Source organism: Pinus tabuliformis, chromosome 3_2, assembly GCF_031772625.1.
Source record: "Pinus tabuliformis cultivar Carrire ecotype Pingquan chromosome 3_2, CPIR1, whole genome shotgun sequence".
NCBI lineage: Eukaryota > Viridiplantae > Streptophyta > Pinopsida > Pinales > Pinaceae > Pinus > Pinus tabuliformis.
The window spans coordinates 1,003,228,783-1,003,300,871 of NC_142302.1; the positions used below are offsets into that span (position 1 = coordinate 1,003,228,783).

Consider the following 72,089-nt stretch of genomic DNA (forward strand, 5'->3'; position numbering starts at 1 on the left):
AACACAGCAATGCCCTTCATAACATGGCTGCTTTACAGCTGTATGCAGCATCTCCAAGAAGGTTCAAAAAACAGATCTATTTCAGAGATCCAAAATATGTGAGAAAACAGATTTCAAATAATACCTCTCGTCAAAGTCAACATAAATTGTATGATGAATCCTTGATGTGCATAAATGTTTTTATGTAGAATGAATATAAATGCTGCAGTAACTACGTGCACAAGAATCTATCTGACCAGGCATCAAGTCGAAAAGAAGAAAACTTACCACATGCCCAAGACTCATTTTTGGCATTTGCTGAGACCAAGCATGCTACATTCAAATACAGAACCCCAGATTATTATGATACATTGCATTATCCAAGAGTTGTACCTGCCACTCTATGGTTTCAACTCAATAGTAAATATTCATTTCCGGGAATATGTATTCCTTGCATTCATTCTGTAGTATGTACACAGCTAACGAACAAATTAATCATTCATGTCTGCCTTTCTTGGAAGCTAGTGGGACGGAACTAGACTTTCCAAATGGACCACTTTCAAGATGCACATGTTGAAGTCTCCTCATTAAACGAGGGGGTTAAAGGCTACAGTCAAACCAAACTAGACTGTCTTCCAAAAGATAGCAATAGTCCGAAATTTCAATTTTGAAAAGCAACTGAACCCAAGTAATGAGTTTAAAGAAAAAACACATTAACTACATCAAGTCATTGCGACCCATAAATCCTTCGTGGCAATTCAGTTATAGAATTAAGCAATGTAAAAAGAAAACAATGATAAAAATATATGACAAGTCAAAAAGGCACATCACTATCTGAGAAATATGTGCCAGCTAAAAAGTATAGAAAACCAAGACCCTTTTTACTATTGTACATGCTCCCAATGAGAGGGTTAAAATATCAATTCCATTGGCTTTTTCTAAAGCCAAATGACATATGGTATAAAATTCAATATGAAGGGACAACAAACATTTAGATGAGCCCATAATTTTGTGATACTCTTGAAAAATCCTACCGCCTCAAGCGCGCAATGAGTTCATCCTGCAGAAAAAAATCACAAATTACATGGTCACACGTTGAATTTGTACAAAATTATAGAGAACACTTGAAGAGACTAAAATAACAGAAGAAAGAGACTAAAGAAAGGGAACAAATAGCTTCTATAAAACTTTCCGGTTGGGTAAAAGATAAAGAGAACAAAAGTCGCTTAAAACCGTGAAAAATTGTGAATTTTGAATATGTTTGGCATTTTTTAAATGCCATCCAGGCAATATTCGTTAATAATTAGGTTATCGATTAATCCACGATGCAGTACTTGCACCTTTTTTCCTTTTGTCGGCAGTCCCCTTTCTTTCAAAAGAGATCTGAGTTTATCCACTGTACAGCATGGAAGATCACTTTCTGGCAACCAATTTGAACTTCCATCTGCAAAAGAATTATGCCAGTCCATTATCAATGCCGACATTTATAACAAAAAAAATCGCTTCTTATAAAATATTCTAAGAATGTTATACAACATGTAAAGAATGTAGATATCCGAAACCACAATGAGCAACTGTAACCATCCTTTCTCAAGTTCAATATTCACCCAGTGTCACAAAACTCAACTCAGTGAAAAACTTGGCAAGGCGGAAGGGTAAGAATTAGACTCGGGAACAACTTTGGAAATATTCTGCAGAGTGGCAATTTTTTCCCTGTTTGGCTTTAAATAAACTTAAAGGGCCACGCTGAGTTTTTCATCGGGCTCACAATTCAAACACACTAAACCGTGAAAAGTTCAACAGGTACTTCTGGGTCACAGTTTGAACCGCAAGTCAAACTTTCCAGCGAGTCTGACTCACCAAGTCAATTCTTCCTGTTTTCTATGCTGAGCTAAAGTTTGACCTGGGAATGTTCGGCAACTCTGCCATTTCTTGTAATAGGGGCTTGACCTCAGTCTGACCTTACTCCAAAAAATGACCTAAGCAAAAGTTTGATATCATTTCTAGGCTTCTAGTATAACCAAATCTCGCGTAAAAATAATGAAATTATAGTAATCCTCCTACTTGTGTAGGCCAACCCTTGGGTTGGTTATATAAGTTCACAGTTAAAGTTGGCTCTCAGAGATTGACTATGGACCCAGCTACAAAAAGACAAGGCCTATTCAATTCGTTCTAAAACGTCATTTATTGTTGTTTCTAGTCAAGCCTTGCATTACATTAACCCTAATATTATGACACGGTTTATTTTTGTTTGATGTACAAACTATTCATCTCACGGGAATTCGATGCTATCTAGGTCTTCAAAAATCAAAGCATAGAGGATCTAATGACCTATAGAGGTGTGGGATCTAAAATCAAGCCCAAAGCGTGTCTTGAAGGTATACCAGATTTCCTTTGCACTTTTCTGTCTTTGGTGTGATGAACCAAATCTGGCTCAACATCCAGGGTGATTAGCCCTAGAGCTTCATCCTTCTTTAGACTTTTGAGGTCATAGCTGTAAGGAATTTCTCCAAGACGAAGGTAAATCCACAAAGCCTTGCTCCTAAGAAGGGCAGGCATTTGATCTGTCTAAATATTATAAATAGCCCCACTTAATCAGGCAAACATCCACTTGAGTCCACTGGATTCAACAATGGCACAAAGAAAAAGACTCCATATACAGAAAAATAAGCCTTCAAAGTTTACAGTCCCTTGATAGACCCAAGAGGGAAAGAGCAGTACCAAGTTCTTCCGAAAAATCTGCAATGTGCTACATCTCACTGCAGAACAAAGGAAGAAAAAATGCACTGGCCTTGAAGGAGGGTTTAACTCTTATAAAAAAAACCATAGGGAACCCTATAAAAAGAGTTGATCCACAAAAACCCAGTTCTGCAGTCAGAAAGAAGCCCTAATAAATTCCACTAGCCAAAATTTTCTAGAACAACCGCTGAATTGAGTGAGATTTACACCCACTCTAATGCCATGTTGAGATTCACAAGAGATAGTGACAAAATCAAATGGAACCAACATGACCCCTAATTTTGCAATATAGAGAACAAATAATCAGCACTAGCACAGTGGAACACTTGAAAAGATATGACACAAAAGAAGTGCAACCCTATACAGAGAAAACTAAACCAAGAACAAGTGTTCTAGAGAGGGAGAAACCCAAGCACAAGAGACAGTGCAACACTTTATGGTGCCCTTAGGAAAATTGCTTTATTAAGAACGGATGAATCACTTGAATGAGAAATGTACATATATACCCAACTCAAAGGTAGGGTGCTTTCCCCAAAAGAGTTTTGAGACTGTGTATAAGATCGGTCTTAGCCAATCCTACATGTATAATAATGATACATTATAAGGTTGGCTGTCTCTAAAAGCGAAGATTATATCCCTATTTTCAACAAAATCAAGTAAGCGAAGAGCATAGAAATAACTTAAATTTCAAGACACAATTTGATTTTGCTCAGTTGACATGCCATATAATGGAAGCAACAAAATCCATACAACATACAAGTAGGAATAAATGGAAACAAGAAAATTGACATTAAGATCAAAGAAATAAGGGCAATCAGTATCCCCTGCCATAGTTAAAATTTACAACAACAAACTAGTAGCAAGGAGTTCAAGAAAGATTCTAGCAAACCTATTAATAGAGCTTCTTTTCTATGGAGATGGCAGAGTGTTACCAACACAAAGCATTGAGAGTATGAATAAACAGTAAGATAACTGTTTACAAATTGCCAACACATGTAACTCATGAAGAAAAATCAATGATTAGCCAAATGGAGAAAGTTAACGTACTCTAACTAAACTACAATTTATATAATAAATCCACAGAAGCTTTCTGGCACCCAAAAACCATCCTCAAAAAATGAAACATAAGCTATCGTAAAGAGCAAAAGAGGCCAACGCTAATACCACAAGCTCACCACAACAGACATGCCAATCCAATTAGAAGCCATTATGGCAAGGTAAGATAAGAACCAGATCACACAATCATCAGTGCTAGCCCAAAACACCCTAGAAAGATTGAATATCAACAAAAATGAAACTGCAGCAGCACCTATTTACTGTTTGCATCCATCTTTATTTCATCCACAGCTAGTAGATTCAGTTGACAACTCTACAATCAGCTGAAATTGATTGGTAATCTCCAGGATGTAACAGTGACACATTATTTCTTCTGAGGTGATAAAACCACATAATGGCTGTATGGTTAGACAGTTCATTCATACTGATTAGCTGATCACCGGATAAACTAAAAAACAAAAAATTTGAATGAAAAGTTTCAATATCTCAACTTTTCAGTGAAGATCTGGACCAAGAACTAGTCCAGTTCTATTCATGATCCACTCTATGCTGGTGTTTATTTAAATCAGGATTACTCTTCTTCCTCTGGCCCAAATTAGCATCCCAAATTCTAGATTTCGAAGAGGCTATCATCTGTGCCTCTTACTCATGTGACAGACCTGAATAAAAAATAAGCAGTCAACTGACAACAAAATATGGAATGCATGTGCCATATCACTACCATGACAGTTAATCGCTTAAGAGCACATTCTCAGTGACTGTAACTGATACTTTCAAGACTTACTTGAAGCCCGACAATTTGTAACTGCAAACTAATAATGGCTTTTCCAAGATATCAAGGCAAAACAAATATAATGAACTATAGATGGGAATACCCATAAAAGTGGTAAATGTGAACAACAGGAGCCAAATATACAATTTCCATTACAGAAAAGGGTCCGCTATCCTTTGGCCAATACAATTTCAGTGATGATACCAGCGTTCCACCAAGCTTTGAGGACATGGGGTACAGGAGGGGGCAGACGCAAATGGGGGTCGTGTGAAAGCACCCTCAAATCTTGGTGAAATTCATGGGGGGCAGGGGACATTGGGGTACCTAGCATAGAGGTCCCCATCTCTAAAAATATAAGTAATAACGGTAAAATCCCAACAATGACAATTCATCCCATGCAAATTCATCTTTGTGCAATGTAAATAGTAAACAGTAAAATAGTACTAAAGTCGAATTTGTAAATAATATAAACATGATTCAGATTCAAATTCAGTAAGGAAATACATTAATTCATCAACCATAAACGAAACAGAAATAGTAAAATATTGATATATTGACTTGAATTGATCATTCTAGAATCTAGTTGGTATTAAGAAAAATGGTTGATACTAAAGTCTGAAATGGTAAATCAAAATTACTCAAACTCAAAAATAGTAGAGACTCAAGAGTTATAAGTCAGAGACTTGGTTTGAGCCTTGAGGTCATCAGTATCTAGATTCTAGAGTCAAGACTCAAAAGTTAAAACTGAAAATTAACAATGAACATTGAAAATAAAATGAACATCAAGGGGTGAAACCGTGAAAGTGAATAAAAAGTAAATAAAAGTGAAAGCGAGGCAGGTTTTTTTATATATTATTTTTGCTTTTTAATTCTTTATTTTTCAAGCCCTCATAAGAAAAAATTTGGATAGCATGCCCACAAGTCCCCCTTTCATGGGGGGATGCCCGGAAGTACCCCTTTTTGGAGAGGATGCCTAGAAGCACACCTTTTCTAAGGAAATGCCCAAAAGTATGCCTTTTTGGAAACACATCCCCACAATGGGGAGATTTCCCCCTTATGTTTCCCCTCATTTCCCAAAAATGGGGACATGGGGAAATGTTTCTCCATGTGTGTTAATTTCATTAAACCCAATTAAAAATTTACTATCCCAACAAATAATCACAGATTTGAAATAAACAATGCTTTCTAATATGATTTGTAACAATAAGTATTCTAGCCTCTAGGTTTTTAACCAAATAAACAACAGAAGCAGAAATCCTCGAAACCAATGGCATGCAATCACATGCAATAGAGAATAACATAGATATACCCTATAAACCCTAGTGTGGGGAAAACCAAGAAACATTGGGCTTCTTATTCAGTTTCAGGAGAAATATTTTTTACAGCAATCTTACAAAAATTTGTTCCAACAAATACCCAACAAAAGATCTCAACCCTCTCTCTCTCACTTGGCTCTTGTACGACCCACATGCACAGCCCAGCGGAAAACTTTTGCGTACAAAGAAACTCGGCCTCTCTACTAATCTTCCTCTAGCTAGCTCAATCTAGCCTTTTCTCGCTCTCACTGCCAAATACTGCGCTCCACTGAATCCCAACTTGTGCCAAATCAAATGTGCATCTCATTTGGCTTGAACTCCTATTAAAAAGATCAAACCCTAATCTCAAGTGAAATCCCTAATGTCAACGGTTGAGATTAGATCTCGACTCACGAAGATCAATGGCTACAACTTAATCTGTTGTTGACTTATTTTCCTTTGTATAAAAAGGTACCCAGAAATTAAATTAAATTGACGTCTAAAGTCTTGACTTGGAAAATTCATTAATTTACTGTTGTAGGAGATACTTAAGGTGACTCGTTGCATATCATGGCACCTAATCCATGTAGAATCACCTTCCAAGCTACAATCTCAACACTCCCTCTTAGCGAGGAAGGTGTTTTGCACAACACCCAACTTATCCATGAAGAATACAAATTTTCCCTTCATCAAGGCTTTCACCAAGATGTCTACTACCTATTCGTCTATGGGAATGTACTGCAACTTTACTATTTCCTTCTGCACACAATCTCTGATGAAGTGGTACTTGATCTCAATATGCTTTGACTTGTAATGGAATACTAGATTCTTAGAGAGTTTAATACAACTCTGATTATCATAGCTAATGACAGTCGGATCCAGCTCCGATCAAAAAGCTAAACAAGGTGTTTCCGAAGCCAAATAGCCTCACTTGCCGCCATATTGGCGGCCATGTACTCAGCCTCCGCAGAACTCAAAGCAACTAACCTCTATTTCATGTTGTACCAAGAGACTGCTCTTGATCCCAAACTGAAACTACACCTAGAAGTACTCCATCCTGTTGAGTGCACCTCATCCCATGCTCAACTGTGCCTTGGAGATATCTCAAAACATGCTTTGCAGCTACCCAGTGCACTCGCTTATGCTATACCATAAACTGGCTAAGTGTGTTCACTACAAACAAATGTCTAGCCTTGTGTTGACAAGATACATGAGAGAGCTAATCAATTGTATATACAAGGTAAGGTCCACTGCCTCTAATCTGGAAGTATAGATCTTCTTCTAGTTGGTCACGAGTGGCATAGCCATGGGTTTGCAATCCATATTGAAACGCTTCAAGATCCTAACTATGTATTTCCCTTATCCAAGGAAAATCTCTCCCTCTTTCTGCCACACCTCCAATCCCTAAAGGTAGCGCATCAACCCCAAATCCTTCATCTTGAACTCTTCTGCAAGATCCCATTTGTAGTGCGGTATGAGTTCCTCAAACCCTGTGAGAAACGGGTCATCAACATATAACACCAATATGAGAGGCTCACCCTTCACCTAAATGTAGTACAAGTTCAAGTTTTCCTCACTCTTGGTGAAGCCCACGCTCTACAAATAATAGTCAATCGGCACATATCACATCGGGGGAGCTTGCTTGAGCCCATACAATGCTCTCCTCAACCTGCACACATGGGAATCCCTCCCATGCACCTCGAAAGCTTCTGGCGACTCTATGTAGATCTCTTCCTTAACAATACAGTTGAGGAAAGTTGTCTTCATGTCCATCTGGTTAATCCTACAACCCATCTAGGTTGCTATAGAAATGATAGCCCTAATGGATGAGTATCTAGCTACTAGAGCAAAGGTAATGTCATAATCAATTCCTTCTTTCTGTGAAAAACCCTTAGCCACAAAACGAGCTTTGAACTTCTCCACGCTACCAACCACAACATGCTCAATTTTGTACACCCATCTAGAACCAACCAATGACTTGCCCACTGGTCCTGGCACAACCTCCCATATATTGTTCTTCATGATGGAAGAATATTCCTCCACCATGGCATCCATACACACTTGATGTTGGGACACCTCTTGAAAGTTGGTTGGTTCAGCCTCAATTAGTTCACTCATCAATGCCATAAACCTGGAATAATGCTAAGGAGCCTTGCTTTGTCTGACAGAATATCTCGAAGCACAAACATACTCTTGGGCCTCTCTCAATGTCTTCTCTGCCCACTTGGCCTACTTCCTCCTTGTACCTAGAGTTTAGGGTTGGGTGTGAGGAATCCCATGTTCCTCATCCTGATCTCTCTGCTTGGCCTACTCGCTAATGTGTGTCACTGTAGTTAAAGGAATTTATGTTGATTCAACCTTTGGTGCCTACTCCTCCTAAACCTCCATTGTAGAAGAACTCATGTTGATATAGACTTATGAAAAGTTCTCTCTCCCTCAAATTTCAGATCCCTGCTCACTATTGTCCTCTTGAGAGCAGAATGTAAACACGATAGGCTTTTGAAATCTTGTTGTACCCCACAAGGATACCTTTCTCTGTAGTAGCCTCCAACTTGGTCCTTTTCTCCTTAGGAACATGGAAATACACAAAGCACCCAAAGATGCGAATGTGTCCCAAATTTGGTTCCTTCCCTATAACGCCTCTCTAATGTCAATCTGCCCAACACTTTATGTGGACTTCTATTCTACAAATATATGGCAATGTTGTAGGCCTCTGTCCACAAAAAACAATGCAAATCCTGGTCATGGAGCATGGCCTTGGCTACTCCAACTATAGCCATGTTTTTTCGTTCTGCAACCTCATTCTGCTGAAGGTTGTACGAAATAGTCAACTCATTGAAACCTTCTTGAGCATAGAAGTCCTTGAAGGCATTCAAGTTGTACTCGCCTCCATTGTTTAAGCTCAACATCTTGATCTTTCTCCCTGTCTAATTCTCAACTAGAGCCTTCAACTCCTTGAATCTACTAAAGACCTCGTCCTTATTTTTCATGAAATATATCTAGGTCTTCCTGGAGAAGTCGTCAATGAAGGTCACATAATACTAGTACCCACTCAAGGATATCGATGACATGTGCCCACTCACATCTGAGTGTACTAGATCCAAACAGATGTGTACTAGATCCAAAATCCTTTTGGACCTAGTGTCGATGCTTGGAAAAATGGTCTTGACATATTTACCTAGTGTGTAACCCTTGTACACCTCATGTTGCTCGACATTTCGCTCTAGCAACCCCATCACTATCTCCCTAAGCACAATAAGCACTCCATGATGCAAATGTGCCATCCTCCTATGCCATAACTCTCCTATCCCTTTGCTACAGCTCACCAATTCATGTGTTAGGTCAAACTACAATCGAAACAAGTTGCCCTTCCTGACCCCTATTACTTTTGTTGTCTTCGAGTTCTTGGGTTGAATATACACTTTACCCTCGTCAAAGGTCACAATGTAACCCTTGTCCTCCAAGGTAGCAACTGAGATTAGGTTCTTTGTCATACCCGGAACATACAACACGTCCTCCACCATAAAGTTTTGTCATACTCCCAGTCTCCCTCTCAAACGTAATTGTTCCAACACCAGTTGGATCGTACTTAGCATTGTCTCCAAGCTCTATGGAGAAATCCCACTCCTCTTTCAAATTGATGAAATACTCTTTGACTCCCGTCATATGGCAAGAAGCCCCACTGTCAATGTACCACACATTGGTGGTAAATGAACTCGAGAGACATGCAATGAGCAAAAACTCATTCTTAAACCATGTTGTAAACTCGTCCACTTCCGCAGTAGCATCAAACTGCTTCTTTTGCTTGCCCTTATTATTTGGGCACTGGTAGGCATAGTGACCCAGCTAATGGCATGCAAAGCATTTAACCTTGCTTGGATCCCTCTTCTTCTCACCCTTAGAGGAGGACCCCTTGTTCGGCCCTTTCTTGACCTTCTACTTACACTTACTTGCCAGAGCAAGGTTCTCTTCTTCATACATCTTCCTTTGATCTCCCTACTAACCACTTTCTCGAATCTCCTCTTGGACGAAATCATCCCAAAGCCTCGCCTAGTCGAGTAGGTGATCCCGACCCATAATACACTTGACAAAGACCTCCCAATGTTTTGAAAAGCCATTCAAGGCTATACGCACTAACTCCTTGTCAACAATCATCTCTCCAATAGCAACCAACTTGTCTTTGACTTGTGTCAATATAGACAAGTAAGATGTCATGCTCTCACCCTTGGACATTCTTGTGCCATACAACTTGTCCTTGAGCATCATCTTTCGACTCTGATAGTTGATTTCACATGGCTTTGTGAGCATACTCCACATCTTCTTCACAATATCCTTCTTTGACAGATGGGGTATGAGAATTTTTTACCCCATCGAGAACAATTCTCTGTGCCTTGGCCTCCTTGACCTCATGTAGATCAAGAGCAATTAGATTTGAGCTTGACAACACCACTGTTGCATTAACAAAATTCCACAACTTGTTTTCTGAGAACAATTGAGATTCGAACTTTCCATTACAAATAGTTTGAAGAACCCTCAACCCTGTCCTCATATTGAACACTAGTAGCCATTGTAGAATAAAAGTTTTTGTAGTATCAGATAGTGTTCTAGTCTCGACTTTGGTCAGAGAGGCTAAGAAACACTAAGGCTGCAAAACCCAGAAATAGTTTCTGGAAAATCCACCTAGAAGCAACTTAATTAAGTTAATTAATCAGTAATTAAATTTTTCCTAAGTCTAACTTAGGGAAAATAATAAATTATAAAGAATTAATTAAGAAAGGTGAGATTTCTATAGAAACTCACATGAATCAAATCCGATATGATCTCAACCATCGATAAGGACTTAATCATGGTTGTTGGTGATCCAACTCGAGATTATAAGAGGAGGTCGATAGGGTTGAGGAGAAACATACAGGAAGAGCGAGTTTTTGTGGCAGATCGATGTTCCAGAGGGCAGCATTTAGCCGGAAGAATTCGAGCTAGAAGGAAGCAGGAGCAAGAGGGATATCAATAGCAGGATTCCAGAGGAGGATTCGAATTCCAAAAGACCCAGCTAAGAGAGGGAAGAGTTTTCCTCAATGAAGTTGTGCAAGGCCTGCCTAGGGGGCTTCATAGGAGAGTTCGATTCAGCCAGAGGAGTCGTCGATTCAGTTGCTAGAGGCCGAGATAAATCCCAAGAGGCCAGGCAAGTCACTTCCAAGGGCAGAGACAAGAAGAGCTGCAGGATTCAGCGTGTTCTGAAGGCAATGCGAATTAGTCTGCGGAAAGACTCATGTAGGGGCATTTCATGTAGCCTAGATTGGCCATGTTACCCACCATTTTGTGGGTAATATCCCTAGGAGAAATTTTTTCTCCAAGATGGTCCTCAACTGGCAACCAACAGCCCCTTGCAGCCACCAGCTAGCTCATTGTGCCATTTTCTCCACCACCTGAGCCAACCATGTGGTCCCTCGCCCATCTGCCATGATCGTATGTTTGAAGGTGGGCCTCCCGAATCTAAAGGTATGCTTTGTCATTTGGAAACTGAGTATTGTAGTTTGCTTATCATGGACACTTCTGGGCATGGATTAATGGGGGGATTCGGCGAAAAGAATGGGCTATGTCTGTGCTTCTGTCCCCTAGACCCCTTTTAGGAATTAACCTTGGATTCTAGTCTTGTGGTCTCCTTTATTGACCATTTGGTTCTAGGGATGGTATTTCACGGGAAACCCTAATTTTGGTTGTGTGGTCCCGCTCCCTTATCTGCTTATATTACCCTCTTTCCATACATCAATGCCCCATTCATCATTTTTCCTGCCTGGGTCCACATCCCTCCATTGGGTCCACATAGGGTTAGCTTGCTCCTTCCCCTTACCCACACCTTGGGTCATGGCCTAGAATGAAACCCAAAGGTTTATGCCATTGAAAAGAAAGTTAAAATCATATATGGCCACATTTAATAGGAAAAGTACCACAAAATGCAAAAGATGGTCAAGACAAAAACATTTAGCATGTGGGCAAAAGCCAATACATGAGCTCTACCCCATCATCATGGTCATCACCCTGGTCATCACCCTAGATCCTATAGGTTCTATGAGCCTTCTTCATCATATAGGAACCCATGATTGTTCCAACCCCTGGTGGGCGATGAACCGCCCCACCTTAAAAAGGGGGATTCCACTATTATATCTTACACATCATGCTCTAACCCCTTGAGCCCCGAACAATCAATGAAAGAAAATCATAAAAAAGACAAAAGGCATAAAAGAAGGGTGGAAAAATCAAGGTCGAGGCACCTCATGTACCACAATTGCTCCCTCCTATACATTATAAACCCAAGTGTAGGCTTCCCTCTTATTAGCTACCCTTGTACCCCAGCATATGACCCAGGGTTGCCCCTTCTCATTCCCTACTTCATTCACCTATTTGCCACATGCCACCACCTTTGAAGGATGTACCTTGGCTATATTATCCCCTTTAGAAGTAGAAAACACCTAATAGGGCACTTGGTTAACCCCATTTGGAGTTTAGGAGACATTGGCACATCTCAAAGCCCATTATGGAAGGGCAGGTCATTATGAAGTCCCCACTTGTGGTCCATGATTAGGTAAGCTCATTTACTCGATTTCTCTAATGACTTGTTGTACTGGAAGGCTAGGGGACACATTGGATCTTATGCAGGATTGCAGATGGTTTCCATTTGGGTTTGGTCTCCCTAAACGAGGTCCTAATCCTCCAGAGGGCTACATTGGCACATATAAGGTGAGCGTTGAGAGCCACAGGCCTCCACAGCAGCAAATTGGACTCCATGGATCCCCACGGCCACTCAGAGATTGCTCATGGTTCACTTATTGGACGAGGAGGATGCACCTCATCCGTCATGCCCAGTTGGCCCCAGATCTACACCATACACTTGGCAGATGATCCAGGACATGCACGATGATGTGGCACCACCTACACCATCATCTGAGCCCTTGCATACGATCTACAACATCTTCGATTTGTTTGGAGACCCATAAGGACACTTGTGTGCCCCCACATGTCATTTGGAGCACCACAGGTTATTACAAGGGGCCAACCCTTTGTCCACTGCTTTTGAGGGTCCTATTCTTCATTGTGGCACTCATGGACTTCATTAGACCTCTTAGAGGGCCCTACGACATGCATAAGATTATTATTCGACCTCTTGAGAGGCTTTCTTTTTCATTTATGAGCTAGTTTGGTGGGCTTGTCACCAAAAGTTGTATTATTAGAACATTATTTTATTTTTGGGGCTTATGTAGGCCAAGGAGGCTAATTCAAACTCCTAAGTTGTGTATAAATACAAGTGAGATGAGTTCATTTCTCATCATCACTTTGGATTGGATCTCTCTCTTCTTTAGAGAATCTCACTTTTTTCTGGACGATGAATTGGAGCATTTATGGATGAATTTTGATGTATGGTTATTGGTCTATCTTCTCTTGGAGCTTCTCTATCGTCATTTGTTAATGACTAGATATACTCTACTACATGTAAGTACGAAATTTTGATGTTATTCTTGTTACTTTTGTCATATATGTTGGATTGGGTTTTTCGTTGCTTTAGGGGTAATTGTTGCATGCAAATTATTGCTTAATATTGTGGGATTGTCTCTATTATAACGTTCTCACCATGTATGGGCCATGTAGTGTGAGCGAAATCTCCTACGGGTAAAATCTGACCTCGATAAGCCATTCCTCTTGTGCATTTGAAATATAAAAGCTGCAAGATTGCTTTCACTGGACCTAGAGTGTTTGTGATGTAATTTTGAGGCCTCCTTGACTAGTAACCAAGAAATCTTACACATAATCAACATAGACTCCATTTTCCCAAGGATTAAGGCACTGATCTACCAAGGGTGGTCACCAAAACTCTTATTCTCTCACCTCCTCCCAAGTCTAACCACATTGAGGTACCTAGGGCATCAAATTCCTGACAAGCTAGCCACTGAAAAATTCGATCTCCTAGGGTCTCCTACGCCGGCCTTTCCTCTATCCCTCCACCAAATTTGAAGACCTTCCGACGGTGGAATTGGGAGAAAAGCCAAGCCCTAGCTCTGGGACCAAAACTTGCCCTACCATCCCCAAGGCTAGCACATCCCAGGGTCAAACCAACATCTTTAAGTAATTATATTTTCTTTGATCCTTTCTTCACCTTGTCTAGGGTAAGAATATCATTGGTTGCTACATTCCTCCCCCATATACCCTAGACTAGGTCCACTTGGCCCTGTGTGGTCCCACTCCTTTGAAAGACCATTCTTTAAGAACCATTTGGGATACCAATTCTAACAAGGATTTTAGGGATTGGGAAACTCCTTCACACATCTTATCCCATAAACCTAACCCCCAAACCCTCTCTTCATTTCGCTAGATTACCCAGTACCTTGCTTATAAAGCAAGCAATCTTTATCCTTCAAATTCTAGGAAAGGGTTATTCGAGTCACTCATATCCATTGACTTATCCTTCATTAGTGACTCCACACATACCGGGTCTCCTCCCATCGGTGAAAGTTCGTAAATAAAAGGGAGCCTTAGCTGAGATGACAGTGGGCTAAGACTCTAAGACTCCATTTGTTGCCCTTGGCCTAGCATTTGCCCTTTAGGGAATCCCCTTAGGTCCCCTGCTAGTTTGAGCGGTAACAGACAAGATTTCAGAGCAGAATCAGTTGTGGTGATGAAGTATTGGCCTCACAGACATTTTGCTAGTATTCTCTTATAGATTGGATTGCTAGATTAAGCATCCATAGATTGTACTCATCCATAGATTGTACTCAGAATTTCACTACTTCATAATAATATAACCCTCATCTATTGCACCAATTTTCCCGCATTGGGTTCTTCCAAGGACAATTGTCCAAAAATCACTGTGTCAATTTTATTTTTGTGTGCTAGCATTTTCTCAGTTCTTAGTTTATTTTCCGTAGCGTTTTATTTGTGAAGAAATTGCAGTGTGATTAATTTGTTGTTCTGTTGTAACAAAATAAACTGCACAATTCAATCAGTTAGAAGAATTAATTCCAATTGTTGCTCTTTCAAGCAAATTTTCGCATGGTATCAGAGAAAATTTGATCAGGCATGAAGCTCAGAGGAGGAAGGAGGAAATCATCTAGATTTAGAGGGAGTCTGGTAGCTCAATTTCTAGGTTTTTGCAGGGCCTAGCCAGGCAGTGCGAATTGTTGGACAGGGGGTCGAATTTCCAGTTGCAGAGTGCAGGGAGGGTCGATTTGTCGGAAAGTAATTCCAACAAGCAGCAGGTAAGCAAATTAGTATTTTCGTAGGGCAGATTCTTGATATGGGCACAATTGTTTTGGCAGTAGTTTTGCAATTGCAGAATCAGCGTCAGTTGGAAGAGAAATAGCACATGGATTATACTCTGAATGTCTCCAGTAAATTTTCCAAAATCCTCCAGTATGGCCATGGACAGATTTAATATTCAAGAGGCTATAGAATTGTCTTCTAGATTGGAGGACAAATTTGTTTGCTTAACTAGCTTAGCATCATAGGGAGTCTGTTATATAGACAGTGGAGCGTCAACTCATATGACAGGAGTTAGAGAATATGAGGAGCAAATGGACTTCCAGATAACAATGGGAAACAAGACAAAATGCACTCTAATTGGGAAAGGTACCATTGATATAGAGAGGGAGTCAAGAGTGAGCACTAGTGTTATAGATGTATTACATGTGTCAGGATTGGGTATGAACCTGATTTTAGTATCCCAGTTACAGGATAAGGGATATGATGTCCATTTTGTAGGGAAGAAGGTTTTCATCAAACACCAAAACTGGAAGAAGGTGAAACAAATTGGGGTGCGAACTCTCCAATGGCACTGGTGAGAAGTAACAGTGATAGTGGGAAAGACCTGGATGAGTTATGGCATAGAAGGATGGGACACTTACATCATGGAGTACTTAGAATGGTCAGGGAGACAGTAATAGGTGTTCCAGAACTTGGCACGAAACATGATGATGTGTGCAAGGGGTGTGTGCTTGGGAAATATGCTAACGCAACATTCCCAAGGAGTGACAACAAAGCAGATGGTGTGTTATAGCTTATACACTTAGACATTTGCAATCTTATGTCCACCAGATCTCTAGGAGGGTACAAATATTTCATTACCTTCATTGATGACCATTCCAGGAAAACCTGGATCAATTTCCTGAAGACCAAGGATGAGGTTTTCGACCGCTTCAAAGAGTTTAAGGCTTTGGTAGAGAATGCTACACGGAAAAAGATCAAGATACTTTGCTCGGATAAAAGAGGTGAGTACACAGATAGTGACTTCACATGTTTTTGTGCAAAGAAAGGCATCAGGAGGGAGTGAACAGCTCCATACAATCCACAGCAAAATGGAATAAAGGAATGGAAAAACAGATCTATAGCAGGGGCTGCAAAGGTGATGTTATATTACCAGGATTTGCCCAAGTTCTTATGCGTAGAGGCATGTAACATGGCTGTGTAGATTCAAAACAAGGTTCCTCACAAGGCGTTGGAGAAGATAACACCAGAAGAAGTATTCTCAAGGAAGAAGCCAGGGGTTAGTCACTTCAAGATCTTTGGTAGCATAACTTATTGCCATGTACCAGATGAGGAGTGCACCAAATTAGATTAGACTGCAGAAAGAGGATATTTCATTGGGTATAGTGAAACCTCTAAGGCATACAGGATCTATATTCCTAGCAATAGGAAGATCATAGTGAGATGGGATGTGAAGTTTATGGAGGACAAAGCCTTCAAGAAGCCTTGTGAAATGTCAACAGGTGATCAAAGTGAGCTAGCAGAAGCTCCATTGGTTCAGCAGCAAGGGCAGCCACAGGGGTAGCTACTAGGACCATCGCAAGGATAGTCACAAGGATCTAGTACAGTTACCAATACCAGCATATCCTCAGGTGCAGGAGATCCAGTGAGTTCATAGCAAACAAAGCAGCAAAGGTAGGATGAGGAGCTGGTTGAACCTCCCACAACTAGTAGTCAAACTAGTAGGGAAGTTTGTCAAACATTGAGAGATGCAGAGGAATTCATTAGAGCTCCTAGGACAAACAAGAGAGAATGCAGACAGCCAAACATGTACCAAGCATTGGTGGCACAAGTTGAAAAACCTTCTAGCTATCAGGAGGTCGCACAGCATCAGGTGTGGATAGATGCCATGGTTAGGAGTATAGTTCTATCATGACTAATGATGTTTGGTAGGTAGTGTTGAGGTCAGAGGGTAGGTCAGTTGTGGGCCCTCGATGGATCTGCAAGATCAAGTATGCTACAGATGGCAATGTGGAGAAGTATAAGGTTGGGTTCGTGGCAAAGGAGTGTGCGCACAAGGAAGGTATAGATTATGAGGAGACCTTTGCCCCAATTGCCAAATATACTTCTATTCGGTCAGTTATATACCTATCAACGCAGATGGGATGGCACATTTACTAGATGGACGTCAAGACAACTTTCTTGAACGGGGTGATAGAGGAGGAGGTATACATAGAACAACCAGATGGCTTCAAGACTCATGAAAGGCGCACACATGTGTGCAGACTGAAGAAAGCTATATACAGGCTCAAGCAACCTCCCAAGGCATGGTATGGTCGGGTCGACAACTACTTGCAGCAGATGGGATTCATCAAGAGTGACGCAGATCCCAACCTTTACTATTTGATGGTAGAGGATGAGCCACTCATCCTAGTGTTGTATGTGGATGACCTCTTCTTGACAAGGTCATCAGGGCTCATAGAGGACTGTAAAAGGAACCTGGAAGCAGAGTTTGACATAAAGGACTTGGGGTTGATGCATTACTTCCTAGGCCTGGAAGTGTGGCAGAAGGATGGGCAGATCTTCCTTGGTCAAGGGAGATGCTACAGAGATTCTGAAGAGATTCAGGATGTAGGATTGTAGACCCATGTCTACACCTATGACTATTAACTGGAGGAAGATTGATACATCAGAGGACAAGGATGTTGACCCCACCTTGTATAGACAACTTATCGGTTCTCTCATGTATCTAGTCAACACTAGGCCAGATATCTGCTTCGCGGTCAATATTCTCAGTCAGTTTATGGTGGAGCCGAAGAGAGTGCATTGGATAGTAGCGAGGCACGTTCTGAGGTATTTGCGCGGCATAGTAGAGTATTGGTCGAGGTATACCCAAGGTGATGATGTTAGACTATGTGAATTCACAGATGCAGATTGGGCATGTAGTTTAGTGGACAAGCAAAGTACATTCAAGTACTACTTTAGCATTGGATCAAGGATGGTTCCTTGGTGCAGCAAAAAGCAAAAGTCAGTAGCATTGAGCTCTGCAAAAGTTATATGGCTCTGGAAGCTATTGGTGAGCTTGTTCAGACAAAGGATGGAAGCGACCAATGTTTATTGTGATAATCAAAGTTGCATCAAGCTCTCTGAAAATCCAGTGTCTCATGACAAGTCGAAACACATAGATATTCGATGTCATTTCATCAATGATTGTGTGCAGTGTGGAGCAGTTCAGCTACTATATGTTCCCACTGAAGATCAAGTTGCAGATATACTTACGAAAGCTCTGGGAAGAGCTAAGTTCGTATATTTCAAAAACCATATGGGTATAGTGGAGAACCCTTTTCAGTAGTTGATGGATCAGTGTCAAATGGCATAGTTAGTTTTTGAGGGACATTTGCAGTACTACTTGCAGTCAGATGCTGAGGAGCATAGTGCAATTGCAATGCAGACAGACTCAGTTGACAGTGCAGAGGCTAGTAGCAGTAGAGACTTAGGAGACAGTTGCAACATATGGACACAGTTGATTCAATATTCAGTACTTTTGGATTTCAGTTGCAGCAACAACATGAGATCAGTTGCAGTGCAGTAGCAGAGTTGGTAGTAGTACAATTGTACAATGCAATGTCAGCAGCAACACAAATGCAAGGTGATTTAGCTACAGTTGTGGCAAATGAATCAGAGTTGCACTACAGTTGGTGGACAGTGACAGTCTGTCATAGTTGTCATTCATCAGTTGCGTGTATGGAGGATGTTAATGGAGACAGGGTCAACACCTTCCTCGCTAATTGGAAGTGTTATTTTTTGTAGCATTGGATGGTGTTCTAGTCTTGACTTTGGTCAGAGAGGCTAAGAAACACTAGGACTCTAAGACCCAGAAATCGTTTCTAGAAAATCCACCTAGAAGTAGCTCAATTAAGTTAATTAATCAGTAATTAAAATCTTCTAAAGTCTAACTTAAGGAAAATGATTAATTAACAAGAATTAATTGAGAAATGTGAGATTTCTCTAGAAATCTCACATGGATCAACTCAGATATGATCTCAACCATCGATAAGGACTTAATCGTGGTTGTTAGTGATCCAACTAGAGATTATAAGAGGAGATCGATGGGGTTGAGGAGAAACACATAGGAAGAGCGAGTTTCCTTAGCAAATTGATTTTCCAAAGTGCAGCATTCAGCTGGAAGAATTTGAGCCGAAAGGAAGCAGGAGCAAAAGGGAGATCAATAGAAAATTTCCAGAGGAGGATTCTACTTCCGAAAAATTCAACTAAGAGAGGCATGAGTTTTCCTCAGTGAAGCTACGCAAGGCCTGCTCAGAGGGCTTCAAAGGAGAGATTGATTCAGCCAGAGGAGGAGTCGATTCAATTGCTAGAGGTCAGGATAAATCCTAGGAGGCCAAGCGAGTCACTTCTAAGGGTAGAGACAGGCAGAGTTTCAGGATTCAGTGTGTTTCTAAGGCAATGCGAATTAGCCTGCGCAGGGGCATTTCGTGTAGCCCAGATTGCCCAGATTTTGGAGCAAAACCAGTTGTGGTGATGAGGTATTGGCCTCATAGATATTTTGCCAGTTTTTCTCTCAGGTTGGATTGCTAGATTAAGCATCCATAGATTGTACTGAAAATTTCACTGTTGCATAATAATAAAACCCTCATCTATTGCACCAGTTTTCCCTCATTGGGTTTTTCCGAGGACAATTGTCCAAAAATAATTGTGTCAAATTTTTATCGTGTGCTAGCATTTTCTCAGTTTTCAGTTTATTTTTCGCAGTGAAGAAGTTGCGGTGTGATTAATTTGTTATCTTATTGTAACAAAATAAATTGCATAACTTAATCACTTAGAAGAATTAATTCCAATTGTTGCTTTTTCAAGCGAATTTTCACACCCTCAAAGAGAATGAAAACTGAAATCTGATTTTTTTGTCCTGAAACCCGTGTCAAATATCCTTTGCTTTGTGTTCAGAGTTTAGAGCTCTGATACCATGCTAATTTCTTTAAACCCAATTACAAATTTACTATCACACAAATAATCACGGATCTGAAATAAACAATGCTTTCTAATTTGATTTGTAATAATAAATATTATGTGTTTTTAAACAAATAAACAACAGAAGCAAAATACTCGAAACCAATCACATGCAACAAAGTATGACACAGATATACCTTGGAAACCCCAATGTGGGGAAAAACAACAAACATTGGGCTTGTTATTCAGTTTCAGAAGAAATAATTTTTACAGCAGCCTTACAAGAATTTGTCAGACCAGGAGGTAACTCCTCAAATGTGATTATATCATTCATTTAGGTTGTTCATTATTATATACAAGAGGGAGTGACTGTTCAGTTCATCTCCCAGTGACTCCATTTCCTCTATTATTTATTTACATTAATTACAGTTGTTCACCCAATCCCTATGATTAGGTGTCAACATTCCCCCCCCTTAATCTGAAGAGATGTTGGTGAGTCCAAGCATCATTCTGAATATTTCAATTTCTCTTCCAAGAGCTTTGGTGAAGATGTCTGCAATCTGTTCATTAGTGGAACAATGGCAAAGATGGATTGTTTTGGCCTCAACATGATGTCAAATCAGATGATATTTTGCATTGATGTGCTTTGTTCGATCATGGAACTTTGGGTTCTTTGCTAACTTTATTGCCAAGGTATTGTCAATCATGAGTGGAGTCGATTGTAATTGTTTTACCTACAAATCTTCAAGAATTTTCCTGAGCCACACAATTTCTTTTGTTGCCTCAGCTGTTGCCGCATATTCTGCCTTTGTTGTGGAATCTGCTAGAATTGATTGTTTGCATGATCTCCAGCAGACATCTCCTGACCCAAGACTCATAGCATAACCTGAAGTAGATACCCCAATTTCTTTATCTCCATCGAAGTCTGAATCAGAGTATCCAATCAAGCTGAAGTCGCCCACCTGTGTATACTTGATTCCAAAGTCTTGAGTTCCCTTCAAGTACTTTAGAACTCTTTTTGCAGCAGACCAATATCCCTCACAAGGCTTTTGCATAAACCTGGAGAGGATTCCAACAGTAAAGGAAATGTTTGGTCTGGTAGTAGTTAGGTCGTTGAGACTTCCTACAAGCTGTCTATACTTTGTTGCATCCTCAAATTCTTTTCCTTCAATGGATGTGAGCTTTAAGTTTTGTTCCATTGAAGTAGTGAGAGGATTGCATTCAATCATGCCAAACCTATTCAACAGATCTCCAATGTACTTCTTTTGAGAAAGGAATATGGACTTCGGATGTTGAGTTACTTCAATACCAAAATAGTAATGAACATAGCCCAAATCAGTCATTTCAAAACCTTTCCTCAATTCCTTCTTTATGGATGCAATGTAGCTCTCATTGTTCCCTGTCATCAAAAAATCATCTACATATACCACAAGATATACAATTGTTTTGCCAACCTTCTTGACAAACAAAGTTGCATCATCAAGATCATAATGTTTGAAATTGAGTTTCAGAAGATGCTGAGTTAGTTTTTCATACCAAGCTCGCGGTGCTTGTTTGAGGCCATACAAGGATTTCACAAGTTTGCATACTTTATGTTCATGAACTTTCACAGCAAATCCTTCAAGTTGGGACATAAAAACATTCTCTTTTAGATCTCCATTCAAGAAGGCAGTTTTTACATCCATTTGATGGACTTTCCAACCGTTATGAGCTGCTAGGGCAAAAAGTGTCCGGATTGTAGCCCATTTTGCTGTGGGGGCAAAAGTCTCCTCATAATCGACCCCTTCCTTCTGTGCAAAACCTTTTGCCACAAGCCTGGCTTTCTGCTTGTCAAATGAGCCATCAGCTTTATACTTGTTCTTGTAGACCCACTTGCAGCCAATTGGTTTGGTTCCCAATGGAGGATCAACCAGCGTCCAAGTGCCATTCTTTATTAAGGCATTATACTCCTTTTGCATTGCTTCTTTCCATTCATCATGAGAAGCAGCTTCTTTGAAGGAAGTTGATTCAAAATCTATAGACAAATTCAATTCACAATCATAAGAAACATCCATATCAACAGGTGAATCAGAGTCATCTACATCACCTACATTTTGCCGGCTTGAATTTCTAGTTCCTATCTTTCCAACCTCATCAGGATGAACACTTTCAAGTTTCTTTGTCAGCCACTTTGGGGGACCTTTCTCAGATGATCCAGGCTGCTCCGTTGATTGAGTTGGGGCTAAATCAAGATTGAGTCTCCCAATTCTGTCAATCACATCACTCAAAATATCATTCGTTGTTGGAGTTTCATGCAGGGGAGAGAGTGCTTCAGAAGAAGATTCCACAGGTTGATCTAGTATAGGAATCCCCCCTTCAAGATGTGGAATCTGATTATCAAATTCTTGAAATGATTTTGCATTTGCGAATCTATCCAAGCGATCAAGTTGCCGCTCAACAACATTGTCAGTTTTGGATGATTCAAGAAAGATTACATCTCTAGATACAACAAACTTTTTATTGACTTCATCATAGAGACGGTATGCTTTGGAGGTGTTTGAATACCCCAGGAAGATACACTTACGACTTCTTGCACCAAGTTTGTTTCTATGTACCTTTGGTATCAAGGCATAACATATGGAACCAAAGACCCTGAGATGTTTTACCGAAGGAATGTGCCCATACCACATTTCATAGGGAGTCTTGTTTCTAATAGCATTAGATGGACATCTATTCTTTACATATACAGCACATAGAACTGCATCAACCCAAAACATCAATTTTACATTTTTGAAAAACATCATGGAGCGCACCATATTTAAGATTGTCCTATTCATTCTTTCAACTACTCCGTTCTGTTGGGGATTATAAGGCACAGTTGTTTGATGTTTGATCCCATGTTGGCGAAGATAGTTTTCAAATTCATTTGAAGTGTATTCTTTTCCATTATTAGTGCGAATAGAGCCAATATGAGATTGTGCATCATTTTCAATCCATGTATGAAAGTTCTTGAATGTTTGAAAAGCATCAGATTTGTTCTTCAATAAATAAACCCAACACATTCTAGTGTAGTCATCAATAAATGTCATCATATATTTATTTCCATTTGCAGAAGGAACAGGCATTGGACCACATAAATTTGAATGAATGAGTTCAAGTTTTCTATGTGCTCTGGAATGTGAATCATGAAAAGACTGTTTGCTATGCTTTCCTAGAATGCAAGCATCACATTGCTTAAGTTTCTTAGGAATTGTAGGCAAACCAGTAATGCCATTTTTCTTCAACAAGAGGAGGCTCTCATAGTTCAAGTGTCCAAATCTAGCATGCCATAATAAACTTGATGGAAATGTACCTTCTTCATAATGAGAATTGTATGAGAAATTTTGTGCACGAGCAGAGGTACCCTATAGCTTGAGAAGCCTTTCTTCTTCTATCCCCGTCATGACAAGTGAGTGGTCTGATGCTTTTCTCACCTCAAGCTTGCCATCAAACATATGAATGGAGTGTCCTTGCTGGCGGATGTGGACCAAGGACAGCAAGTTTCTCCTCAGTTGTGGGAGATATAGAACATGATGCAGAAGAAAGTCTAGAAGACCAGGCAATTTAACCCTGATTGTGCCAAGCCCTGATGGCTTGAGTTTTGATTTGTCTACAAAGTATACTGCTCCATCAACATTGTTAGTAAATTCTTCAAAAAAATCTCTTCTAAAAGTCATGTGGCAAGTTGCTCCTGAATCAAGCAACCAATCATTTTTCCAAGAAGCAAGTGAAGCATTAAATAAGTCTTCATTTACTCCAATATTACAGTGTGCCACAACATAGTGAGCGGATTCAGGTGCTTTACCTTTCTCTTTGTCATTAGTTTTACCTTTGGGTTGGTTTCTTTCTTGCTCAATTATGTCCCAAGGCAACTTGCATGTGGATGCATCATGTGATCCATCTCTTTTGCAGTGTATGCAGTGCAAATCTGACTTTTCTCCTTGAGAGTGTCTGCCCCCCCTGCCTCTGAAATTTCTTCCTCTTCCTCTTCGACCACCTCTTCCTCTGGAAGAATCTTGAGCAAGATTCTTTTCTCTATGTGCAAGGCACACAACCTCTTCAGAAGACTGAGGGGCTGTCTTCTTCCCAAAAGCTTTCTCTCTTTCAGCGAATTTTTCACAAGGGAGTCAAAGGTAATATCTTTGAGGTTTCCATTTGCTTGCAATGACTCAAGATAATTTGAGTAAGTGGGATAAAGTGCCTTGAGAAAAGCTATCAGAGGAATATCCAGTTCAACATTAGTGACTTTGATATCATACATAATAGATTTTACTTCTGATGCAAAAGCAAGAGGATTATCATTTTGTAATTCAAGGGTGAACAATTTGATCATGAGTTGAACAACCTCAAGTGCAGAGAGTGAGTCATAGAGTTCCTTCAGTTTTTGTAAGGCTTCGAAAGCATTTGAAAATGGTGAAATATGGTGACTCACCTCTTCATTTACTGATGCTGCAATCAATGCATAAGCCTTGCTATTCTTATTTTCCCAAATGGCGAATTCCTTGTCTGAGGTAGGTTGTTCTGGCTCTTTGTCTCCGTTTCCAACACACACTCCTTTCCACAGCTCATTAAAAATGAGAGTGTGTTTGATTTTCCGCAACCATTCTGGATAGTTTTCCTTACCGGAGAGAACCACTCCCACAATAGATATCAATGAATGCATTTTAAAAATCTGTGTATTGTAAAAAAATATACTTTTGTTGCCAATATGTTGTGAGAAATAGCACTTCTAGTGGTAGTTTTGTAAAAAAAATACAATTCTAATATAAATATAGCAGAGGTATTACATAAGGGGAGGGTATTATATGGGGAGGAGCTTATATGAGGGAGGCGGTGGGAGCCACACAGTAATATATAAACCGTAGTAAAAAACAACTCATTTGAATATAGCCATCACAAGGAATTCTCTTTACGAGCCTTGAATGAATTGTTACACTGCACCATACCACAGTTATGCTGCGTAGGATTGAGTACAGTCAGCCACCGCTCTTAGGCTCAAACATAGTCAACCACTGCACCACAGCTCCTCTGCTTCCTCCAACAATGAAATCGCTTGAAACTCAGATATGAAACAACCTAGTAGATCTCAGCTTGCCTTAAATTCTAGGTCCTCTTGGGCTGGTGCAACAGCTCGGCTTCATCTTTGGATTAAGATCTAGTATGGCTCGCACATTCCAATTTCAACGCAGAGAGAACCCAACCCAGTGTCGATTTCTAAGGAATTAGTGGGTGAACAAGATAAATTGCAGAATGCACTGTCCAATTACACAGAAAATTGGGACAGAGGGAATGTTCAACTTTTCAAACACTACTAGGAGAGTGCACTAACCATAAAAAATACACAGCATCTAATTAATTCAACGCAGAGAAGTATCTGGCGAGAGGACAGATGATAGAATAATGGCAGATATGACAGACTGGGAGTTACAAGGCAGAATGGGCAGAATAGGCAGAATACCATGGGAGTTACAAAGTAGAGAAGCCAAAAATGGCATTGGCTCTGATACCATGTCAGACCAGGAGGTAACTCCTCAAATGTGATTATATCATTCATTTAGGTTGTTCATTATTATATACAAGAGGGAGTGACTGTTCAGTTCATCTCTCGGTGACTCTCCATTTCCTCTATTATTTATTTACATTAATTACAATTGTTCACCCAATCCCTATGATTAGGTGTCAACAGAATTTGCTCTGGCAAATACCCAACATAAGATCTCAACCCTCTCTCTCTCACTCAACTCTTGTAGACGTGCAGCCCAACAAAAAAATTCTGCGTACAAAGAAACTCGGCCTCTTGGCCATAGAGAAAACTCAGCCTCTCTGTTGATCCCGCTCTAGCTAGCTCAATCTAGCCTTTTCTCACTCTCGCTGCGAAATACTGCGCTCCGCTGAATCCCAACTTGTGCCAAATTGAATGTACATCTCTTTTTTCTCGAACCTCCTATTAAAAAGATCAAACCCTAATCTCAACCATTGAGATTAGATTTCGACTCACTGAGATTTATGGCTCCGACTTAATCTGTCATTGACTTATTTTCCCTTTTATAAAAAGGTACCCAACAATTAAATTAAATTGTTTTCTAAAGTCTTGACTTAGTTAATCCATTAATTTACTGTCATAGGAGATAATTAAGGCGACTCGCTGCATAGCATGGCACCCGATCCATGCAGAATCACCTGCCAAACTACAATCGCAACAAGGTGGCCCTTCATCCCAGGAGTGTGGTAAACGAGTGCAGTGGGCCCCCCACCCCCGGGAACATGTCCCCATGGAACACTAGATAATACCAATAAAATTAGTAAATGTGAACAAATGGGGACTTAGATCTATATGGTTCAGTACAGAACAAATATGCCATTATTCCGTCAATTGAAACCCACCACTGACAGGAAACGTCCCCTTAATACCCTAATGCTACCTGCAATAGATCCAAAGAATCCATTTTTAAAAGTGAATCGGATGATCTTCATTACCTACAAAACACAGTGCTACTTAGATTAGCATTTGTTGTAGCATGCTAACAAGGAAATGCTTCAGCAGATTAGTAAACAATTTGAGGAAAAATGTTTAACAAATGCGAACTGTATCACACAGTTTGAAATCTAGACTCTTACCATAAGAATCTTATTTGAGATAACGTAAAACGGACTGCCCTTACCTTTCTGTGAACTGACTGTGGCATTATTGGCTTTCTTCGCTGGCAACTTATCATCTATCAGTCTTTCTGCAGGCCTGACTTCCAGAAAGAAAAATGTTAGAAGGGGCTTTGCATGACAAAGTCAAGGTAACATTTTTAAAAAGGCTAATCATTCGAACAATGAAGTACTGGTAAGCTTTCAAATTTGATGTTCTTAATTGTGCCAAAGAAAAGTCTCAAGAATCGTGCTAGTTACAAATCCATTAAATGTTGCATTAGATTGTAGCGACAATGCAAAAATGAATATCACCCAGGGTACCATAATGAACGATATCATTGTCATAGAGTTCAGAAGAAGAGTACAAAAACGCAAGTTAAATTAAAGAAGTCAATGATTAAAATATTAGATCTTTAAGAAATTTGAATCCTCTTCAACTAGAACTAATGCAGGCAAAAGATCTATTTAGACTCGTCCAACCAGCACAATTTCCACTATCAACTAAATAGCACCCTGACATCGCATTGCAAAGAAAGACAGATATATTTATCCAAATTTAAGGAAATTCTGCAAGAAACTAAGTTGCAATTCAAGAACGTAGATCCAATTTCCCCAAGGCAAGAGAAAATTGTGATTGGCAAAGGTTCAAATCTAGTTGGAGCATATTGTACCTACAGCCTGCTTGCGAAGTTGAGCCAATGTAAAAAAGCATCATGGTTTCTACATATTTGATTAAAGGACAGGGACAGTATGGTTGCCAAATTTCTCTTTCCAGTTTAAGATTTCAAGAAAGTTTGCATAGCCGAAAAAACGGTTCATTTAAAAACTCTAAGGAAGCATAAATATCATTCCAAGTCTATCTCAACATGCAAATAAATAATTTATAAAACCTACCTTTTGCTTTTTCCATTCTCAGCTGCACCCTTTCTTTTGTTGTCCCTTGGTTTAGGGTCCACGTTTGCCTTGTTAAGAGTGAGTGACCTGATTAAAATGTTGGTTGGATCTGTTCGGATCACTTGATCCTCTGCAAAATATTAGCAGTATTAAGTAAAACATTGACCATAATCACATATATTTGCTGGTCTAAATGGAGCAATCTCCCCAACATCCCAGTTCTAAAATTTAGTTCCTAACATATTAAACAGTAAGATAATGTCGCAAAGAGCTATTTTGAAAGTGGTCCTATAAATGTCTAAAATACAAGCAAACAGCCTACAAAATATCTTTGCTTCAAGTTTAAACAACTACAAGAGAGCAGCAGAGTAACATTTGTCACAAATACATGGTCCCTCTCCTGACGCAGGAACCCAAACATCATCCAAGAGCAAAACAAAGAAGATAAACCTGAAAAATGAAACCTAAATGTGATCATGCATTTCAAAAATTAGTTGCTGCAATTTCTTGCTGAGCATCTATGCCCATCCATGAATACAAATTAAAAGAAAACCCGAAAATGTAATAACATTATAAAACATATTTTTTTTCGACAACATATTCATTTCTTTCAAAACCCCATATAGAAGAAAGTGCACAGACAAAGTACAACTGCTCCAAAGCTTAGTCTGTTGAGGCAACTAACCATAAAGCATATAAACTCTGACGCTTATGAACCCCTCTTGATAGTTCTATGTTAACTGGAAAAATGTACGATGATAAAAACTTAATAGCATAACCAAAATTTGCTCACAATATGCCATGCTCTTATGGAAGAACAAAATAAAACAATACGTCCTGTAAAATTGAAAAAATCTATAATAGAACAAGCAACATATTGAGAAACCAAAAGGCAATTGACAAATGACAAGATGGCAAACCAGCGCAGAAAGGGAGATTTAGCTTGTGAAAAATTCTAACCTGGGGGTGCCGTATCATGATCACAGATATATACTCGCAACCCATCCTGGAGCAATTCACAAAAAGTGATGTTAATCAATAATATAAATCAACTCAAAATCGATGCTATTGTCGAAGTTCGCACCATCTATAAAATATGCAAGTCGTGATGAAGCATTATGCATGGTGCTCACCGTTATGGAAAGAAGCGACTCTCTAAAATCAAGCAGGTTGATCATGTTAGCGTTGCAACAATAAGATGGTGTTATTATTATTGCAACAATAAGATGGGGCTAGTTGCAGGGTTTCTATCGTCTACTAGTTTCAACAAAGCTTGTCCATATTGAAACCTTACATTAACAGTGAGGTTTCTTGTGTTCTTTAGGCAACAATACAAGCTCCGGAGAGTATAAATGTAAGAATTATGGATAAAACCATCATAACCTTCATCAGGACTTTCTAAAGGAAGTCCTTTTCCATAAGAATAAGAAGAAGGAACAGCAACCTCATAATAGGGTCGTTTGTTGAGTCAGTAAAAGTGGGTAGCCAATATAACTCTCATGGGATATGCAATAACGGTTGCTTTATTTGTGAATTTTTAGTAATTTTGATCAATAAAACTTTTCACATTTTCAGTTGAAAGTAGTTTTTTAGAGTTAGTTTAATTGGTAGAGGATTTTTCTTTAAAACATCTCACCAATGAGAAATCGTGTGACTTTACTAATAAAATATGATCCTTTCCTATGAATCCATCAAAATATTTTTTTAAGAAAAAAAATTTAACTGAAAAAAACCCAATAATATTACAATGATAATACATAATACTAAATTTAAATATCTCATTAAAAAAACCTTTTAATAAATATAAATATATTTAATAGAATGATATTACAACTAATAATATTTACTATCCTTACGAGCACCGAAGCTTTGACACTGTGGCTTATGTTCCTTGTAACTGAGCACTAAAGCTTTGACACTGTGGGTTATGTTCCTTGTAACTGAGCACTAAAGCCTTGACACTGTGGCTTATGTTGTATAAACCACTGAAATTTTCGAGCACTGAAGGTTTGACACTGGCTTATGTTGTATAAACCACTGAAATTTTCCACAATATTCCAGACCGTGATCGCCATCCACGAGCCACTCACATCATCCTCAGAGTCTATATTAGTGAAACCTCAATATCCTCTCTAAATAAACGAAAACAAAGTGGATATAAATATATCTATTGAAGCACCAAATTCACATCATTTACAATCTTTTGAAATAAATATGTATCCAAGATCAGTGTAAGAATAACAATAGTGTGTATATTTTTTTGAAATATTAATTAGGTGTAGTTATTAGGAATAATCAAGACTATATTTTTTTGAAATATTAGATAGGCGTAGTTTTAGTAGTTATTAGGAATAATCAACACCTATTTCATTTAAGTTCAAAATTTCATTTTTATAGTATATTGTGTTTAGTGAGTCGATTGTTTTAGTTGAGTTTAAAATTTCACTTTCATAATAGGTTTGTTTTGTTAGTGAGCTGATTGTTGATGGAATCATTTTCAGAGGAGAAGTATTTAAGGAATTTTTTTAATATGTATTCAAGAATAGTGTAAGAATAACAACAGTGTGTATATTATTTTTGAAATATTAATTAGGTGTAGTTATTAGGAATAATCAAGGATAACAATAGTGTGTATATTTTTTTGAAATATTAATTAGGTGTAGTTTTAGTAGTTATTAGGAATAATCAACACCTATTTCATTTAAGTTTAAAATTTCATTTTCATAGTATATTGTGTTTAGTGAGTCGATTGTTTTAGTTAAGTTTAAAATTTTACTTTCATAATATGTTTGTTTTGTTTAGTGAGGTGATTGTTGATGGAATCATTTTCAAAGGAGAAGTGTTTAAGGAATTTTTTTAATTTGCTAGTGTTTTAAGTTTTTTTTCTCTTTTATTTTATTTAATATGGTTTTAAACAATGTTCTACCAAGATTATGGGACGGGGAGACATGGGTGCAGGGAAACACACAAAGGGGACGTTTGGGAGTACCCTCAAATTTTAGGGAAATTTAGGGGGGAAGGGGGACGTCGGGGTATATAATTTTTTTTCTTTTTAATATATATATATATCAAATTCATATTCTAAGCATAAATACAATAATACATACATATTTGAATTAAATAATGAAATACATTGATCCAAACTTATCATCCTTACTAATACATACATGATTCATCCATAGACCACGAGATTCAATAATGAAATACTCTAATCCATATTCATTATTCATTATTCATTATTCACCATTCTAGAATCTACATTGATTTAAAAATTAAATTCATCATTCTAGATTCTTAATATTTAAATTCATCATTCATCATTCTAGAATCTAATTAGTACTAAGAAAAATAGACTATAATAGATACTGAAATCTAAAGCCTGCAATAGTAAATTGATATAACTAAAACTCAAAAACAATGGAGTGATGAGTCTAAAAGTCACTTTAAAATACACAAAGGGCTTGGTGCTCTTGATTAAATACTAATTCAATACCTTTGTACATGACAAAATGCAATGGAAACATTGCAATCCATCGAATCCTGAATTCTTGAAAAACTATTAAGTCTGCTGGATTTTGAGTGAGATCTAAAATTCTACTTTCTCCATATGAAATCCAATGAGGTCGGAACCACTCTCAAACATCCTGAGTCATTTCATGGTAATGTTAAAAACTTAAGTAAAATGATGAAAATGAAAGATAAAGAAAAATGTCACTTTTACTTTAAGAACTTAACATTACCATGAATTGCATAGCATTAGTAGGGAAATATGGTCAAATACTAGGTTTTCTATGTCATAAACCATTGCTTACAAGCAAATTTAAGGGGGGACGCATAGCCCATTTTGAGGGGGACACATAGCCCATTTTCTAGGCTCCCCCTTTTGGGAGTCGCGTCCCCCACACTGGGGAAACGTCCCCCCTGCGTCTCCCCGCGTCTCCCCAAAAGGGGGATGTGGGGAAACGTTTCCCCAGACGTCCCCTGTCCCATATGTGTGGGGTGCGAGGGGTGAGCGCACCCAACCCTAGGGGACGCGTCCCCGTGGAACACTGGTTTTAAATCTACTATACTAACTTAACCACTTATTCAATTAAGAAACCGCTTTGATATCAAACCAGTTAAATCCACAACTTAGCCACTTGCTTAATTAAAAGAATCCACAACCTAACCACTTGCTTAGTTAAAAAAACCAACTTAATACCAATCGGATCAAGTTAAACATAACTCAACCATTTTGGTATAAACTAGCCTTGTTCAACCAAATAAACATTTGACACTAAAGTAACACAGTGAAACAACACAATTTAATTAAAAAAAAAACTACCAAAAAAGTTATAAATAAAAACTATCAAACTCTATTTTCCTCACACCTCTCACCAACCAAAAACAGCCCAAAAAGAAACCAAAGGAGGACGTAGCCAGCCCCACCCTAAGGACAGGGGCATAGGTGCATATGAACAAGGACAGGTGCATAGGTGCATATGAACAACACATGTAAATAACAAGGCAAAGAATATAACAAATTTCCCGCATTAAAGTCATTTAAAACTTGATTGATATTGTATTTTGTTACTGATATATTACCCTCAATTCTATTTTTAATATATTCACCTTTACATGATATAAAGTTGAATAGATTTGGTATATTTTACCCTCAATTCTATTTTTAATATATTCACCTTTACATGATATAAAGTTGAATAGATTTGGTATATTTTATGTGAAATAATTTGGAATCATAATTAAAAATCTATATTTAATAATTAAAATTGTTGTTATCCAAGTCAAGTCAATCCAAGTCTGAGTGTGAGGGAAGTTCAAAGTTGACTCTCAACCAACTGTGAGTCTAAGTTTTAAACATGGTCAGCTTATATTTTTTTTCCTTTCAATCCAAGTGTGAGGGGAAATTTAAAGTTGATATTCAGCCAATTTTGAGTTTAAGTTTTAAATATGGTTAGTTCATAATTTTTTTTTTAACCATGGTGAATTAGTTCATTGAAATAATTTGGGTGAAGCCCAAGATCAAATTTAGAAATTGCAGTTATAAAACCTAATAATTGTTACTATAATACCAAAAATATATTTAGCAACAGCCAATAAATTAAATATAGCAGAAATTTATAAAATTTATGATTTAGCAAAAATCGAAACTCCACAAAAGTTAAAAAACCTAAACCTATACTTCATAACAATACTCCTAAAAAAACATACTTTCATCATACTTTCATGATGAAAATGAAGATCATCTTGTATGGCCCTAATGCGCCATTAAGGCGAGAAAACCTAAACATACGTTCCAAGTATTACACTGCCAATGCAAAATGTGATCTTCTGTTTATCTGTTTCACCCTTCATAAACAAGCAATATAATTTGAAGGAAGTTATTGTTTCAGAAAACAGATATAAAGGGAATCACAGCACTTACGGGATTTGAAGGAGGAATCACCGGGGATGAGAAGAAACCCCGACAAGGGAGATCTGCCAAATACTGTCCTGCCATTGCAATTCGAGTAGCCCAAGTTCCGCAAAATTTAAAGCTTACAACTCTCTGCTACCCCGAAAATCTCAATAAAGATGAAAATAAATAATTGACACAGACGAATCCAATGACAGTGTCGGAGCAATATTAAATATAGCGAATGACAATGAAAAAGAGCGGCCACGTGGTAAGGACAAGTCATTCCCGGGAAACACTTGTACGCAAGTGATGGTCCGACGAACCGTTCCGGTGTTGTTGTATGAACTGTATACAGAGATCGTTTATATGCGGAAGACTCAGATCGTTTATAAAGTAATATTGGGTTTTGAAATCATTAAAGTGAGAAGATGGACGACATTATTATTCCAATTCGGAGAGAACACTGAAATGGTTACTAACGCCTTCTATTAATTATGCATTAAAGTCACTGATTGTTAAGGGTATAAGCATGATAAAATTTGATGGGCAAATTGTTTGTCTTTTGATGATTTATTAGTGAAATACAGGTTAAAATTTTATAAGACGGTCAATGTTTTTAGTTGAAATTGTGAAAACTGAGGAGGAGGTGTGAAAACCGTCAAATTTGACATGTGGATCTGTTTTGAAATTCCAACTGAAGGTGTGAAAACCGTCAACAGGTGGGTCTGTTTTGAAATTCCAACCCTTGGTGTATTAGGAGTATACTTTTGGTGTGAGCCGACAAGTTATGTATTGGTTGTTGGGTTGGCCAAGCGCCCCCACGCATTGGCACAACCATATATACATACGACGGGCGAGTTGGATGGAGACACCAAGCGAAGTGCGAAGTCTTATGTGCGAAGGGTTCTGCGGTGGACGTAGATCGGATGTGCGCATGAGCCCTCACGGCGGGCAGGTTCAAACGAAGACGGAAGGCGCGTTTGGGCAGGGCGACACAGGCGTGTGCGCCTGCCGAACGATAAACCGATAGGGGAACCGTGTAAGGCGACCGCGGTTAAGAGTGCCCGATGATGCAAACGACAAGCGTGGATTGTTGGAACGGTGCGACCAACGTGCGGAGGCACCTACGCTGGGTGAGCCGGCAGTACACGACGGTGAGCCCAAGTTGGGAAAACGACATAGTCGTTCAGGAAGTTTTGTAAAGCCGATTCAGCGTGTCTCCCGGCGAACTTGTAAAATCTGAAATTATAATAAAAGATCATTATCTTACATATGGTTATGTGTTTCTCTATTGTTGAATGTAATATTAATGGTTTCCGCACATTAATATTATCAGTTAAAAATGATGAATGTTAGGCGTAGTTCGGAAAGTAAGTTAACTAATGAAAATGTTAAGTACTTAGCCAATGCCGCACAAAAGCCAATTTATGAAAAAAGAATTGGGGGCATGACATAGATGGCTTTACATTATGGTCTACCTAGAATAAGCGGTCCTCCCGTAGAGGCATTGGGGGTATAGCTTGTTACATTAAGAAGAACATCTCTCCCCATGCTAGGATTTATAAAAACGACCCTTACAACCAATATAGTTGGATAGAAATTACTGACATTTATGATAAAAAGACCTACATAGCAATATGTTATTCCCCCCCATCAATTCTAACTTCTAAAAAAAAGAATCTAGATAAAAATAGTCCTTACAATGGTTTAGATAATGATATTTCTAGCCTAAGGAATGAAGGCAATATCCTTTTAATGGGTGACTTTAATGCTCGAACTTCAAGCAACCAAGCTATTCTTCTAAGCAATCATTCCAACCCTAATCCTCTTTGGTTAGACAAAGACCTTCCTCTGGCTAGCCAGTACAAAAGGAGCTCTGAAGACCTCAGGGAGAATTTGTTTGGGTCAGAGCTAGTCAAGCTCTGTAGTGTTCAAGATCTCATAATTTGCAACGGTCTAAAGAAGTGGCCCAATTCTAGCCAGATGACCTGCATCCATGGGCCTGGTAGCAGCGTGATAAACTATGTTATCTTCGATCTCCTTCTATACAACGAAATAAAAAATTTTGACATCTTAAACGACCACGAGCCTGACTCTGATCATAGGCCTTCACTGATAACTCTCAATTTTGTCATGCATAGAGATCCCATAGAAGATAATCCTTATAGCCAAAAGAAGTTAATCTTTGACAGAAATAAAAAAGATCTCTATCTAAATGAATTAAAAACGAATTTGCTTTCTTTATCTAGTATAGACAACATAGTAGATCTCTATCATAATTTTACTACAACCCTCTCATATTCTATTAACAAGTTCTCAATTGAAGTTTCAAGTAATAAAAGAAATAGCAAAACCAACCCATGTTATGACAAAGATTGTAAAAGTACGAGGAAAGCAATTAAGGAAGTTGTTGATGAATCTCTTAAAATTGGCAAGATAAAAGTATACAAAGCCCTAACTAAAAGAAAAAAAAGGCAGTGTATTCATAAAAGACAAGAGAATCTCTTACACCTCTCTAAGATAGCTCCTAAGAAATTCTGGAGGCAGATTCTAACTAGGAAAACTAAAGATAATAATAAAATTGCTTTACACGACTGGAATTCCTATCTTAAAAAGCTTTATGAATCTCCAAATGTCATGGATAACTTTGAAACCCTGCTCACAACGAAAGAAGTTTTCTCATTAGAAGACATTGATTTTGGGGTTAATCACTTGGCTAATGGGAAAGTTAAGGACATTGAAGGTCACCAGGCGGAAATCTTAAAAATTAGAGATCTTGTCCTCATCCCCTACATTCACAAGCTTTTCAATCAAGCGGTCAAGCAAGGGTTCCCTAAACCATGGACTCAAAGCCTCATTATCCCTATTTTTAAAAGTGGGGATACAAATAACCCTTCTAATTATCGGACAATTATGATCAGCCCTCTCCTAGCCGAGTTATATGGTATTATTTTGGATGGAAGTTGGGCATATGGCTTGAAAGTGAAGGTAAGCGGGCTAAAGGCCAAGCGGGTTTTAGAAAGCAGCACTCAACAACAAACCACCTCATTACGCTTAGGATCATTGTGGAGGAATGCCGCAATGATAAATCCAATCTCTTTTGTTGCTTTGTGGACTTTAGAAAGGCTTTCGATACGGTTCCTAGAAACAACCTTTGGAACAGATTAGAAGAGCTAAAGGTTCCTTTTGAGTTGAGAGTTGTCGCTATAAGGTTATACGAGAATGTAATTGCCAAGTTAAAGAGCAATGAGGGGTGGTCGAAAGATATTAAGTGTAATATCGGAGTTAAACAAGGTTGCCCCCTCTCCCCTACCCTATTTAGCATTTACATCAACAAGCTAGAAGGTTGTTTAGAGGAAGCAGGATGTGTTGGCACGATCTTAGCTAGGATAGTCATCATCCTTCTTCTCTACGCTGACGATATTGTTCTTCTCGCAAGGTGCCCATCTGATCTTGATAAGCAACTTATACTTCTTAAGGATTTATGCTCTACCATGGGTATGATTGTTAACACTGACAAAACAAAAGTTATGATTATCAAATCCAAGAAGGACACTTACGCTAATTTTATGTATGACAATAGTAACTCGGAGGAAGTGTCTTCCTACAAGTACCTAGGAATTGATATTCATCACAAGCTCAAATGGAACTATAGCATTGAGAAAAGGATTAATGGGGGATGGAAAGCTTATTTTGGTCTTGAAAATAATTGTAGAACGACAAACCTCGTAATGTGGGATAGAAATAAGTTCCTCTTTGAAACTTTAGTCACTTTGGTTATCTTATATGGATGTGAGGTTTGGGGTTGTAGCATCTCTAGAGAATCCTGGAGAAAGATTGAGCAAATACAAAAGCATTTTATAACGTATAACCTCAAAATTAAAAGCAACACACCCTATCATATTCTCCTTATAGAAGTGGGTATTTCCCCTATCGAGAGCCTAGCTATGACTAGGCTTCTGTTGTACAAGCACAAACTCAATAACATAGGAGACCATAGACTTCCTAAGATAGCTTTAAATTCTAGCCAAAACCACCTAAGGCCCAAATGAGGTTGGTATAAAGACACCAGGGCCTAGGTAAACCATTGGGAGATCGACGAGAATGTTGCATTGCAAAACATTAATAACATTAAAAATATTGTTACTTCTAAGTTCAAAGAAAAAATGTGGTGTGAGAAAGATTTAGCAGCTAAAAGAAAATTAAGATATTATAAGGAGGTCATCAACCCCACCCTAGAAGATCAAAAGTATCTCTCTGTTTTAACTAGCTCAAAGAAGAAAATTAATATAGCCAAGATTAGAACGAACTCTCATGAGCTCCATAGTGAAACGGGTCATTGGGCAGTTCCTAAAACACCATGGATGGAAAGGTTTTGCCATCTCTGTGAGAATACGAACATCAAGGATGAAAATCACTTCCTCTTAGAGTGCCCTGCGTACAACCACATTAGGTCTCAGTTTCAAAATCTTTGTTGCAATACTAACCTTCCTAGCCTTTTACGTTGTCAAAATTACAGTGAGCTCGAGAGGCTTCTCTCCAAGCTTTTTGAGCATAGGAATAAAATCTTAAATCAAACTAAATAATTAGTTTCTTTAGGTCTGATAGACCAAAGTTTGGTCTCAGTGGACGTTAACCACCACCACCACCACCACCATCATCATCATCATCGTCATTTTTTTTAAATTGTTTTGAATTTTTATTTTATTTTAATTTTTGATAATTATTTAACATTTTTTTAAATGATGTTTTTATTTTTTTATTTTTTAAATTAAAAATTGGTCTTTTTTAATTTTTATTTATATTTTCTTATATTTTTGGGCTTGAGTACCATTTTGAGGTAATAGTCCCGTTTGATCGATAACTATGTTGCAGGCTTTGAAGGAAAAGGAGGCACTGCAAACGCATAGTTCCAGTCTGGAGTCAGCAGTAGCAGAGGCATGCAAGACAGTGCCTGAGCTTCACATCCCGGATGATGCACAGCCAGAAGCCAAAATAAAAAAACTAGCCGTTGGTGTGCATGAAGCTAAAGAAGAGGTTGGTTGAGTCGTGTTTGAGCTCAACATGAATATTACAGAGCTGCAGTTAAAGTTGCAGCCCACGACTCCGCCTGAGGTCCGAGAGCAGCGCAAAGCCACGATAAAGGAAGGAATGGATACCTTGGATGCCATAATCACTGGTTGTGCGACATTGTTCGAGCAGGCTATGGAGCTAGTGACCAATCTAAGGAGGATCTAAACCTGCAGACGCTGAACACAGAGGTAAGGGAGCTGCAATGGCAATATGATGAAGTCAGAGATACTGCACGCTCTATAGCACCAGCGCAGTGCCTTGCCAAATTACAGGAGGGAAAGCAACTCCTAGGATAGGTGGATGAAGCACATAAGAAGGAGGCCTTGCTAAAGGCTAGATTGCAGTCTTGGTTGGATGATGCTTATCAAGTCATGACTACCATTCAAGATAAGCTTAAAGCGCTGCAACAGAAAAAGCAAACGATGAGGCTCGCCGTAGAAGGACCAGCCACGAAAAAATTGGTCAAGGAAGTGAATCAAGAAGCAACACAGAGCGCTACCGAAGTTGCAGTGATCCGGGTTGAGCTGGGGGATCTTCACAGTAAGCTCGCAGTGCCAGCAAAGTGACTCGAGGGTGAGTCACGATCTTTGTGTTGGGGGCCTATTGGGATGGGGTCCCTTGGGTCAGTTTTGGGGTTAAGATAACCCAAGTTTTGATCAGTTTTTGTAAATAATGTAAAGTCTCTGTGATTTGTGGATGTGGAGCACGGAGATGAATAAGAGCCAAAGGGGTTTAGCCCCTTGTTTTATGTAAAGTTTGAGTTGGTTTTGAGATTCACCCATCGTCCATGGACTATGGCATTGTACGAAAAAGGCTATAAATAATGAGTCTTAGCGAGGAGACAAGTAGATTTGGATGAAGACTTAGAAGTGATAGAGAAGAGAAGTGGGTAAGATAAAAGGAAGGCCTTGCAGCTAAGTGCGTAGAGGCCTAGGTAGAGTTTGTAGCTAAGTGTGCGGACCCCTGTAGCTGTGTGCGCGGGGTAGTTTTGAATCTGTAATCTTGAATTGAAGATCAATAAAGGAAGTTTCTGAAGAAATTCTTTCATATTTCTGTTATTACTGTTAATGCGATATGTTGTAGATGAATAATGTGTTTTATGGAATATTGATTAAATGTTACAAGATTATCTTGAATAAGTGTTAATGATGTACACAATGCATTTTAATTACTTTCCCAGAGATTCTGATGAATTCTATGATGTTTATTAATAACTTAAGTATATATGCGCGAACCCTAATTAGAACTGCTCTCTGATGCATGTAAGTAGACAAATAGACTATTAAAGGTCCGCAAGGACTGATCGTAGACCTTCGTGAAGGTCTGAAGGCTGTTTGACAGGGTTATAGCAGCGAGCCCTAAGAGTGTATTGATCTAGGCAAAGGCATATTTTAGGTGTTGGAGGACATCACACTAGTCTCTTGCATGTAGAAACTTGGTTCTTGCATCCCCCCATATTGCTTCGAGTGAGACTTTAGCCTGCGCTACACAGGTTGTTGCCAAAAGGGCCAGTAGTGTAGGGTTTTCTTTGTTTTCGCAGCTAACTCTGAACCTAGGTCAGGACCCCCTAAGCCAACAATGATGTGCTCTTGCTATGGATTTTGTTCATGGTTTGATCAATTATCAAATGGTTAATGTATGCATGGGATAACAAGTGTTGTTGCAACTAGATTGAGAGGGAATTTAGGCTTCTTGATGATTCTTTGATGAAGTTAAGAAGTCCATGATCATATATGAATTCATGACCTGTAGCTTCTATGTTTACCATGTGTTTGAAGAAATGTTTCTTATGTGTCTAGCATGCTTTGGGAAAGAGCTAGCCCTAGTATTCATTGTACATACTTTTTATCATGTGAGACTAAGTTTTGTTGAGTTTTAGGTTGTTCTGGGAAGAGGCATGTAGGCTAGCCCTAAAAACGTCGCACAGATCTCATAGTCATTGGCACAAAGTAGGGAAATTTTAGTTGTAACTGCATGCATAATGTGTCATGTGTGCGGTTGGAGCCTTTAAACCGTATGCACAGTGTGTCATGCATGCAGTTGGGGTGTTAAGCTTGGGAAAATAAAGTTCTATCTTAGGGATTGATCACCAGTGTTTGTTGTCAGACACCTGGGTGATCTGGTGTCCCTGAGGGGTGGTAGTATGTTTTCATTTTGTAGACCCCACTTCCATAACCGGAACTTGGAGTTCAGGTCATGTCATAGTAACACTCATCTCACGTTTACCCTGGAGAGCTTGTAAAAGTGGGTAAATGTGGGAGGGGGCATTTACAGGGTGGTATCATAGAAGAGTTTCATTCCCTTTAAGTGGTATCTCATACCACAGGGTGGTATCAGAGCAAAATTTCGTTCCTTTTCGGTGGTATCTGATACCACGGGATGGTATCAATCTTCATAATAGAGTTATGTTCCCTTTGGGTGGTATCTAATACCACAAGGTGGTATGTGATACTGTAGGGTGGTATCAGAGTAGTTTCGTTCCCTATAAACCTTTCTTTCGTACCGATGTCACAAAATGGTATCATAGCGAGGTTTATAGTATTGGTCCTCAAGGTACATGCAGATGGTTACAGTTGTCATATACACAATTATTGTTACAGTTTTGTGTTATTATCATGCATGAATAATGAGGTTGATATGTGTTGTTATTACTATATTTATATCGTGTTAATCTAGATTGATTTGTGCAGATGTAATAACCTCCCCTGAGATACACTGAGGTATGATTTTGATTATTTCTTTTATTCGATTTATCAAACATGGTATGTTTGTAGGAAATAGAAGGCTAAGGATGAAGAGAAGAATGGTGGATTACAGTTCACATGACTCCCCATACAGTCCTGATGTGAATTCAATGGAATGGGAAAAGTAAGTTGAGCAGCAAGGAGAAGAGTATTCTCCTAATCTAGCATATAAACTGAGGAGTCTGAGGGAAAAGATTAGAATTTACAAGGAAAATAATAAAAAGTTGATTGAGGCATAAGAAATAACTTCAGGCGCTCAAGAAAAGAAAGCAGAAGTTAATGCAACGATTCTTCAAATCCTATCAGATCTACAGAAGTAGGGACAACTAGGTATCAGTCTTGGACATAGGTAGGAGGAGAATACTAATGGGGCATATGGTAGCAAGTCTCATAGGATATATAGGATGGACATAGATGATACAGTCAAAGGTGGAAGATCTTTGGATATACCAGAGAGGAGGGGTAGTACTCATAGATTCTATTATAGCTCGAGTTCCGAGAGACATCATCACCATTACCACCAACATCCGTATAGGATGAACAAGAAGTAGTCTTTGGTAGAAGAGTTAAAGAAACCCAAGAATCCTACTTTTTATGGAGAGATGAAGACATTAGAAGATTTAGAAGCATGGCTTATTGGGATGAAAAAAGTTCTTCAGGCTACATGATTACTCAGAGAACATGAAGGCAAAGATAGCTACCTTCAGTCTCAAGGGAAAGGCAGATATATGGTGGGAGGACGTAAAACATGTCAAATGAATTAGAGAAGAGGAGTTGATTTGGGAATATTTTGAAATACTCTTCAAGAAGAAGTACATATCTGAAATATATTATGATGAAAGGGCCAAGAAGTTCTATGAGTTGAGAATGGATTCCATGACAAATGATAAGTACATAAGAAAATTCTTGGAGTTGTTGAGGTACATGCCTTATCTTATGGAAGAGAAATAAAAGATTAAAATATTCATAAATGGGTTGCGAGTAGAATTCAAATATTAGATTGAGTTTGATGAGTCATGGTCATCAGAGGAAGCCACCAAGAAGAAAAATCATTGTTGTGATGAGTCAAAGCGCAAGCCTGGGTTTAAGCGTGACTGGAAAGGTAATGAGAAGGCTAAGGGAAAATTACATAAGAAGTGAGGAAGACCTTAGGATGCAGGTGAAAAGGAAAATGTGGCACCTTATAATTAGTTCAACGTAGTTTAGTAAACAAGGTGTTGATTGGACCAAGTACGTCGACTGATATGGATGAGGAGATGCAAGTTATTAAGAAGAATTTGAAGGTAGCACATGACATGAAGAAGAGTTATGTAGATCAACATAAGGTATTCAAGTATTTTTAGGTTGGAGAGCATATGTACTTGCACATCAAGCCCAAGAGGAACTCCTTGAGGATTGGGTCATGTACCAAGTTGGCACCTTGGTATTGTGGGCCTTTTGAGATCCTTGAGAGGATTGGACTAGTGGCCTACATACTTGAATTTCCATCAACAATGAAAGTTCATGATGTTTCCATGTTTCATTACTTAAGAGATGTGTACAAGATGTTGGTCATGTGATTGATTGATCTATATTGTAGGTGGAACCAGAGGGAGAATTCCATCCAAATCCACAATGCATCTTACAGTGAAAAAAACTCATGCTCCAAAATCGAGCAATAGTGAAAGTTAAAGTGAAATGGAAGTGCTTTGGTCCTAATGAAGTTGTATAGGAGATGGTTGATTAGATGCAGGCCTTGTATCCTTCCTTCTTTTCTGGTTGAGTAGATTTGTTTTGGTTTATATTTATAAATGCATATGTGTATTGTAAATACTGCAATAAGATGTGTCCTAAAACTCCAATAAGTAGTATGTTGTAAATAATGCAACGAGCTGATCCGGATTTAAACAGGATGCAACAAATTACAGAGATAACCATAAACATAGAGATGCAACAGAAATAATACTTCATTTCATTAATGTAAAATACTGAAATATGCTTACAAACAGAAATGGGAATAAACCAGCGAGGGTGATGGTAGCTTATCTCTGAGAAGAGATGTGGCGGCTACATGCCTCTGAACTCCCTTACAATGAGGCTCAAGGGCCTTTTTATTATTGAACAATAAGAACAAACCCTAAACAACCAAAACCCTAACCCGAGGAGATGTAACACCAAGAGTTTATGGGCCCCATTGGGGTGAGTTGGACAACCAACTTCTCGGGTTCGCGACTTGGCCATATTATCTCTGTTTGACGCGCATGATAATCCGTTGGAAAGATCTCTCCAAGGACTACGACGGAAAAAATGATTTTAGATAAACATTCACTGGCGGAAGATTTCCAAAAAACGTCGTTTAGGGCCTCAAAACGGCTCCGGAAGTTTAGGACTCGAAAAATTGCTAAAAATAGTAAATTGTGCTACAATTAAGGAAACTGAAAAATTGAAAGAAGCAATGGTGGGGGTCCAAGTGGAATTCGTGGGTGGCCACCAATATCCACCTGGATCATTACTCCCCCCTTAGGAAGCAATGGTCCGCATTGCGTTGAGTTCCTCCATGAGATGATGAAGCTTTTGTTGAACTTGGTCCTTGGTGAGCCACTTGCCCTAATGAAGGAGTTGGCCTACTTTGACAACTCGATACAGTTGGATATTCTGCTGGCGAGTGTGCTTGATCTGTGTGTCCATGATCTAATCAGTTACAACTTGTTCCAAGCAATATGGATTTAACTCTGTGGGTGTGAGCTGTTTTGCAATGTCAGATGTGTCTAGTAATGGTGGAAAGTATGGCCGAAGGCGGTCCACATTGAACATTGGGTGCAGGCCAAGGAATGGGGGAATGCTGAGCTCAAATGCATTGTCTCCCACAACCTTGGTAATGGTGTAAGGACCATATCAGAGTGGTTTAAGTTTCTGATAGGCTCCCGTAAGGCGTTCCTTTTGCAAATGCAACCAGAATTTGTCGCCCACCTGAAACTTGTGTGGCACCCGATGTTGATCATGTCGCTGCTTGTACTTGGCATTTGATTTGTCCAGAATGTCATGGACCTACTGGCGAATATGTTGGATGTGCTCAATGAAGTTGTTTTCCTTATCTGTTTTGGACTAGACATGAGCTGACTCTACATGAGTAGCTGCAAATGGCATGGCCACATCAATGGGACATAGTGGCTGGAATCCCAAGACCACCTAAAAAGGGTTGTGGCCAGTCAAGCTGTGGAGAGCTCGGTTGTAGCTGTGCTGAACATAGGGGAGGCTCTCGTCCCATGTGCGTGGATGCTTCGATTTGTACATGTGCAGAATGTGTACGATCATCCTGTTGACAACCTCTGTCTGGCCATTAGTTTGAGGATGGAAGGCTGTGGACTTAGTGAGTTTGGTGTCCAACATCGACCAAAGACTGGACCAAAATGTATTGAGGAACCTGCTATCCCGATCTGAGATGATAGACTATGGGATCCCAAAGTGTACCCACACTCGTTCAAATAAGAGTTTAGTAGTGGCTTCTGTTGTGATATTCTTCTTGCAGGCCGCCATAATGGCCATCTTCGAGAACCTGTCGACGACCACAAAAACACAGTCATTTCCATGCTTAGTGGAAGGAAGGCCTGACATGTAATCCATGGATATGGATTCCCAAGGTTGACTAGGGGTAGGCGATGGGGTATAGAGGCCTTGCTTCTTGATGGTCGGTTTGGAAATGGTGCAGGAAGTGCATGATCTTATGTACTTCTTGACATCCTGTCGAAGATTCGGCCAATAGAAATACTTCTGTAGTATTGCCACCATTTTCTCGACCCTGAAATGCCCAACAGTCCGACTATAGTGTGCTTCCCAAATCATCTTGGCACGCTCGCTTGAAGGAACACAAAGGTGACCCAGGTGGCATAACAGGGCATCCTCGAGGTGAAAATCTGGAACATGTTTACCCTCCAAGAGTGTCTGGTACGTGTGGCCAAATTCTGGGTCGCTTTTGTAGAGAAGTGGCCAATCAGAAGTCTCGTGCCCACAAGAGTTGAGCACGGTGGTTAATGCCATGATCAGTGGTCGACTGAGGAAATATGCAACATTATTGGTGCTACCCTTCTTATACTTGATATTCAAATGGAACTGTTGCAGGTATGTGGACCACTTCTGATGGCAATCATTCTGCAATTTCCCTTGGGTTTGTATGAACTGCAGGGGTCGGTGGTCTGTGTGGGTGACCGTTTCCTTCCCCAAAATGTAATGCTTCCATTGTCGGCAGGCCTGCACAATGGAATACATCTCTTTGTCATAAGTGGGATACTTCCGGACTGTGTCTGAAAGTGTCCCATTGTAATATGCCACTGGATGCCCGTGTTGAGTAAGGACTACCCCAATATCATAGTCAGAGGCATCTGTCGCGACCTCAAATGGTTGTTGCAAGTCTGGTAATGCGAGCACTGGTGCCAAGCAGAGGTGATCTTTCAACTCTGTGATGCCTTCTGTTGAGATTCAGACCAAAAGAATTTTGCTTTTGCTCCTCCCTTGGTGACTTGACTCAAGGGCCAAGTGATATGAGAAAATCCCAACACGAACCTGCGGTAGAAGTTGGCAAGACCTAGAAAGCTGCAAAGTTCTGTCAGAGTGGTTGGAGATGGACAATCCCGAATGACTTGGATCTTGGCTGGATCCACATGCACCCGCTGTTCATCAATAATGTATCCCAGATACTGCACCTGGGTCATGCCAAAAGTGCATTTCTCCAAATTGGCACATAACTTGTTTTGCCGCAGTGTTTGGAGAACTTGTCGAATGTGGTGGAGGTGCTCTTCCCAACTCTGGCTGAATATCAGGATGTCATCCAAGTATACCACTACAAATGAGTTGCTGAATGGACACAAGATGTCATCCATTAGCCTCATGAAGTTTGCAGGAGCATTCGTCAATCCAAAAGGCATAACCAACCATTCGAAAAGGCCCTCCTTGGCTTTGAAGGTAGTCTTCCACACATTGGAGGGTTCAATTTGTACCTGGTGATATCCTGACTTCAAATCGATCTTGCTGAAATATTTTGCCCCATTCAGTTGGTCCAGGAGGTCATCAATTTGTGGGATCGGGTACCTATTACGGACAGTGATCTTGTTCAGCGCCCAATAGTCAATACAGAGTCTCCAAGTCCCATCCTTCTTCTGTACCAACACGATCGGGCTCCCACAGGGCGATGAACTTGGATGGATGTGACCTTTCTGCAGCAGTTCCTGAATCTGCCTCTTGATTTCATCGTTCTCTAGAATGGAGCACTGATAGATTGGTCCATTGGGCAGCGATGCACCTGGGGTTAGATCGATGGAGTGCTTGACCTGACAGTGCAGAGGAACCCCTACGGGGGAGGTGAAGATGTCCTCGTACTCCTCCATGACCTTGTCCATCTGTAGTTGTCATGTAGAGGGGCCCTGTTTGGAGGTCATGGCCACCATCTTCTTCTTTCCTTGAGGGCGTATCATCAGGAAAACAAATTTCCCAGTTTTGGAAATGAGCTTACTACATTGTTTTGCAGTAACCAAAGAGATGGCAGTAGGCGGTGCTACCTCCGGTATCCTGTACAACTTATTTCCCAAAGTAACAATAACAGCATGGGGCCTTGATTCATACATAGCATGTCGCTTCCACAAGTATGGTTGTCCTAATAATACATCACAAACTTCAAGGGGAGCAATGTCACACAATACGTCATCCGTGAAGGGCTTGATATTGTATAGAAGGCGACACTGTTGGCTCACGCAAAGATCCCGTCCTTGGTGAAGCCACCCGATGGTGTATAGTTGTGGATGTGTTGTGGTCGGTAAGCCCAGTCGCTTCATGACCTCTGCCAAAATGAGGTTCTTTTGGCTCCCGCTGTCGACAATGAACTGTAGCAAGGAGCCCTTTACCCACATCTGGGAGTGGAAGAGACACTCCTCCTCCTCTGGATCTTCGGGTTCCTCCTTCTGGATTTTCGTGGTGGCAACGATGGCATTAGGCTCTGCCTCGATATTCTGCTTCCCTTTATCATTCCCCTTGTCGGGTTCTGACTCAAAGTTAGAACATGCATCTGATTCTGAAACCTTTAGCTCAACCACCAGTGACTACTTGGCCCGACACTCACTTGCATTGTGAGTGGAGCTCTTATATAACTCACAACACTTTCCCGTGTCCTTTTTCGGCTTTGCGGCGTTGTTCTTTGCTTGCGGCTTTGGCAGGTTGTCTTGGGTTGCCCCGCCTTTGCTTTGTCCTTTGTTTTGTAGTTTGGGGGCACCTTTGCCTCGCTTCGGATTCGTAGATCCAAAGTCTCACTTCTTCTATTTAAACGTTTGCTTGACCTTGACAGCATATCAGTATGTCATGTCGAGTGAGGGGATGTTCAAGAATTCTATTTCTTCCTGGATGTACTTGTGCAAGCAGCCGCGATATTTGAGTACCAAATGATGCTCTAAATCCTTGATACCCAACTTTTTGCAAAGGGTATGGAAAATATTGGTAAACTCCGGCACGTCTTGGTCCCTTCCCTATTGTAGCGTGGTCCATTTTATGCATTGATCCTCATAGCTTCTGACAGGGTAGTACTGCTCCTTGATGGCATCCCAAAATGAATTCCAAGTGGGTGCGGTTGAAAATAGTGAGCCTGTACTTTCATCCTTTTGCTCGCAGTAGGTTTCCCACTAGTCCTTGACGTGGGGGGCTGCTTTGAGAAGAGCGAAAATAATCTTTTCCCGACTAGAAAAATCATGAACAGAAAGTACCCCTCTAGCAGATTTAACCATTTATCGACAACATCTGTGTCTATCTGACCCTCGAATATGGGGATTTCAAAATTAACTTGTACCTTAAATGGTGTGGCATTTCCAGAGTAGCTGTTGGAAGCCGATGCATCACCCCTGGGTAGCCGCTAAAGGATCTGGGAAAAGTTGTCCATCATCGCGTTCCTTTGTCGCTTGAGCGCTTCATCGAGCAAAATTTTGATAGGATCTCCTGCCCCCTCATCTTTCTTTTAATTTGCCATGGGAGGCCGTCGGGATTTGCGAGGCTAGTCTTGCAAAGGTTCGACGAGTTCAAGCCCTAACTCCTTATATCCCGACCTCGTTGGGGACATGCAAAAGAAAAAAGAGAAGAAAAGCAGACCGCTCTAATACCACTGATCCGGATTTAAACAGGAACGCAATAAATTACAGAGATAACCATAAACACAGAGATGCAACGGAAATAATACTTCATTTCATTAATGTAAAATACTGAAATATGCTTACAAACAGAAATGGGAATAAACCAGCTAGGACGATGGTAGCTTATCTCTGAGAAGAGATGTGGTGGCTACATGCCTCTAAACTCCCTTACAATGAGGCTCAAGGGCCTTTTTATTATTGAACAATAAGAGCAAACCCTAAACAACCAAAACCTTAACCCGAGGAGATGTAACACCAAGAGTTTATGGGCCTCGTTGGGGTGAGTTGGACAACCAACTTCCCGGGGTCGCGACTTGGTCATATTATCTTCATTTGATGCGCATGATAACCTGTTGGAAAGATATCTCCGAGGACTACGACAAAAAAGACAATTTTAGTCAACAAATCGCTGGCGAAATATTTCCAAAAAAACGTCGTTTAGGGCCTCAAAACGACTCCGAAAGTTTAGGACCTGAAAAACTGCTAAAAATAGTAAATTGTGCTACAATTAAGGAAACTGAAAAACTAAAAGAAGTAATGGTGGGGGTCCAAGTGGAATTGGCAGGTGGCCATCAATATCCACCTAGATCACGAGCAATGTTATGAAGCTCCATAAGTAGTATGGTGGTCATGTTTTCAGCAGTTTGATATATTGTAAATATTGCATCAATCTTTGGTAATAAAACTCCATAAGAAGTATGTTTTGTTGGGCATAAGCATCATAGAACATTGAGGATGGTGTTCCCCCAAGGGGGAGGGTTTTGTAATAACCCCTGGTTGATTCTCCATGTAAATAAAATAAAAACAAACGTCATGGGATATGTATTCCAAGTTGAATGATGGGAAAACATTAAGTTGGAAAAGAAGTTACAACAGGAACACATTGTAGGTAACAGGTTCCATGTGTGATTTCCTTGCTGATATTTGAATGCATGGTATATGCATATGGTTCATTGTTTATTTTGTTGTAATTGGCATGCGATTTTCCTGAATTGATTATGGTTTCATCCTTGCCTTTCCATTTCCTATATAGCCATGATGTAGTGGGTTCTCTTTCTGGATTTTGGATTGGTTCTCAGGTTCCGTAATGGCAGTGGATTGGGATAGAATCTCTAGAGCCCTGGAACAACTTGGGTTCCATGGAGGTTGTGGGTTGAGATGGTAGTTATTTGGATCCTTGTAACAACTTAGGTTCCCTGGAGGCTATGGGTTGAGATAGTAGTCCCTGGAGCCCTTGATAACTTGGGATCAGACCAATCTAGTTTGGTGTTAGTGATTTCTGGACCAATTGGGTGAAATCATTGTGGTTGTGGGTTGAGGTGGTTTGGCCTTTGGAAGCCCTGGTTGGTTTTATTTTGGTTTAACCCATATGATCCCACATTCATGCTTGGAATATGGCATGGGGCTTATTTTATAAAAGAGATATTTGGTTCAGTCAAATCTATGGTTGCGTGGTATGTGGAATTCCTTGACTTGGTTGGCTCTTGCATATGTTAATATGAGTCATTTTTATATTGTAATAAATTAGCACATGTACTAGCTATTATGTTGATCTTATGGTTGATATGTCATGGATTTCATTCTGGTTATATGCTGGTTATAGGCATGGTCGAATGATGTGCTCTTACTATGGATTTTGTTGATGGTTTGATAAGCTATCGAATGGTTAATGTATGCATGGGCTAACAGGTGTTGCTGCAACTAGCTTGAAAGGGCATTGAGCCTTCTTGATGATTCTTTGATGAAGTTAAGAAGTCCATGATAAGATATACATTCATGATCTGTAACATCTATGTTTACCATGTTTTTAACGAAATGTTTGTTAGGTGCCTGGAATGTTTTGGGAAATATTTAGCCCTAGTATTCATTGTACATATGTTTTGTCATCTGAGGCTGAGTTCTGGTGAGTTCTAGGTTGTACTAGGAAGAGGCTTGTAGGATAGCCGTAAAAAAGCGGTACAAATCTCACAGTAATTGGCACATAGGGAAATTTCGATTGTAACCGCATGCACAATGTGCCATGATTATGGTTGGAGCCTTTAACTTGCATACAAAGTGTGTCATGCATGTGGTTGGGGTGTTAAGATTGAGAAAAGAAAGTTCCAGGTCAATGATTGATCACCAATGGTTGTTGTTAGACACCTGGGTGATTTGGTGTCCCTTAAGGGTGGTAGTATGTTTTCTTTTTGTAGACTCCACTTCCATAACTATAACTTAGAGGTTGGGTCATGTCATAGTAACATTCAGCTCACATTTACCATAGAGGGCTTGTAAAAGTGGGTAAATGTGGGAGGGGACAGTTACATATAGAAAACAACTATAGATATATCTTAATCACAGATTTATCAAGCACTAAAAGGGATTAAATCTCTTGACATGTAAATATTTTTTCAATTTTTACATTCTTAAAAGAGATTTGAATATAATGACATTTGATCCCTCTAGGCTCTTAGTAGATCCATGGTTCAGATGGATCTATAGTAGTATAAACTTTAATAAAAAAATTGCTAATTGTTTTTCCATATATAAAGTAATGAAAATATTTATATTTCTTATAAAATTTATGGTTGGATTATAGCTATACATTGGGAGTTACATTATGATTTTCTTCCAACTTTAGTATCATCTATAAACTCATGAACTAAAATTACTCTAAAAAGATGAATACAATCGATATTAAGCATATACTAGTCTTTGGAGGTGAATACCTTCCAATCGAGCCCCAAAATTAGACAAAAGTTGTAGTACATATAGCCTACTTCAAAATATAATACTTTATTACAACATGTTTCCTCAAATCCATTGGATCATTTAGGTTTGGACACTTGACATTAAAGTTGTTGGATTGATACTTGAAAATAAAATTCATGCTTAATCCATTAAGGGATGGAGGATGGCCTTAATTAACCATTAATTTTCAACTCTTCAAATTTCAAATTGCAACTTGGGTTGGCACATTAATCTCCTTCTTTATTATTATCACTTAGAAAGTGCTTGAAACTAATATTTTTGGATATCTTTTGACACCTTCATAATCTATCTAGAAGTTCTCCATAACTCAATGAGACAAGATACCTAATATTCTTTTCCAAGAAGAATGCATTGGATTAAACCATAAGGTTTTCCCTAATTATTTGTCATCTTTCCCAAGTCTCATAAATACTCTAAAACTTTGATTTCTCCAATAAACTTTCCACACATAAAAATCAGCAAACTTCAATATTTGAATTTTTCTATGTGAGATCTATATATAGACACAAAAAATTCACAAAATGACTTTAAGGATTAGGACCTTGACTTGTAAATATCAAAGGTGATTATTATTGGTAAAGGTAAGCCTTCCATGCAGAACACCAAAATAATGGATTACACATTCCTGATTTCATGTGAGCATTTTACATTTCTAGATTAATTATATTTTGTATAAATAAAAAATTTCATGATTACTTTGGAAAGGCATCTTTATAATTTTTTGATGGTTGGATAGTTAGAGATATGACCCTATATTAACCCGGCATTTAGATCCATCACATGCCTATCCAATCTAAGTCCATGATCAATAACAACAACATCATGGTTGTCAATGCGTACCATGCTTAATGGCACTGGCCTATTTGATGATGACATAGGTAAATATATGACCTTATAATAAACCTAGCATTGAGATCCATTACATGTATGGCCAATCTAAGTCCATGATCAATAACAATGTGACTATCATTGCCTAGCATGTTTAATGGTGTTGGCATGTCCATCTTCTATTTGATAGATTAGTTACCATGTGGGTCATATTGGCCAACAAAATATTCTGGATGGGGATCCTACCCCAAATGATTTGAGGTCTAGTTCAGAATTTACATCAGGGATACCCCCTGTACGTTGGTGTTTTTTAACACCCTCAATAGTTTTTGTATCTCAAATATCAGCTCCAGTGAGATGAACTACAACAAAAAAGTCATCATTATGAACTATTTATTATTTAGAAAAATTCTCTTTTTGAGTTAGAGAAAGACTCTCATCAACAACCAACACTTGACTCGATTAGTGAGGCCATTTTAGGAGAAACTTTCCATGAATATGTAGAGATTCAACTTGCACTTCCCAAGTGCATCATCAAACCCTCGGAAGAACTTATCAACAATAAGAGCATAATCAATCTCATATATGAAAAGGATGTTTCATTTCACATTCCAGACTATTCCAAATCAATCTAGCTTCAGAGTGTTGGGTTTCTTCAGGAAAATTCATCTTCAGTTATTCCACATCTTGCTCCTCTTCCACAACCACTTCATATTGTGAGATGCCAACATTGTGATCTAGTTGGCCATGTGAAAGACCATCATTTTGATCTCAACCCTTGTTAGACATGTGGTAAACATACTCATCATTTAAAAATATGCCCAAACATAAGACTCCTGCAACTTAGAGAAAATATTCACCTTGGATGGATCTCTTCTTGTCGGTGGTCTTCAACAGCTAAGAAGATATACCACTCATACCTAGAGTTCATTCTTGAGTGTTGATGAGCACCAGTATTGTAGCAAGGATGTTGCAACCCCTTGGCTACCAACTTTACTTATCAACCTAGGGTTCATACAAACTTGGAGGTGACAGTGCTATATGCACAGGTAAAAGTGAAGGTCTTGCTTGTTGTCACTGTTCATCTGGCGAGAGACCCCAGGGGTTCCAAGCCAGACTTCTATAAAGTCAGAAGAAGCTTGATTCTTTGATGGAAGAAGATAAAATTTATTCTAAGAGAGCTACTCTACTGCAGTAATAAAGAAAACAACATGTAATGCTAAATCACACCATATCCTAATTAACCATTTAAACAACTATGCTAAGCAGAATTGCTAAATCAACACTAACCTATTGCTGCTATCTAAGTTACAGAAGTAAAGAGCATCAAACCATACGAATGTGTAATCAAGGACACTAAACTAAATATGTTTTCATTTTTTTGGTTTTTTTGGTGTTTTCAATGATCGGACAGTGTTGGAGTCTAATTGAATGACCAAGTTAAAGCTCGAGAGTGGCAACGTTTAAATAATGCACATAACAAAGTTCAGGAAGGAGTCAAGCAGAAGAGCAATCGAAGATCGAAATCAGTGAAAGGAAGAAGTAATGGAGCAGCAATGCACAGGAACCATTGGATCAGTCGGGTCAATGAATAGGATTAATGGAAGATGAGCATTGGAGATCTTATCGCACGAGATTGCATTAATAGATGGATGGATCGGGTCAATGAACAGGGTTAACGGAAGATGAGTGGTGGAGATATTATCGCAAGAGATGAAGTTAATAGATGGATGGATCGGATCAACGAACAGGATTAAGGGAACATGAGCGACAGAGATCTTATCGCAGGAGATTAAGTGAATAGATGGATGGATCACATCAAGTCACGTGCCGACAGAAGGGAAATGTGCGGAATGATGGGGCAACCTTCGTAGGTGGTAAGCAGTATCTTGCGCGCCCTAAAAGTTGTAAGTGGAATTCCTAAATTTTATGCGATTAGCCTAAGTGGGTGGCACATAACACAGGAAAACCACTTTTCTCGCACGCTCTTGAACTGATATCGGTCGTGTATGAATCCACGCAAGATTGTGCGATAGTCGTTGGATCATGCGGGATTGATCAAAGGTGGAGATCGACCAAGCTAGTTGGCGAGCGGGTGACGTGATAGCCGTTGGATCAAGCGAGACATATTGACGGTGGAAATTTGGAGTGCATGATGTTGAAATATGGCAACAAGAATATTCCAATTTAATCTGTCCTTGAATTAAATTGTGAATTAAAATCGAAATTAGTCTTAACAACTACTTGGAAATAATTAATTAATTTATTTTAAATTAATTAGTTGGAGAAAATCAAGTTATAAGTCTTTCTGAAGTCATGCAAGAGTTATCCCTTAAATTAAGGAGATAAGATTGAGTTACATTTGAGTTGTAATTAGTTAACTCAGTTTACTGAGTTAAGTCCAATTAAATTAGTTCCAAACTGTTTGAGGAACTAATAGTGAGTTAACAGTTAGTTGATGCATTAATGCACTCAACTAGTGCTACTCCAGTCAACTGAAGATTCCCTCATAAAAAACTCATGCATGTCTAATCTGAGAAAGACCCAGTTGAGATTAATGTTCAAGGATAGTGTATTATCAGTTTCATGTGTTTTATCATGGAGAAAACACATGCATCCAATCAAGGATTCATCCTTGAGGATTGCGCAGTTTTGGAAGGCTAATCATCCACAAGGAACAATGCAAGGAAATAAGGGCTTGTAGGGCAGAGAGGAAGGCTGGAGAGAAGCCAAGATTGCCTATGAGCATCTGTGAGGATTGTATTGAGAGCTGGATAGCTGTGAGAGCTAAGGATTTGTATAATTCCTATGTATTTCCACCATGTATGATAATACAATAGTGTGGGGTTTTTAGTTGAGGCTTTCCCCGAAGTGTTTTCATGTGTATTGTGCCATTGATTCTTCTTATTCTGGTTATATTGTTCAACTCGATCTTTAAGCTTCCACAAATTGATAATAGAAGTAGGTTATAGTATTCTGCTTTGATTTATATTACATTATTGGGTTAACCCATCACAGATTTTCTACATGGTATCAACGCTGTGAACAGTATACTAAGAAGAGAATTCGAAGTTTGAAGTTCGGGGTTGTAGGTGCAAATCGAATTCATATCATACTTCAAGGTTGGCCAATGGCGTTCTGTGGCTTGAGACTCGAGTATGCCTTGGAAGGTAGCTCGAGTTACATAGCATGAAAAGATATAATGGAGGCTATATTAGAAGACAATGGCTTGAAGGAATTCATTGATCAAGAAATCCCAAAGCCAGCTTCAACTAATGCACAAGAGTTGGCTGAGTGGAAGAAGTGTGTGGCGAAGGCGAGATGGATCATCCTTGAGGGAGTTCGAGACCATATTGTCTCGAGTCTCCATGGGAAGGATACTCCATTTTAAATGTGGAAGACATTGAAGGACCTCTACCAGAACAATAGCAACCAGAGGAAATTGGCACTCAAGGATAAGCTTCGAAGAATCAAGATGGAGAAGGGTGATACTATTTCCACATATCTGAACAAGCTCACCACCTGCAGAGATGAGCTTGGCAGTGTGGGAATAACTACTGCCGATGATGATATGGTGAGCCTCACTCTCCTTGGCCTTCCAAAGATTTGGAATAGCTACCAGGACTCTATGAATGGAAGGGAGAAACTGCCGAATTGGCAACGACTGTGGTCAGATCTTATGTAGGAGGAGATAAGGAGGAGCACACGAGATGGTTCTTTATCCAATAATGATGATGAAGAAAATCTGGCCTTAGCAAGGCAAGGAAAGGGAAGGGGAAGGCTTCAAATTTCAAATCGAATTCTTTTCACGGAGGGAAGAAGGGTGACATGTCTAAAGTAAGATGCTTTAATTGTCACAAGATGGGACATTATGCGACTAATTGCCCATCGAAGAAGTCCAAGAAGGGATCCTCGGAAGGATCGGAAGGTGAGGCATTAGCCTCTTAGTTCGAAATGGACTTTACCCTCATCGCATGCATGGTGTCATCAATGATGGGTTGTGTCTGGTATCTTGATAGTGGAGCCTCATTCCACATGACCGGTGATAAAAATTTATTCAGTGCCTTGGAGGAGAAAGACCTCAAGATGCGCATAGAGATGGGTGACGATGGAAGGTATAGTGTTTCAGGAGTGGGCACGGTTGCTTTTCAAAGGGAGCATGGAGCTCCTTTCACCTTGACAGATGTGATGTGTGTGCCTGGACTGAAGAAGAACTTGGTATCGGTCACGAAGTTGGAGGACAAAGGCTATGATGTTGTCTTCAGTAAACGAAAGGTGTTCCTATGACACATAGCCACGGGTCAGACCAAGAGGATAGGGATTCGGGTGAAGAATCTCTATAAACTAGAGGTAGATGATTGTGCAACATTGAGTACGAAAGCAGAATTGGTGCAAAGCCAAGACATTGGCGAGTTGTGGCACAGGCAGTTGGGCCATTTGCAACATGGGGCTTTAAAGATAATGCAACAAATATCTACAGGACTTCCCAAAGGTAAACTTGAGCAAGTTGACACATGTGTTGGGTGAAACTATGTTCGTTTAATTCTGTTGTAGTACTTGCCCAACTATTTAATTTGTCAATCCGAGGTCCGTAGACTTACAAGACACATGCACTATATATGCAGGACTGAAGTGGAACTAATCTACTCTAATCTAAATTACTAAAATCAAATTAATCTAAGAAGGCATTGAAACATTAACTATGAAAGCAGGAAATTGCATAAAGGAAAAGCAATACAACATGTGAAGAATTGAATGACAAACAACATATGTGAGCTCACAACAATAAAACTATGTCAAATTATATTACAAGAATCAAGTTACAAATCATGAAAGCATAAAAATGAAAAACTAAGAATTCCTTTCCATTATTCTTCATCAAAATGAAGAGAGAGCACTCTCTTATATACATGAGGAAGATAACCTTCTCATAATTACATATCCAATATTCTCTCAAGCACTCTCAACTAATTTCCCATTATTACAAGATATGATCCCACAAATCTCTCAAGCATTTTTAACTACTTTCCCATTATTACAAAATATGATCCCTTTGAATCCTCCATAAATCTCTCACATATCTTGGATAAGATATGCCAACCAAATCCTCCATGATTTTCTCCTTAGGAATTGGATAAGATATGCCAACCAAATCCTCCATGCTTTTCTCCTTAGGAATTGGATAAGACATGCCAACCAATCCTCCATGCTTTTCTCCTTAGGAATAGGCTTGCATAATTATCTCCTTAATATGGTGGAGGAGATATTAATTCTTCACATATTTCCTACACATCACAAAACTCACATATTCTTGAGATATATATAAAAATATGTGTATTTTCTAATAATTAATCATAAATTCACTTGTAATACAAAAATGAATAAAATGGAAAATAAGAAGGTGAAACCCAAATGTATGTATGAAAATGATATGATAAAAGGTGAATGGGATGATGAAATGTAAGGAATAGTGAAGAAAAAGGTGGATGAAAATATGACATTTCTGAGTCCCAACAACATGCAAACGTTGTACCTTGGTAAATTACACCAAGTCTTCCTTTCATGATTGAGACAGTCGAGCAGAGGCTATCTTAGAATGAGTTCATACTGATTTGTGTGGACCATTCTTGACGACATCCACAACGAAGCAAAGGTATTATGTGATTTTCGTTGATGACTATTCTCGTAAATGCTGGATTTATTTCATGCAGAAGAAGGACCATACTTTCACAAAGTTTTGTGAGTTCAAAGCTTTGGTTCAGAAAGAGTCAGGGAAGAAGATCAAGGCCTTGAGAAGCGATAATGGTGGAGAATATGTCTCTCAAGAGTTTAAGGACTTTTGTGCAGCGGAAGGAATTAAACGAGAGTTGACGACACCTCATAACCCACAGCAAAATGGGATGGCTGAGAGGAAGAACAAAACTATTGTAGGGGAAGCATGGGTAATGCTGCATGACCAAGGCCTACCACTTCACTTGTGGGCTAAGACATGCAACACATCGATCTATTTTCAGAATAGAAGCCCACATTGCATACTTGGGATGAAGACACTAGAGGAAGCTTTCTCCTGTAAGAGACCAGATGTGGGTCACTTCAGGATCTTTGGCTCATTGGCATATTGCCATGTGACAAAGGATGCATGGAAGAAGCTTGAGCCAACAATAGAGTTGGGGATATTTGTGGGGTACACTAATACACCTCACAACTATTGGGTGTACTTGCCTACTAGTCGGAGGACAGTGGTTCACAGAGATCTCAAGTTTGATAAGCAGAAGGCCATGCGAGTTTCCCTTGAGAGGGAGCTCCAACTACAGGCTGTGGACGAACTGTTGGTTCCTAAGTAGGAGGAGCCTTAGACTAGCGCGGAGAAGCCACATGTAGAGGTTCCAGGAGTGGAGACATCCACTCAAGCAGAGTCTTCTAGAGATGGACAGAAGCGCACAAGAGAAGCTGACAGATTGTTGGAGGATGCGAGAGAGAATGTGGGAGCACCATCTTCTCAGCGCAGACAGAGGAGGTCACCTGAGAGGTACACTGGATACATGGCCCTTACTGGGGAATGTGTTGAGACCGAGCCATCTTCTTTTGAGGAAGCAGTGCAGCAACTGATTTGGGTTGATGCTATGGTGGAGGAGTATGACTCCATAGTTTGTAACAGTGTTTGGGACATGGTTCCAAGACCAGAGAACAAGTCAGTTGTGAGTTCCCGTTGGCTTTACAAGGTAAAGCAAGCTACTGATGGTAGTGTGGAGAAGCATAAGGCAAGATTTGTTGCCCGTGGCTTTTCATAGGTTGAGGGAGTGAAGCTACAGGGCTTCATTGATGCAGATTGGGCAGGGAGTCCTTTAGATCAAAAGAGCACATCAGGAGGGATTTTCAACCTTGGGTCAGCATCAGTTTCTTGGTACAGCGGGAAACAGAGGTTGGTTGCACTCAGCTCGGCAGAGGAAAAATACATGGCTGCAAATCAGGCAGCATGTGAGGCCATCTAGATGCGGAAAATCCTGGTTGGTTTGTTTGATCAGAGGATGGATCCAACTGTGATCTATTGTGATAATTAGAGTTGTATCAAACTCTCTGAGAATCCAATATTTCATGATAGGTCTAAGCACATCGACATCCAGTATCATCATCTCAGAGACTGTATAGCGAGGAGGATCATGTTGCTATAGTATATTTCGACAGAGGAGCAAGATGCTGACATTTTGACAAAGGCATTGTCAAAGTGTAAATTCGAGTTGCATAGAGACAGGATTGGGGTGGTAGTTAATCCCTTTCTTGTTGAGAGGGAGTGTTGAAATATGACAACAAGAATATTCCAATTTAATTTGTCCTTGAATTAAATTGCGAATTAAAATTGAATTTAGTCTTAACAGCTACTTGGAAATAATTAATTAATTTATTTTAAATTAATTAGTTGGTGAAAATCAAGTTAGAAGTCTTTCTAAAGTCATGCAAGAGTTATCCCTTAAATTAAGGAGATAAGATTGAGTTACATTTGAGTTGTAATTAGTTAACTCAGTTTACTGAGTTAAGTCTAGTTAAATTAGTTCCAAACTGTTTGAGGAACTAATAGTGAGTTAACAGTCAGTTGATGCATTAATGCACTCAACTAGTACTACTCCAGTCAACTGAAGGTTCCCTCATCAGAAACTCATGCATGTCTATTTTGAGAAAGACCCAGTTGAGATTAATGTTCAAGGAGAGTGTACTATTAGTTGCATGTGTTTTCTCATGGAGAAAAATCATGCATGTAGTCAAGGATTCATCCTTGAGGATTGCGCAGTTTTGGAAGGCTAATCATCCACAAGGAACAACACAAGGAAATAGGAGCTTGGAGGGTAGAGAGGAAGGCTGGAGAGAAGCTGAGATTTCCTGTGAGCATCTGTGAGGATTGTACTGAGAGCTGGCTAGCTGTGAGAGCTAAGGCTTTGTATAATTCCTATGTATTTCCACCATGTATGATAATACAATAGTGTGGGGTTTTTAGTTGAGGCTTTCCCCAAAGTATTTTCATGTGTATTGTGCAATTGATTCTTCTTCTTCTGGTTATATTGTTCAACTCGATCTTTAAGCTTCCGCAAATTGATAGTAGAAGTAGGTTATAGTATTCTGCTTTGATTTATATTGCATTATCTGGTTAACCTATCACATATTTTCTACACATAAAGTCAAACGTTGAAATGAATATGTTGGCTATGTGACACACGGTTAACGGTGATTGGTCAGGTTTGTTGTGGTTCAGACGGTAAGGAAATCCATGAGTATAATTTGATTAAGACGTGATTTATTAGCTTCTACTTAAGCATTTCGTGTTGAAGGAAATGAGAATATGAGTGAGATCTTATTACATAAAGAGAACAATGGAAAAACATGACAATGAAATGAACCAAGTACTAAATGAAGACAACAAACTTCATGCAAGAACTAGAAATCTGTGTTTTTGGGGTTGTTGAAGGGTCTCTTCCTCAAGTCATGGTCCCAGAGGGAGGAGGTGAGGCCGAGACACCTACTGACAACCTTATGGTGATCTTTTTCTCCTTGCTAATGTGCTAATTGAAAGAAGGCACAAATGGAAGCAAACTAAAACACAACCAATCTACTCTACACTACTGTAATGGAAATGCGGCTACTTAAGTAAATAAACAATTAAACCATGAATCTATGCTAGCATACATATACAATAAAGAGGATCCTTGGCTGTTAGGGTTGGGCCCTAACCCAAGAGCTTTAGCCCTCTGAGTTAACTCAGTGCTTGCTAAAAACAAAACTCGTTCTTATTATCAAAACCATGGATTACATCAAAAACTGTCACAAGTCTTGCAGCTCAAAAATAGAGTAGAGTTTTACAATAAAAAATCTGAATCCTACTGAGGTCCTAGGCCTCTCTACTTATACATCTGCAGTCTCCAATGACTTCCTTAAAAGTAGGGAGGATTGGCTTCCAAACTTGAGATAAACTGGTGCTTTGACTTTCACTTGCTCGGCTGCCTTCTAGTCCTCATGATTTGGCTGTTTGCACTTCGAGCTGATGGAGGAATATTTGAATAGAGGAGTAGTAAATGAGGAATATTTACCTTTTATAATTCCTCTCCCTTGTCCCATTCGAGTTTTGACCAAGGTTTTTGCCAAAATTCCTTGCTTTTATCCTTTAATCCTGCATTAAATGCACATTAGACCACAAAGCAAAATATCCAACTCTAACTCATCTCACAAACAAAATATAATCAAAAGTATGCAATAAGTTGTGAGAATAGTTGGTTTGACTAAGCTAAGAGGTTAATTAAGGCCCATATAATTACCCAATGATGAGGCTCATCAAGTATTGAACTACTAGCTTCAAAGATATATCAAGTGAGCTTGAACAAAAAATTGAACCAGAGCTAGTTGCCAAATCCTAGATCTTAGAGCTAGAGTTAGCCAAAGCCATATTCATATTTGTAGCCAGAGATAGACTCATTTTCCATGAGCATGATTGTGTTGGTGGATTTCCTTAAACCACCATCTGCAAAAGACTTTAGCTTCTGCTACCCATCTCATCAATTTATGGTCATCTTTAAACCATCATCATGGAGCACTTCCACTTCACAGAAGACTTTGGCTTCTACCACAAGCTGGAAACCTTCAAGAAGGATAGTTTTCCAAGAAAAAAAATCTAGATTAGCATTTCTTTCTAACATATCTTCCTCTATTTCTTACGCTTTCCTTATGGCTTCTTGTAATTTATTAATATGTGCATATTTTAACATACTTAACATTTGTTGGCATTGAATTTTTGTAACAAACAAATATGAATAAGTCATTAGGGTGAGTACCTTGAGGTATTTGTTGTAAGGTGTTAAAAAATTAGAGATTAAAATATCTAATCTTCTCATTATTTTCAAGATGGACTAGGGTAAATTGGGTAAGCATGGTATAATATGTAATAGGTTGGGGATACTTCCTATAAAATATTGTTTAATTTCATCAGAAGAGGTAATTGTGGTAGTAGGAAAGGAAATATACTAGTCAAAGGAAGGTCCTATTAGAGTTTGAAGAAATACCCTAACCATGATGTCTTCAAGTACAATTCCTTGGATGTCGTAAATAGCTAGGAATTGATCCATATGCTTATTTGGATTCATAACACCATCACCATTAAAACTCAAGGGTTTATGGTAGGTAGGGAATATTGTTCACCTTATAACGTATAGAAATTTATGTGTATATTTGCAACTGCTCATGAAGTTTTAATCAAAATCACAAGACACAAACCTACTCTATTGCTCTACGGAAGTTAATTCACAATTTAGAACAAAAATATTAGACATGCAATAAGAAATAACACACATGCAAATAGTATTTTTCCCACAGGAAAAAAATGCTAAAACACCTCAATGTCTGCTTGCATTAATATGATGAATAGAGATGTATTACAATTTCTTTTATCAACTGAGAACAACCTGCAAGTGCATAACCTATCTCTTTGCTCACTTAGAAGTTCTGACCTAGACTTGGTCAATTTAAACCTCTTCTTGAGCCCCAATTTTCTTTGACAATTCCTGAGGAAATAGGCCCCTATTAATTATGACTTTCCTCCAAAATTCTTACGCAATTCCTTAGGGTTGATCACCTAACCTCATGCAACATCTGTACACTCAACTAGTTTACAGTTGTTGCTTAACTGCCTTGAAAACTCCACCACAACTCGACAACTCATATTATTTGCATGCATGGGCTAATTATTAGTTGATTGATCAGTTAACTAGATGATCTTTGAGTTAGATTTATGTCCCACTACTTAACTAACCACCAAGTAGTTTTATTAACAGTTCGAACTAGTTTAATTGATTACAACTGGAATTAACTCAACCTAGGTTCCTGAAATTTAGGAATCACTACATAAAACTGACATTCATGCCCCTAACTTGAATTAATGGAGCTAATTGAGTGACAAGATCCATGTCACCTCAGTTAACTCCTCCAAGTTGTCTATTGATGTGGAATTTCGAATTTTCTCATTTTTATCAAGGAAAACAAAATTAAGAATTTCTTGTTGCGTTTTTCAACATAAGGCAAGAGAACTTACCCTTCTTCATCTATGATTCCTTGGATTTTCACCTTTTTTCCGTGTCTTCCCTTCTCCCTTCTCTTCCTTCTTCTCAGACTACTATTTCTTCTCTTTTTGGAGGAAAGAAAAGATAATCTTCTTCTCTCTCTAAGTGATAGTGTTTTCAACAAGCTTCATACTTAGGCTTCTTGTTAAGGGCCTGTTTGGATTATTTTACTCCTCTACCTTCAAATTTATCCCTTAGTGAAGTCACCTTTCCATATTTTGAAGTACAAGTAACTCTTGTTGAGCTAAAATTTCCAAGATCTTTCAAGCTCTTCTTAAGTTCTTGCAGTCTTCAAGATCAAAATATACAATTGATGCAATATACTTATTTTATTGGGTTGTGTTGTATTATTTCCACGACTAGCCCCAGTATTAGGTGGGTGGACCTACCTATGGTTTTGTGCATGGATTTCTCACATGATTTTGGGCACAATGGTTTTCGGTCCATGGTATTTTTTAGATCTGGTCAAGGGAACTACGGTTATGTTCTAATCTAGGGTTAATGGATTGGGGTTTATGGATGCTTCGGCATGTATATATATGTATTGTAAGATTGAAATGAACATAATGAAAAATCAATCTAGTAGTCTCGGTTTTGGGATCCAGGGGAAAATATCTGTGTATATTTGTTTTATGTGCTATGCTCTCATCATTGTTTATTTTCTGTTTTTAGAATTCGTATGCAGGTAATTTTTGTACGGGGTTAAAACCTACATTTGGTATCAGAGTTGTTTTGGCTTCAAGGGTATCAATGGATCGCAGTAGATCTGGGTACTAAACCAACAACAATGTTCGATGAAGACTGGAAGAAGTTGGATCGGAAGGAAAAAAATCACAATATGATTGTGTGTCTCAGATTCAATATTGTTGAATGTATTAGGGGAAACTATGATGAAGGCTTTGTGGGAAAAGTTAGGGACTTTTTACCAATCTAAGTCTCTGGTGAATAAAATGTTCCTACGGAAAAAGTTGTATAACCTGAGGATGAAATATTGAGACTTGGTGATAGAGAATTTGAACACATTTAATATTGTGGTAAGCCAATTATTATCTATTGATATTAAAATTTCATATTAGTGCATTAGTTTGTTGTGTTCTCTACTAGATTCGTGCGATAGTCTGGTTGTTGCAATAGGTAGCAATGCAATTGCCTTGTAGTTTGATGAAATAATCTCATCCTTGCTGACGGAGGAGATGAGATGGAAAAATATGGAGATCCAGAATGGTGATGCCTTGTCTATACGAGGACGGTTTGAGAACATAAACAAAAATAAGTCCTCGATTGGGAGATCTAAATCTCCAGGAAAACCTGTAAAGGTGTGCTGGAAATGCGGAAAGGATGGGCACTATAAATGGGACTATAAATCTAAAGCACCTGAGAAAGGAAAGGGATCTGATGATGCTCCTTTTGCAGAGTTTAAAACCACCTCAGATGAAGGCGGGGATGTGTACTTGGATTCTTCTTCAAATACACATGTGGATCATGAGGCATGGTCGATTGACTCATGTGCATCCTTTCACTTCACTCCCCATAGAGAGTGGTTTTGCGAGTATGAGAAATATGATGGTGGTGATGTCTTATTAGGGGATGAAAAGAAGGCTACAATTGTTGGTCGTGGAAAAGTCAAGTTGAAGTTGCAAGGTGGAAGGATTAGAACACTTTTGGGTGTTCTGCATATTCCTGCATTAGCCAAAAATATGATTTCTGTAAGCAAGCTGGATGATGCAGGTGTAAAAATAGTGTTCGAGAAATATACCTACAAGATGGTTTGGGGATCACTGGTATTGATGCGGGGAGTTCGGATTGGAACTCTATACAAGCTGCAAGTTAGCACTGTTAATGATGGGTGCAACAACTCTGTGTTTCCTGAAAGTGGCGCAGAAAATCTAGTGGTCTCTGGAGAAAATACCATGTTGTGGCATCAAAGGGTTGGACATATTGGAGAGAAGGGCCTTCAAATACTTCATGGTAAAGGTATGATAGAAGGCATGTCTAATAGCTCTATGGATTTTGATTTCTGTGAAAATTGTGTATATCGGAAGTAGAATCGGGTGAGTTTCCCCTCTGGTGGTAAAAGGGTGAAACATATATTAGAGCTCGTTCATAGTGATGTTTTTGGACCTATGTCGGTTTCATCATTGGGTAATTATGTGTACTATGTATCATTTATAGATAAATTCTCAAGGAATACATAGATATATTTCCTCAAGAAGAAATCTAAAGTCTTTGACAGGTTTAAAGAATTTAAGGCTCTGGTGCAAAACTAGACAGAGAAGAAGATAATGGTGTTGAGGACAGATAACGGTGGGGAGTTTTGCAAGAAGGAATTTGAAGAATTTTGTAAGAAGTGTGGCATAGAACTATAGAAGATTACTCCATATACAACTGAGAAAAATGGAGTTGCAGAAAGAATGAACAAGACGTTTATGGAAAGGGCAAGAAGCCAGTGGTGCCAGGTTAGGATAGGAATTCTCAGCAGAGGCGATGGAGACTACATGTTAACTGGTCAACAGATCACCTTCTCAGCGTTGGAGGATAAGACTCCACAAGAGGTATGGACTGGTAAGAAACCTTCTCTTTCACATTTGAGGGTATTTGGATGTGATGCATATGTACATGTTCCGAAGGAGAAAAGAACAAAGTTGGATAGTAAATCTGAAAAGTGCATCTTTATTAGGTATAAGGATGGTTTAAAATGTTATACACTTTGGGACCCAGTAACAAGGAAGGTTGTGTAGAGCCGAGATGTGGTGTTTAGAGAGGTGAAAGATGTTATTAAACATGAAGTTCTACCATAGGAATATGAGAAGATAGAGTTTGAGCTAAAGAAGGAAGAATCAAACTCTACAATAGAAGAGGAATCAGAAGATGAAGAGCCACAAACTCCAGTTGTGAGAAGATCAATTCCAGAAAGAAGGCAACCAGGACGGTATAGTCCATCTACTTTCTGTTCAAATTTTTATTTATCTATTATTGATGATGATCCCAGAACTATGAAGGAAGCAATAGATTCAGAGGATGGAAACCTCTGTAAAGAGGCCATTTTTAATGAAATGACATCTTTGCACAAAAATGAGGCTTGGGATCTTGTGGAATTTCCAGCTGGAAGGAAACCCATTGGAAGCAAATGGGTGTTAAAGAAGAAGAGAAGATGAATGCAGAAGGAAAGGCGGAGAAATACAATGCTCATTTGGTAGCAAACAGTTGTTCCCAGGTGCTGGGAATTGATTTTGGTGATATTTTTTCTCCTATTTCCAAGGTAGCTTCTATTAGATTACTTTTATCTATTGTTGCTGCTTTTGATTTTGAGGTAGAGCAGATGGATGTGAAGACACCACTTCTTCACGAGGATCCGGAAGAAGAGATCTACATGAAGCAACATGAAGGCTTTGCGGTGAAGGGTAAGAAATAACTGGTATGCAAGTTAAAAAATTCTTTGTATGGGTTAAAACAATCACCAAGGATGTGGTATCAGAAATTTGATACATTTATATGAGGACTTGGCTTCACCAGAAGCAAAGTAGATCACTGTGTGTATTTTAAATTAATTGGTGATCATGTTACTTATTTGTTCTTGTATGTGGATGATATGTTGCTGGTTGGAAATGACAAAGAAATTATCTAGGATTTGAATACCAAATTTTCCTCCAAATTTGACATGAAAGATCTTAGTCTTGCAAACTATATTTTGGGCATAGAAATTAAACAAGAGCAGGAAAATAGGAAGCTCTGGTTAAACCATAGGAAGTATGTTGAGACAATACTACAGAGGTTTAATATGAAGGATAGTAAACCAGTGAAGGTTTGTATTCCTGTAGGTGTAAAGTTATCTACTGAGCAGTGTCCCAAGACACAAGAAGAGGAAGAGGACATGTCCTGTGTTCCATGTGCAAGTGAAGTCGGTAGCCGGATGTATGCGATGGTCCGTACTAGACCATACATTGCACATGCAGTGGGAGTATTGAGCAGGTTTATGTCAAAACCAAGGAAGGAGCATTAGACAACAGTGAAGTGGGTTTTCAGGTATTTGCATGGCACTAGTGATTATGGTTTGTAGTACCAAGGAAGACCGGGATTGGACAGAGTTTTGGACATCCGTGGATTTTTTGATGCAGACTGCACTAGAGATCTGGATCAAAGAAGATCTACAAGTGGGTATGTTTTTAACCTATTTGGAGGTGTAGTCAGTTGGATGAGTAAGAGACAATCTATAGTGGCACTGTCAACTATAGAGGCAGAATACATGGCAACCACTCATGCAAGCAAGGAAGCAGTTTAGTTGCAAAGATTGTGTTCAAGTATGGGGTTAGTACAATGAGCTATAAGTATAGACTGTGATAGCCAAAGTGAAATTTTCTTTGAAAATAACCCTATTTATCATTCAAAGACAAATCACATTGATGTTCAGTATCACTTTGTGAGGGATATGGTAGAAGACAAAAAGGTGTTGTTGGTAAAGGTAGACACTTTGAAGAATATTGCAGATGCAATGAGAAAGTCTATCAGCACTGAGAAATTATCTTGTTGTAGAGAAACAATGGGCATTGTAGGGATGGATCAATGACTAAGCTCTTCGTTGGCTCCTCGTGGAAAGAAAACAACAACAAGGAGAATGTTGGGTTGTGTTATATTCTTTCCACGACTAACCCCAGTAGTTAAGCTAGGGGGCTAGAGAGGGGGCAGAAAGGCCACCCATCGTTGCGCCGGGCACAGCGGGGGGGTCACAGTGGGGGCGAAAGCCCCCCCTGTTGGGGGACTGCCCCCTTTACAAGGTCCGTGGTAGCACCTTGGGAAAACTTTTTTTGGACCCTATATTAGGTGGGCAGACCTACCTATGGTTTTGTGCATGGATTTGGCACATGGTTTTGGACACGATGGTTTTAAGTCCATGTTATATTGTAGATCTAGTCAAAGGAACTACAATTATGTTCTAATCTAGGGTTAATGGATAGGGGTTTATGGATGCTTCGACATGTATATATATGTATTGTAACATTGAAAGGAACATAATGAAAAATCAATATAGTAGTCCCTGTTTTGGGATCCAGGGGAAAATCTCTATGTATATTTGTTTTATGTGTTATGCTCTCGCCATTATTTATTTTCTATTTTTAGAATTCGTATGTAGGTAATTTCTGTATGGGGTTAAAACCTACATATTTGGTCTTCTGATCTAATGGGAAAATGAGGTTTGACTAGGCTAGGACAAGTCATCTACTAGGAATATAATATTGACCTTTGAACATCCCCAATATGGTCACCAAAAATGTTGATCTCTTTTCCTAATAGGGAAAAAGTTCAACCTCCTATGGAATGTTACTAGATTCCCTCTACTTTTTTATAGAGATGGTACTCTTCTATTAATCACCCTCTGATATGCATATAACTTGAATATTTAAAATTAAACATTCAACACATTCACTTGTGAGTGGACCAGGGGTTTTTCAAAGTAAAAATGAAATGATAGAAAAATAAATTATGTACTCACAAATGCATTCCACATTGTCATCCATAAATATATATGAGGAAACATATTTGAAGCAAATTCAAATAAACAGAAACATAAATTATTGGTTTAGACACTCATAGAACTATAAAAGGATTTCATGCATCTAAAATCACAAGAGCATAGGAAAACATTCATAAGGTTATTACTTTTTATTTGAAATTTAAAGTTTCAGAATCACAAATGAGACGCATTCTTGAAACAAGCTCTTTGTGATAGTTAATAGAATAATTTACAAACTTAAAGTCTTCGAATGAAGTCAAGTCCTTAAAGCACAATCACAAAATCCTATTACTTAAGCAAAAAAATAAAATGCATTCATCCCTAAGGGATTGGGATGGGGTTCCCATAGGCTAAATAGTAATCATACAAGTGCTTGGAAGAAAGAAATAAAATACAATCAGGGATCGACTTTAGAAAACTTACAACAATTCAATAAAGTCAAATGATCAAATATTGGGAAGAGAAAAGGGAATTGCTTCAAAGAAAAATATTTTTTCATAAGATTGTAGAAGTATCTCACAAATGGAATGAAGGATCACAAATGGAATGAATTCTCTTTGTCTTTGCAGCTATTGTAGAAGAAATTTATATAGGTGGCTCCTCGAATGTTCATTATCCAATTGTTCATGAAAGTTATTTTGTGTTAGCGACATCATTTTAGAACTTATCAAGCCATTATTTGATGTGGTGCTTCATAGGTGGGTTGGTTATCTCCTATTTCACTCTCGGAGTAAATATATCATCTTCTATGCCCTTACCATTCGAATGAAGTTGCACAATATAAACCAATTGGCAATTGTTGTCACTAATAAACATGACCAACCATTTCTTGATTTGGGCTTCATGAAAATTGGTCAGATTGTTGGAGTTAGCCCCCAATGACATTTTGATAACATCCAATTCTTCTTTTAAAACATGTTTAGGGACCATCATAAAGTCCCTAATCATTCAGGGGCCTTTGAGATAATCAACAATCTTAATGGTTTTGAAGAAATTGTTTATTTTTTGATCATCAATGCTTAAACATTCATCAAGAACATCTTCAATTTATGGTCTTTTTTAATAGGATATCACCTTTTCACATACCAACTTCATCAACCCATGTGAGAGTGATAATGGAAGTTAATCACTGATGGCTAGTCTTAAAGATATGCTACAAGAAATAATTCATGTAACACGATTATCAAAGTGATTAGTTAAGTAATCCGTGTAGTGCAAGGGTAGAATGTGATATATAGATGATTCACATAACATAATATCAAGGTGCAAGTGGATATGATTGATGTAACAAAATATCAGGTACCTTTTCCACCTCATGCATAAGACATTTTTCAATGAGATTTTGATTAGCCTCAAAAGGAGAAACCCATTAATTTTCACCAACATTATAGAAATTTTGAGGTCTAAAATGGGTCTCCTAAGGAATATTATAAAATAATAGCGAAAATAATAAAATAAGATTAGATTACCTCATCAAATTTTGGAGGGAATTTTTTTTTTCAACTCGTATTTTCAACTTATCTACTTACCTTTTTACTCAAATTTTGAGGAAGAGCACCTGTTGGATGCATAATTTAATTTTGCATCCAAGGAGTACCCGTGTTGCATACTTTTGATGGACCGTACTTGATCCGGGTTCCTTCAGCTTCCAGAATTAACCAAGATCTCTTACTTATGTGATGTTGTTAGAATTGCTTTTAAAAGAGCATAAAAGAACATATGTGCATGCATAAACAAGAGGAAACATGACAATGGTCAACAAATCAAAACACGAGACATTTGATAACGGAGTTCGTCCAGTGTGGACTATGTCTCCAGGCCTGGTGTCAAGATGGTGGAGGCCACTTCATATAACACTGGAAATGATGATGATGTACATGGATAAATCTTCGTCATAGCAAGGTCATATTCCCTCAAACAAGAGTTCCTTGTCTCTCCATGAGACGTTTTGCTTACAAGAATTCTCACTCAAGAAGGCTTCCTCTCAGCATGACAAACTAAAATGATCTCACACAATGTGGAAATGAGCATCCCTTCAACATAGTTACATAGGGATTTCCACAAAAATACATAGCATGACAAGCTAAATACATCTCACATAATGTGGAAAAATCGATCCCACAACACAACATCAAACAGGGATCTCAAAACATAATACATCGTCTAGCAATTATGAGGGAAAACATGACATGCCTGATTCATGTACCTTCACCTCTAAAGTTGGTTGAAAAATGGAAGGCTCAATTGTAAAATATAACTACACCACTGGATTTTTGTCGTTGAGAGGTGTAAAATCAACTATCCATTTGTCGAATTTTGACACGGTAAATATCTGGGCCTGTAGGAATCTTTTAGATTCCCCATGATTCTCCAAAGATTCTGTTCTCTGGGTTGACTGGAGATCTACAACTCAGATCACAAATCTGATATTTCCATCATGATCCTTACGCAATTCTGAGACTTTTGAGTATAAAGTTGGTTGAATTTTGACTCTGGCGAATTTCAGCCTCCAAGGAATCTAGAAGATTCCCTTAAGATTCTTCAAAGATTCTTCTTTGTTGGTAATCTGCAAATCTGCTGCTCATATGGTGATTCCAATTTCACCACCGTGTTCCCTACAAAATTTCAGTTAAAATGTCTGTAAACTTCATATCATTATGACAAAATGAAAATTACCTCCCATGGAATCTTTCAGGCATCAAGGAATATTCTCTACAAAAAGATTCTCTGTCTCAAAAAATGTGCCATCAATCTACCTTCTGGAACCACGTCATGGTTTCTCACTACTCAAAGTTGCGGAATTAGGGTTCCGCTGCCCTATAATAAAATATTGTTATTTTCAGTCTCCGCATTGGCTCCTCCCCTAGGTGCATTTGCAACTGAGGTTCATGTAGTGGCTGGGTAGCAAACTTTACAAAGTCACCACTTGTACCTTGGTGGTAAAGGTGGAGTGCTGGAGGTTGAGTGGTCGGGTTTCGAATCCCCCACAATCCAAACTTGGTGAATTTTTTTGTTTGAATGATAAACGGTTGCGTTAATTGGCATGGCGTGGTTGCATTGTTCTGTGGGAACCTCCGTGTATATATATATATATATATATATATATATATATATATATATATATATATATATATATATATATATATATATATATATATATATATATTAAACGTGGGCGGTTATGCTGTGGTTTGTTTTTGTGATTTGGTTGGGTCGCCTATGGAGCAGGTTAGCCATGTGGCCCAGGTGGGTTCGATTCCCACAAACCCATTTAGTTAGTGCCATATGTGGTGTTGTAACATCCATTGTCATTTTAATTTTATTTTAAGTTTTATCACAAAAATAAAAAAATCAATATGTTCTAACAGAATTAAAAGAAAATGTGGATATATGAAAGAAATGATTTATTTTATATTATTAATGGCTTTTGGACGTGAGAAACCTAGGAGAAGATTTGAGCCGTCGGATCGATAGGAAACAGATCTAACAGTAATCACGTGGTTCACAAGGATGAGGTTTACTTCAAAAATTGAAGCGAGAAATTATAAAACTGAGTTAAAACCTCAATTAATTGGGGCTGTCCGCTTGAAGGATTTAGATCTGACGGTAATTGCGTGGTTAACAAGGACGAGGTTTAATTCAGAAAACGGATGTGATGGTTTATGAAACATGATTTAATCCGTTGAAGTTTGGATCGATCATAGCCGCTCATCACGAAGGGACGAGATCCGACAGATATCGCGTCAAAAGTGCACGGGTTTTATTATGAATTTCAGGCCCGAGAAGTCTATAAACTACAACTTTGTTTCCTTTTAGTTCTGTGGGGAAGGTAAAGGTTTGTGGAAAAGGCGGACCCAATATGTTTTGAACTGGAGTTTATTTCCTTTTGGGTTCCGACCATAAGCGTTTAAGGACAGATCAACAATGATTGGTCGGGTTTCTTTGTGTTTCCACCAATCA

At 38.9% G+C, this 72,089-nt stretch overlaps 1 protein-coding gene across 4 annotated transcripts; it reads right to left on the minus strand.

The window, feature by feature from the left end:
- Positions 1-730: 730 nt before the first annotated feature.
- LOC149183993 (protein LOWER TEMPERATURE 1-like) lies at positions 731-33,375 on the minus strand. Of its 4 annotated transcripts, XM_089417365.1 has the most exons (7): positions 33,014-33,364; positions 28,549-28,594; positions 27,940-28,038; positions 27,589-27,718; positions 26,718-26,791; positions 1,320-1,423; positions 731-1,039 (listed from the first exon to the last, which is right to left on the minus strand). In XM_089417365.1, the coding sequence occupies exons 1-7, from the start codon at positions 33,086-33,088 to the stop codon at positions 1,010-1,012; spliced, it is 558 nt and encodes a 185-aa protein (XP_089273491.1). In that variant the 5' UTR covers positions 33,089-33,364; the 3' UTR covers positions 731-1,009. The 4 variants fall into 4 exon arrangements, with proteins under 4 accessions (XP_089273491.1, XP_089273494.1, XP_089273492.1 ...); XM_089417368.1 differs by lacking the exon at positions 1,320-1,423 and having other exon boundaries at positions 33,014-33,375; XM_089417366.1 differs by lacking the exon at positions 27,940-28,038 and having other exon boundaries at positions 33,014-33,355.
- Between the last annotated feature and the right edge of the window lie 38,714 nt (positions 33,376-72,089).

Excerpts from the sequence above, each read along its gene's own strand:
- LOC149183993 (XM_089417365.1), bottom strand. The coding sequence starts at position 33,088 with ATGGCAGGACAGTATTTGGCAGATCTCCCTTGTCGGGGTTTCTTCTCA. Across the intron at positions 28,595-33,013 it reads TGATTCCTCCTTCAAATCCC|GATGGGTTGCGAGTATATAT; the intron begins GTAAGTGCTGTG and ends GAATTGCTCCAG. Across the intron at positions 1,040-1,319 it reads TGCCGACAAAAGGAAAAAAG|GATGAACTCATTGCGCGCTT; the intron begins GTGCAAGTACTG and ends TTTTTTCTGCAG.